This window comes from Globicephala melas, chromosome 10, assembly GCF_963455315.2.
Source record: "Globicephala melas chromosome 10, mGloMel1.2, whole genome shotgun sequence".
Lineage (NCBI taxonomy): Eukaryota > Metazoa > Chordata > Mammalia > Artiodactyla > Delphinidae > Globicephala > Globicephala melas.
Window position 1 is genome coordinate 94,621,478 of NC_083323.1, and position 72,089 is coordinate 94,693,566.

A 72,089-nucleotide genomic window follows, 5' to 3' on the forward strand; every position below is an offset into this window, starting at 1 on the left:
GAAGGAACCAAAAGTGAGGTTTACAAGTGTGGATGTGGTGATCATAATCACTTTAACTGCATGGTTATCATTCAGACAAACATGATCACAGGAAATGGCACTAAATTCAGAATCATAACAGCATCTACCCACTGTGAGAGGAGGAGGGAAGAGGAAAGAGGCAAACACAAAGAAAAATAACACAAGGGTCATAAAGCATCGATGAGACTGTAAATACTAGAGTTGTATTTTACATAGTGTCTTTTTTTTAACCTGAATTTTCTTCTGATAGAGTGCTTAGAGGTGGATATTTTGTAGATGGAAATAATGAGTAAGTGAGGACACAAAAGACAACCCCTAAGCTGCGATGGAGAAAGGTGTTAAAAAATACCATACAAACATTATTGGGGGTCCTGCTTATATACAATCTTGCAAAAGGAACTGTTTCTCCCTAAGTTCCTCCCTGAACCAGTGCCATGACAGAACAGTGATTGGAACAGAAAGTCTTCAAGACAGCCAATTCACATGAGAGGAAAAGAAAGCAGGAATGTGGCAAAAATAGTTCCAGAAAAAAAGGGGAATCAGACAGTCATGATTTTAGTGAGTGTTTTAAAAGAAGCAAGCTATTCTTAGCAATCAGTAGCAAGACTGTACTGTACTTAAATGTCAATTTTAGCAGGAACACGATCTAAAGTAAAAACAACTTATTTTACAAATAATAGAAGGTGTTTTTAAAAATAAGGCAATGCTCTTCTAATGCAGGTGAACATGAGAGATTGCTAGTACGGTTAAGCAGGTGACACCAATAGAGCCGAGAGAGAGGGAGAGGGAGAGTAAGAGAGAGAGGAGAGAGGAATCGAGAAATCAAGAAATCAAGCAGAATACATCAGAGATTGTTCTTTCATAAAGTGTTTTCTCGGCATTTCTTTAAAGAGTTAGAACAGAAAATTAAATGGTGTGTAAGACACAAATATAGTCCCTAATTTTGTATCCAAAATCCTTGGGAAAAATGTATTTTACGAGTCACAATTTTGTACTTTAAAATATAATATGTGCATATACATATGTAAATTAACAGTACCAATGGAATTTGGTGGTTCACCCTATAACCAAGCACATCAATATTTCCTCAGCAAAATGCATAAAACAAAAACCATAATTAGCTTCATTCAAGTTTTGGAACCAAACTTCCAAAAATATTTTGCTTTATAGATACTTTGGTTTTCAGCATTGTGGATAAGTGGATAACTGATTAGCGACGTGTATCTCCCATGTCAGTATAGGGATTAAATTATATTCAGTTCTTTCTTCAAAAACCTTTTTTCTAAACTCCCTTCCCTTCTTACTGAACCTTTCTACACATGGTTCCATATTGATAATTTATTGGACTGATCCTACCCATATGTTACAGTAAAGAAGCTGACATATAGATTAGACAAGATAGGTTCAATGAATCTCTTCATAAAATACTGTGTTAGCAAGTCATACTTGCAATCGGGTATGAGAGGTATCTCTCCCAAAATACTGTGCTTCTGTGTCCTTGGGGGACCTCGTTTCTTCCACCCTGTGTCCGTCACTATCCTTTTCGTCCTCCTCGACCTTCCCCTGCTCTGCTCCTGTCTCAGGTGCTGATTCCTGCAAAATACATTTCACAGTTTCCAGGACCAACCAGTTTCCAGTCAGGTTCAGTCAATGGGAGCAACTGGCTTGACATTTGGAAAGTGAGAAGTGGGGAGAAGGCTGGTGTTTTTGCTTTTCTCTACTTGCTTCAGGCTGCATCTCCTGCCGTGGCTACACAAGCCATGTGGGTTTAACTTCTGCCAATCAGCAACAGCTGCCCCTTCCCAGCTCCCAGCACACACCATCCACTGTGGTCCCCGTTCTTGCCAAGTGGTTTCGGGGAACCCACCTGCTCCCTCAGTTCCCCCAGCCCTTTTCTCCTGTTTGTCTTTTCAGCTCTACAACTGCTTTGTAAATATTTCTCTGTATTAAATTCCCTCCATTTAATGACCTGGCATGGGCTTTGTTTATCTGCCTGGACCCTCACCAGTGTTGCAAGGCATGCAACGTGTTCCCAGTGACACTTTCAGTACTCTGTCACCAGAGGCTATGATTCTAACATCTTTCTTCATAACACCCCTTTCACATCCATTTCCATGCTTCTTTGCTGCATTCTGTGCCCCTGGAATTAGGTGGTGGACATTGGGGGCACTCTGGACTTGGGGTTTGCTTTCTGCATTTATTTGTTTTCAGTTTTATGTTTATCTTAGTTTAGTTTTCAGTGATTGTTTTCATTTGTGGGTTTGTTTATTGGTTTGGTTGCTCTCTTCCTTTTTTTTTCTCTTTTTGTGAGTGTGTGTTTCTTTGTGTGATTTTGTCTGTTTAATTTTGCTTTTACCATCTGTTTTGGGGTTCTGTCTGATCCTTCTTTTTTTTTTCTTCCTTTTCTTCCAAGCCATGATGTAGGCAGGGTCTTGGTGCTCCAGACGGGTGGCAGGCCTGAGCCTCCGAGGTAGGAAAGCTGAGTCCAGGACGATGGACCACCAGAGAGCTCCTGGCCCCATGTAATATTAAATGGTGAGAGCTCTCCAGAGATCTCCAACTCAACACTAATACCCAGCTCCACCTAATGGCCAGCAACCTCCAGTGCTAGACACCCCATGCCAGACAACTAGCAAGACAGGAACACAACCTCACCCATTATCAGAGAGGCTGCGTAAAGTCATACTAAGTTCACAGACACCCTAAAACACACCACCAGACGTGGCCTGCCCACAAGAGGGACAAGATCGAGCCCCACACACCAGAACACAGGCACTAGTCCCCTCCACCAAGAAGCCTACACAAGCCACTGAACCAACCTCACCCACTGGGGGCAAACACCAAAAACAACAGGAACTACAAACCTGCAGACTGCAAAAAGGAGACCCAAGACACAGTAAGTTATACAAAATGAGAAGACAGAGAAATACGCAGCAGATAAAGCAGCAAGGTAAAAACCCACCAGACCAAACAAATGAAGAGGAAATAGGCAGTCTACTGGAAAAAGAATTCAGAGTAATGATAGTAAACATGATCCAAAATCTTGGAAACAGAATGGAGAAAATACAAGAAATGTTTAACAAGGATCTAGAAGAACTATAGAGCGAACAAACAATGATGAACAGCACAGTAAATGAAATTAAAAATTCTTTAGAAGGAATCAATAGCAGAATAACTGAGGCAGAAGAATGGATAAGTGACCTGGAAGATAAAATAGTGGAAAAAACTACTGCAAAAAAGAATAAAGAAAAAAGAATGAAAAGAACTGAGGACAGTCTCAGAGACCTCTGAGAAAACATTAAATGCACCAACATTTGAATTATAGGGGTCCCAGAAGAAGAAGAGAGAAAGAAACGGTCTGAGAAAATATTTGAAGAGATTATAGTCGAAAACTTCCCTAACATGGGAAAGGAAACAGTCAGTTAAGTCCAGGTAGCGCAGAGAGTCCCATACAAGGAGAAACATGCCAAGACACATATTAATCAAACTATAAAAAATTAAACACAAAAGAAAAAATATTAAAAGCAGCAAGGGAAAAGCAACAAATGACATACGAGGGAATCCCCATAAGGTTAACAGCTGATCTTTCAGCAGAAACTCTGCAAGCCAGAAGGGAGTGGCAGGACATATTTAGCGTGATGAAAGAGAAAAACCAAGAACCAAGATTACTCTACCCAGCAAGGATCTCATTCAGATTTGACAGAGAAATTAAAACCTTTACAGACAAGCAAAAGTTAAGAGAATTCAGCATCACCGAACCAGCTTTACAACAAATGCTGAAGGAACTTCTCTAGGCAGGAAACACCCGAGAAGAAAAGGACCTAAAAATACAAACACAAAACAATCAAGAAAATGGTAACAGGAACATACATATCGATAATTACCTTAAATGAAAATGGATTAAATGCTCAAAGCAAAATACACAGACTGGCTGAATGGATATGAAAACTAGACCCTTATATATGCTGTCTACAACAGATGCACTTCAGACCCAGGGACACATACAGACTGAAAGTGAGGGGATGGAAAAAATATTCCATGCAAATGGAAATCAAAAGAAAGCTGGAGTAGCAATACTCATATCAGACAAAATAGACTTTAAAATAAAGACTATTACAAGAGACAAAGAAGGACACTAGGTAATGATCAAAGGATCAATGCAAGAAGAAGATATAACAATTGTAAATATTTATGCACCCAACATAGCAGCACCTCAATACATAAGGCAAACGCTAACAGCCATAAAAGGGGAAATCGACAGTAACACAATCATAGTAGGGGACTTTAGCACCCCACTTTCACCAATGGACAGATCATCCAAAATGAAAATAAATAAGGAAACACAGGCTTTAAATGACACATTAGACCAGAAGGACTTAGTTGATATTTTTAGGACATTCTATCCAAATACGACAGAATACAGTTTCTTCTCAAGTGCACATGGAACATTCTCCAGGATAGATCATATCCTGGGTCACAAATGAAGCCTTGGTAAATTTAAGAAAACTGAAATCATATCAAGTATCTTTTCCGACCACAAGGCTATGAGACTAGATATCAGTTACAGGAAAAAATCTGTAAAAAATACAAACACATGGAGGCTAAACAATATGCTACTACATAACCAAGAGATCACTGAAGAAATCAAAGCAGAAATCAAAAAATTCTTAGAAACAAATGACAATGAAAACACGACGACCCAAAACCTATGGGATGCAGCAAAAGCAGTTCTAAGAGGGAAGTTTATACCAATACAATCCTACCTCAAGAAACAAGAAACATCTCAAATAAACAACCTAACCTTACACCTAAAGCAATTAGAGAAAGAAGAACAAAAGAAATCCCAAAGTTAGCGGAAGGAAAGAAATCATAAAGACCAGATCAGAAATAAATGAAAAAGAAATGAAGGAAACAATAGGAAAGATCAATAAACCTAAAAGCTGGTTCTTTGAGAAGATAAACAAAATTGATAAACCATTAGCCAGACTCATCAAGAAAAGAAGGCAGAAGACTTAAATCATCAGAATTAGAAAGGAAAAAGGAGAAGTAACAACTGACACTACAGAAATACAAAGGATCATGAGAGATTACTACAAGCAACTATATGACAATAAAATGGGTCACCTGGAAGAAATGGACTAATTTTTAGAAAAGTAAAATGGGTCACCTGGAAGAAATGGACTAATTCTTAGAAAAGCACAACCTTCCGAGACTGAACCAGGAGGAAACAGAAAATATAAAGAGACTAATCACAAGCACTGAAATTGAAACTGTGATTAAAAATCTTCCAACAAACAAAAGACCAAGACCAGATGGCTTCACAGGCGAATTCTATCAAACATTTAGAGAAGAGCTAACACCCATCCTTCTCAAACTTCTAAAATATAGCAGAGGGAGAAACACTCCCAAACTCATTCTACGAGGCCACCATCACCCTGATACAAACACCAGACAAACATGTCACATAAAAAGAAAACTACAGGCCAATACCAATGATGAAAATAGATGCAGAAAACCTCAACAAAATACTAGCAGACAGAATCCAACAGCACGTTAAAAGGATCATACAACATGATCAAGTGGGGTTTATCCCAGGAATGCAAGGATTCTTCAATATCTTTCTTCAAAGCTTTCAACAAAATTCATTACCCATTTATGATAAAAACTCTCCAGAAAGTGGGCATAGAGGGAACCTACTTCAACATAATAAAGGCCATAAATGACAAACCCACAGCCAACATTGTTCTCAATGGTGAAAAACTGATACCTCTAAGATCAGGGACAGGACAATGGTGCCCACTCTAACCACTATTATTCAACATAATTTTGGAAGTTTTAGCCAGAGTAATCAGAGAAGAAAAAGAAAGAAAAAGAATCCAAATCAGAAAAGAAGAAGTAAAACTGTCACTGTTTGCAGGTTACATGATACTATACACAGAGAATCCCAAAGATGCTACCAGAAAACTACTAGAGCTAATCAGTGAATTTGGTAAAGTAGCAGGATACAAAGTTAATGCACAGAAATCTCTTGCATTCTTATTCACTAACAATGAAAAATCTGAAAGAGAAGTTAAGGAAGCACTCCCATTTATTATTGCAACAAAAAGAATAAAATACCTAGGAATAAACCTACCTAAGGAGAAAAAAAGACCTCTATGCAGAAAACTATAAGACACTGATGAAAGAAATCAAAGAGTATACAAACAGATGGGGAGATATACCACGTTCTTGGAGTCGAAGAATCAACATTATGAAAATGACTATACCACCCAAAGCAATCACAGATTGAATGCAATTCCTATCAAACTACCAATGGCATTTTTCACAGAACTAGAAAAAAAATTTTACAATTTGTATGGAAACACAATAGACCCTGAATAGCCAAAGCAATCTTGAGAAAGAAAAACGGAGCTGGAGGAATCAGGCTCCCTGACTTCTAACTATACTACAAAACTACAGTAATCAAGACAGTATGGTACTGGCACAAAAACAGAAATATAGATCAATGGTACAGGATAGAAAGCCCAGAGGTAAACCCATGCACATATGGTCACCTAATTTACAACAAAGGAGGCAAGAACATAGAATGGAGAAAAGACAGCCTCTTCAATAAGTGGAGCTGGGAAATCTGGACAGCTACATGTAAAAGAATGAAATTAGAATACTCCCTAACCCCATACACAAAAATAAACTCAAAATGGATTAAAGACCTAAATGTAAGGCCAGACACTATAAAACTCTTAGAGGAAAACATAGGCAGAATACTCTGTGATATAAATCACAGCAATGTCCTTTTTGACCCACCTCCTAGAGTAATGGAAATAAAAACAAAGATAAACAAATGGGACCTAATGAAACTTAAAGGCTTTGCACAGCAAAGGAAACAATAAATAAGACAAAAAGATAACCCTAAGAATGAGAGAAAATATTTGCATACAAAGCAACCTACAAAGGATTAATCTCTAAAATATACAACCAACACATGCAACTCAGTATCAAAAAAACAAACAGCCCAATCCAAAAATGGACAGAAGACCTAAATAGACATTTCTCCAAAGAAGATATACAGAGTGCCAGCAAACACATGAATGAATGCTCAACATCACTAATTATTAGAGAAATGCAAATCAAAACTACAATGAGGTATCAACACACACCGTTCAGAATGGCCATCATCAAAAAATCTACAAACCAAAAATGCTGGAGAGTGTGTGGAAAAATGGACGCTCTTGCACTGTTAGTGTGAATGTAAATTGATACAGCCACTATGGATAACAGTATGGAGGTTCCTTAAAAAACCAAAAATAGAACTACCATACAACCAGCAATCCCACTACTGTGCATATCCCCTGAGAAAACCATAATTCAAAAGGGACCTGCACCACAATGTTCATTGCAGCTCTATTTACAATAGCCAGGACATGGAAGCAACCTAAGTGTCCTTAAGCAGATGAATGGATAAAGGAGATGTGGCACATATACACAGTGGAATATTACTCAGCCATAAAAAGAAATGAAATTGAGTTATTTGTACTGAGGTGGATGGACCTAGCGTCTGTCATACAGAGTAAAGTAAGTCAGAAAGAGAAAAACAAATACCATATGCTAACACATATGTATGGAATTTTCAAAAAGCTTCTGATGAACCTAGGGACAGGACAGGAATAATGACACAGATGTAGAGAATGCACTTGAGGACACGGAGGGGTGTTAGGGTAAGCTGGGATGAAGTGAGAGAGTAGCATTGACATGTATACACTACCAAATATAAAAGAGATAGCTAGTGGGAAGCAGCTGCGTAGCACAAGGAGATCAGCTCGGTGCTTTGTGACCACCTAGAGGGGTGGGATAGGGAGGGTGGGAGAGAGACACAAGAGGGAGGGGTATGGGGATGTATGTATACATATAGCTTATTCACTTTATTATACAGCAGAAACTAACACAACGTTGTTAAGCAATTATTCTCCAATAAAGATGTAAAAAATAAAAAAATAAAAGTGACTATTAATTAGGAAGTCAAATAATGACATCTGTTTATTTTTTTCTTTTCCCCTTCCGCCCTCCATTCCTTAACTCAATGAACATATTTTAGAGTTCTCAGTGTGCCATACAAGTTTGAGAATCAGTAGTGGAAATCCAGAAAAATGTATCTCAGTCTCAAGGGGTCCTTTAATTTGAGACAGAAGATCAGAAGCAAATTCATCTTTGGAACATTAAATATCTTAAAATTATTTATGAGGATAACGTTTATACTTTCTATTAACTTTCTTCATTCCACTGAATTTCTTTTTGAATGTCATTAAGGCACAAATCTCTTAACTTTTATTTTCTCCTTATTCATCACCACTGACATGACTTAGTCACATAAACTTAGACCTTATAGTGAGTCTCATGTATGATTGCATTGTCACTAGCTGCTCATTTTCCAGTGTGTATACCTAATTAACTTGCACTCAGCTGAATTAAATTCCATCTTCTCTCTTTCTGCGTTCAGGTTGCATATATCTGATGTAGGGATTCAAAGTGCCTGGTGCTAATTTGCATCAGGATCTCAAATCTCACTACGATTCTTAGTGGCCTTTAACAAATTTATTTTACTTATTCTTTGTATTTTTTAAAGTATAATTGATTTACAACGTTATATTAGTTTTAGGTGTATAGCATAGTGATTCAGTGTTTTTACCGATTATACTCCTTTGAAAGTTATTATAAGATAATGACTATACAATATATCCTTGTGCTATACAATGTATCCTTATTGTTTATCTATTTTATACAGAGTAGTTTGTGTCTCTTAATCCCATACATCTAATTTGCCCTTCTTCCTTGCCTCTTCCCTTTGGTAGCCATTAGTTTGTTTTTTATATCTGTGAGTCTGTTTCTGTATTGCATATATGTTCATTTGTATTATTTTTTAGATTACACATATAAGTAATATAATAAAGTATATTACTCTGACTTACTTCTCTAAGCATATTCTCTATGTCCATCCACATTGCTGTAAATGACAGAATTTCATTCTTTTATACAACTCAATATCAAAAAAAAAAAACCCAGTCAAAAAATAAGCAGAAGACCTAAATAGACACTTCTCCAAAAAAGACATACAGATGTCTAACAGGCCAATGAAAAGGTGCTCAACATCACTAATTATTAGAGAAATGAAAATTAAAACAACAATGAGATACCACCTCACATCTGTCAGAATGGCCATCATCAACACGTCTACAAATAACAAATGTTGGAGAGGATGTGGAGAAAAGAGAACCCTTGTACACTGTTGGTGGGAAAGTAAATTGGTGCAACCACTGTGGAAAACAATATGGAGGTTCCTCAGAAAACTAAAAATAGAACTACTATATGATGCAGCAATTCCACTCCTGGGTATATATGTGGAAAAAAACAAAAACACTAATTTGGAAAGATACATGCACCCCAATGTTCATAGCAGCACTGTTTACAAGAGCCAAGACATGGAAGCAACCTACGTGTCCATCAACAGATGAGTGGATAAAGAAGTGTATATATATATCAAACTCTAGATCAAGAATTATAATTATGTCTAGTATGTGGGAAAATATTCATGCTCCTAACTGGTTTCTCAGTAGCTACAATTTTTTTGGTTGTTTTTAATTTTTTTTGGCTGCATGGTGTGGCATGTGGAATTCCCTGATGAGGGATCGAACCCGTGCCCTCTGCATTGGGAGCGCAGAGTCATAACCAGTGGACCACCAGGGAAGTCATTCAGTCTGCTACATTTAATGCAAACATGTTTTAAAAACTAATTGTTACATCAATGATAGCTTTGACATTTTTGGTAAAGCCATGATTGACATTACATTGAAGTTTTTAAAATATTATTATATCAAAATATATTATTTTCATTTAAAAAACCACTCTTCTCTGCTTTGTGTCACATGTATCTGATCTATTTATTGTCTGCTATTGATATGTGGGTTAACTAACTCACTAAAACTCTTGCTGGTTGTAAGGAAAATTGATATTTTAATATATAATGGCTTTTAGAAGTGAGTTGAGATAGTCAATTTGTAGAGAATCTTTATTTTTTCAAAGTATGTTTATTTTCTAAATCTGGCAACCCTCACTACATTCTTAGGATAAGGGTAAACTTAAACAAAATCAGCTTCCCCTAAATTACTAAAAGGAAAATTTCCTTCTTGAAATAGCACTCCTGAAGCCAGGCTTCTTGTGGATTTCCAGGCAGTATTAACACCACCTCTTTGGTTAAAAAGATCACCAAGCCAAGATTTTATTTTTTGTGTTTTTTCCAGCTTATTGGATATAACTGATATATAATATTGTGTAAGCTTAAGGTGTACAACATAATCACTTGATATATGTATATATTGCAAATTGATTAACATAATAAACTTTAACATCAATTACCTTACATAGTTACCATTTTCCCCTTGTGATTAGAACTTTTAAGATCTACTCTCTTAGTAACTTTCAAATATACAATACAGTACTGTTAACTATAGTTATTATACTGTACATTACCTCCCCATAATTTATCTTATAACTGGAAGTTTGTACCCTTTGACCTCCTTTATGTACTTCCCCCATTCACCTCACCCAGCCTCTGGCAACCACAAATCTTGTCTCTATTTCTATGAGGTTTTTTTGTTTTGTTTTGTTTTAGATTCACATATAAGGGAGATCATACAGCATTTGTCTTACTCTGTCTGATTTATTTAACTTAGCATAACACCCTCAAATTTCATCCTTTTTACCACATTGACAGGATTTCCTTCTTTTTATGGCTGAATAGTATTTCATTGTGTGTGTGTGTGTATATATACGTATGTGATATCTATAACACATTTTCTTTATCCATTTATTTGTCAGTGGACATTTAGGTTGTTTCATGTCTTGGCTGTTATAAATAGTGCTGCAAAGAACATGGAGGTGCAGATATCTCTTTAGGATAGTAATTTTGGTAGTTTAATTTTTGATTTTTAGGAACTCTATACTGTTTTCCATAGTGTTTATGCCAACTTACATTTCCAACAACAGTGCACAAGTGTTCCTTTTCTCCACATTCTTGCCATTTGTTATCTTTTGTCTTTTTGATTATAGCCATTTTAACAGGTGTGAGGTGATATCTCATGGCGATTTTGATTTACATTTCCCGAATAATTAGTGGTATTGAGCAAATTTTCATGTACCTGTTGACCATTTGAATATATTCTTTGAGAAAATATCTATTCAGGTCCTTTGGCATTATTTAATTGAATTATTTGTGGGGTTTGGAGTGGTTTTTTGTTTGTTTTGTTTTGCTATTGAGTTGTATGAATTCCTTATCTATTTTAATAGCAACCCCTTGTTAGATGTGTTCTGTAAATATTTTCTCTCCATTCAGTAGATTGGCTTTTCATTTTGTTGATCATTTCTTTTGGTGTGCAGAAGCTTTTGGCTTGATGCAATCCCACTTTGCTTTTGTTGCTTGTGCTTTTGTTGTTATGTCCAAAAAACTTTGCCGAGACACATGTAAAGAAGACTTTTCCCTATGTTTACTTCCAGGAGTTTTGATTTCAGGTCTTATATTTAAGTTTTTAACTCATTTTGAGTTAATATTTGTGAGTAGTTAAGATAAAGGTCTACCTTCATCCTTTTGCATGTGAATATCCAATTTTCCAAGCACTGTTTATTGAAGAGACTGTCATTTCTCCATTGAGTGTTTTTGTCTCCCTCGTCAAATATTAATTGGCCACATATGCAAAGGTGTATCTCTGGACTGTCCATTCTGTTCCATTGGTCTATGTGTCTGCTTTTATGCCAGTACCATGCTGTTTTGATTACTATAGCTTTCTGATATAGTTTCAAATCAGGAAGTATGGCTTTGGGTAGCATGGACATTTTAACAATATTAATTCTTCCAATCCATGAACATGAGATATATTTCCATTTATTTGCATATTTTTCAGTTTCTTTCATCTTATAGTTTTCAGAATAGAGAGTTTTCACCTTGATTAAATTTATTTCTAAGTATTTTATTGTTTTTGATGCTATTGTAAATAGGATTGTTGTCTTTATTTTTCAGATCATTTGTTTTTAGTGTATAGAAATGCTACTAATTTTATGTTAATTTTGTATACTGCAACTTTACTAAATTCATTAATTAGATCTAACACATTTTTGATTGAGTCTTTAGCATTTTCTTTATGTAAAATCATGTCATCTGCAAACAGAGAAAATTTTACTTCTGCTTTCCAATTCTGATGCCTTTTATATCTTTTTCTTGCCTGGTTGCTTTAGCTAGGACTTTCAGTACTATGTCGAATAGGAGTAGTAAGAGTGAGCACCCTTGTTTTGTTCCTCAGGTTAGAAGAAAAGTTTTCAACGTTTCACCACTGAGTATGATGTGGGCTTGTCATATAAAGCCTTGATTATATTGAGGTATGTTCCTTCTATACATAAATTGTTAAGAGTTTTTATCATGAATGGATGCTGAATTTTGTCAAATGCCTTTTCTGCATCTATTGAGATTATCATAAGATTGTTTTTTCATTCTCTTAATGGGATTTATCACATCTTTTGTGGTCAGAATGTAGCCATTCCTTTTACCCTTCAAATGTGGTCCTTCTTGGTCTCTGTAGGGGAGCTTCATCCTCACTCTCATGTTCTAGGATTTTCACAACAGTGTCTTGTCTATGGATAGTTGCTAGATGTCTTCTTTGAGGGTGACTGGAATCAGAAATGACCTATGTTTCCATCTTGGTGACATCACTCCTCCAAGGTTTTATTTTAAATGTGTTCAAAATTACTAATGTTTCTTGGTCACCTAGCAAAAGAAAATGTAAATATTCTCTAGGGCAACTCTTTTGTTCCAGGTTTAATAAGCTCTCATAAATAAATTAATGAGAAAGATGAAAATCTGAGTCAGAAACAAACAAACTAAAAAACTAAGCACACAAGTAAACAAGAAACCTTAGAAAGAACCAGCAGGAATAAAAATGACAGCAGAAGATATTCACAAAATTATTACTGCAATAATCAGATATGCATAAATTAGCTACATTTACTGTGTTGAAAGTAATATAAGACAAATTGTGCAATGTGTTTAGAGAACAAGAAACTTTAAAAATGACCAAGCAGATTTGAAAAAGCACTAAATAGAATTACTAATAAAATAAAATAAAATAAATATTGGATAGGTTTACCATCTACTTTGACACAGATGAAGAGAAAGTTAATGAATTGGAAGATATTTCTGAAGCACTGTTTAAAATATAGCACACAGAGACAAAAAGATAGAAATTATGAAAAATAAATTAAACATAAAGCAACTTAAATAAACGTGTTTAGAAAGCAGCATTTCAGAAAGAGTGAAGAGGAAAAGTGTCTTCTGTAAAATTAACAGCAAAGGCTTTTTCAAAGCAGTGATAATGAGACAACAACCTACAGATTTATGAAGTCTAATTAACATTAACAGGATAAAAGAGAGAAAAATAGTTCACAAAAATCACATTATAATAAAAAACTGAAGAAGACCAAGAACAATGATACATTTCCAAAAGCAGCACTAGGAAAAAGGCTTTGAATGTGTTTCGCTTTTTGCCCCTTCTGTATATACATATTATTTATCCTTGCTACATTTTGAAGTTATATTAAAAAGTTATATTAAAATTATGATTACTGTTGAATTGAAACTTTCATTATTATCAAGAAACCCACCTTAAATACTACATTTTGCATTAAAGTGTATTTTGTCAGATATCAAGAGCTATAACTGCTTTAATTTGATTAGTGTTTGCATTGTATATATTTTTATCTTTTATTTTCAACCATTGTGCACCCTTATCTACTAGATATGACTTTTGTAAATAACACAAAACATTAAAAATTTTTTAAAATCCTGTGATAATTTTTATCTTTTTACCAGAGCATTTACAGCACCCACATCTACTGTTGATACATTTTATTTTTTATCAATATCATAATTTTGTGCTTTCTGTTTGTCCTGTCTACTCTAGGCTTTTTCCCCCTCTCCTTTCTACCTTCTCTGGGTTTATTAATTTTTCTCAGTTTATGTTTTCCTCTATAATTTTTGAAGATATACTTTCTTTCCATCTTTTTAGCATTTACTTGAATTTAAAGCACATGTGCTTAAATTATTAATGTCTGTAAATGATCATTGTCTTTACCCTCTTCCAAAACAATGCGAGACCCAAGAATACTTATGGTCTCCCAGTCAAATTATATTCTTTTGCTATGAAGTTTATTTCTATTGATCAAAGGTGAGGGCAGAGGCCCCTGTGGTCATTGTGGTATGTATATCTGAGAGCACACATTAGGCTGAGGATGAAATTTATGTGCACACTTTAATGCACATAAATTTCATCCTTTCAATGATAAAAAACATATGTTCATTAAAAACAGCAACACAAAAATGGAAAACTACATACGTAAAATAAAAATTTACCAAGTTAGTCACTTAAATATTATTATATTGCAATCTTAAATTACCAGGTTAAACACATATTATTATACTGTAAGCACACGGATAACAACAGATATTTTTCTACCAAATATAGTATAAAATCATATTTTGCAATAATTTGAATATTATCCCACTTAATATATCACGGAACATTATTCACATCAATACTTGCAGAACTGTCTCATCTATACTTAATGACTGTGAAAGTTTTTTTGTAGACATACATTATAAATTATCTCATTATTTAATTTATTGATAGTTAAATTGTTCCTTTTACTTTTTTAAACAAAACAGCCATTGGTCACTTGAGAAACTAAGAAAAGTTATGAATAATTATTTCAACAGACGTATTGCAGGAACAGAGTTGTATGTCATTTTCATTTTCTCTAGTATACCTTCTAATAATGGGCATGAATATTTATAACCACAAAAAAAGATATTTCTAAAAATCAGTATTTGTTACATTTTATTTAAATACAATACATCATTTATTTACATAACAGTGTTTTACTCTTCATTGTTCATTCACTGTTTCTGAAAAATAACAAGGCAGAGAAGAAATCATTATGGAGAATGTAATTTTAAACTTTATCTTTGGAAATAAAAAAACGCTTCATTATATATGGAAGAATAACAAATTTAATCTATAGGGGCTGAATTACATTGCCTTTTATTTTCTTAAGTGTAAAAAATACTTTACATATTAAATTTAGAGTAAACATCCTGTCTGATGTTGCAGTATGAAGAGATCTGTTTCCTTGATCCTGTTTCATTCTAACCCTCTGCTCATCATCTGATCCATGCAGCCTAAGTTCAGCTATGGGACCAGAGACACCGGCACCATCCAGACCCTGTACTGATCAACCTTCGCCAGAGGAATTGCATGAAATAAATAGAGGTACTGCTGCTATTGCTAAGAAATCCCTTTATTTAATGAGAAAATAATATAAATAACAAAGTCCATAGCTAGGTACTTTTAGAGGAAGAGTTAAAAATCTTTTGCCTTTATTTGAATTTAAAATTTTCCGGTTTAAGGGGATTTAAATTTGAATCATTGTTTGTTAAGTGAACATTTACAATGGAGTTAGAGTTAATATTACTTGGAAAAATGTTATTGACTTTGTGGCTGTGAATTCTGCTTCATTTGCACTGAAGAAGTACATGCAATATGTTGCTAAGAAAATTTATCTACCTAGCAAGAATTAGATGATTTTTTTTCTCATGCTTCTTTCATTAAGATTAAATTCAACTATAAGAAGGAACAATTGTAGACATTTACATTACAGGTATTTAAATTAATTTTTAAATTTCTACTCTTGCTTCTGCAACCAGTTTTACTCCTGACGATATTTTCCATTCTATTCTTACAATTACTATTCTACACTACTACTATGACCACTTTTACAATAATAACACTTATTGCATGTTTATTGCTCCAAGTGCTATGCTGTTGACTTTATATACATTAACTTAATCTCCACAATAGATCTATAAATAAATACTATTGTTATTCCTATTTATAGATAAGAAACTAAGGATTAAAGAAGAAAAAAGCGTCACATTTCACAAAGCAACTACCTAATTGAGCCAATTTTAAAACTTTCTTATAAGCCTGAAATGGGGGCAATTTTTGTTTATGATTTCTAACATGCTTTTAATTGTATGTCTATATATCATAAAAGAATGTATATATATATACATGTGTATATATAAATTATAATTATTTATCACATGCATTTTTCTAATATATTTTCTAGACTCTTGTGATGAAAGTATAACATACTCAGAACTCAAAATTCATGGTTCTTCAAATATTCGGAAGAGAAAAATAACTAGGATTTTAAGAACAAAAGGTAAAAACACTCAGAACTCTAGATTCCCTTTTTGCCTTAATATTTTAATGAACTAGTCATGAGAACAAATATTTGCGGACTAATCTCTGAATTGGATTTATCTCTCATACAAAGTCTTTTAAACTGGTCATAATGACCTAAAGTGCTGTGTTAAGAGCAAATGAGAATGAACAATGAACTACTGACGATTTTGTTTGAACAATCAACAATGGCTTAAAATGATGTACCATAGCCATAGAATCAAGAATGTTTCATAGATACTTTTTGGTTTTGATATTTTAGCTTTGCAAAAGGTAAGTGCTCCTTTAATCCTGCAGTTTTTCTAAAAACAAAATGGAGCTGGTGAGGTATGTCATAATAACTAGACTTTTATCAAAACTGTCACAGAGTGTCTGTCAGGGCCAACAGCTAACATAGGAGTTTTATCCTTTTTTTGTTGTTGTTATTTTTTATTTATTTTTGGCTGCGTTGGGTCTTCGTTGCTGCGCCCGCGCTTTCTCTAGTTGCTGCGAGCGGGGGGCTACTCTTCGTTGCAGTGCTCTGGCTTCTCATTGCAGTGGCTTCTCTTGTTGCGGAGCACAGGCTCTAGGTGCACGGGTTTCAGTAGTTGCAGCATGCGGGCTCAGTAGTTGTGGCTCGCGGGCTCTAGAGTGCAGGCTCAGTAATTGTGGTGCACGAGCTTAGTTGCTCCGTGGCATGTGGGATCTTCCCAGACCAGGGCTCAAACCCGTGTCCCCTGTGTTGGCAGGCGGATTCTTAACCACTGCGCCACCAGGGAAGCCCAGAAGTTTTATTCTTAACCTAGTTCTGCTACAAAGATGGAAGAAATATTTTTTAATTAAAGGAGGGTGATGAATTAAATCCCTAGTAGGATTTCTGAAGTGCTCTTTTTAATTATAAAATTTCTTTAATAGAGCAACTTGTTAGTTCAACAACATTCCTACATAAAATATTCATATTTTCCCTGGCTATATCCAAATTTTCAAGTAATTTTTAGAGTTTTCCTAACAGACTGGGGAATACCAACAATGCAGTACTCCCATGGGTTTAGATTTCATTCCAATTTAACGGGTTGAATATTCCTAACCAAAATTCCTTCTAATCCCAACTCCTCAGTCTTGTTTCCATTGATCATCATAGTGAATCACCTTTCTCTCTTTGGGCAGAGTCTCCATGGTGCCTTGCTGCAGTGATACTTGCCTTGCTTTATTTAATTGTTCTGGTACTAGCTGCATTTATGATAGCTAAGGGTAAGTATTTTTCAGTTTTTCATTAACTTGTTTAAAATTACTAGAATAGGATTTTTAAAGCATTTAAAATTAATTCTAAGGATTTCCTAAAGTTATTTTTCTCATTTGTTATTTTAATTATATAAAAGTTATTTTAGCAATTCAATTTTTGAATTATCAGCAATAGCATAGGCCCAGGTGATCTTATCAAAGATGTCAGTGGGTAGCTAAGAGTTTTGATAAAAATGAAAAATAATAGCAGCATTCTATATGTTACCATATTGTTACTGACCTTAGATTTACCAGCTGTGAGATGTAATAATACTTGAAAATATTTATAGAATTTATTGGTTGGGCAGTTCAAAATTAAGGACATCAAGCAAAGGTCATTTGAAAGAAAGAATCTAATAGAAGAGATAAATGATGGTGGACAGAGATTCATCAAAAAATGAAAAAAATTATCAGGATATTGGACTAAGCCTATACACTGCTTGAATTCAGTTATGTCTTTTTTTTTTTTTTTTTTGGTACGCGGGCCTCTCCCTGCTGCGGCCTCTCCCATTGCGGAGCACAGGCTCCGGACGCGCAGGCTCAGCGGCCATGGCTCACGGGCCCAGCCGCTCCGCGGTATGTGGGATCTTCCCAGACCGGGGCACGAACCTGTGTCCCCTGCATCGGCAGGCGGACTCCCAACCACTGCGCCACCAGGGAAGCCCCAGTTATGTCTTAATGTTATAAAATATATGTAGCTTTTTATAAAAGAAAAAAAAAGACTCATAACCAGTACTATCAGCAAACCAGAAACGTGAAAATTCCTTCAAATATCAAAAGTAAGGTAATTTATGTTTACAAAGCAGAAAAAACAACAGTTCCAAACATATGAAGGATAAATTTATTCAAAAGGCATAAGTAGATCTAAATCAATGAGAATGTAGCATAATGTATAATTTTTAGTGATAAGCATAAAAACCTTGTTTAAATGTATGATTTCTTACAAAGACATATATGATGATAAAGAGACTCAAGACAATGTAGGGAAATTGAATAAATATGACTGTATTCTATAGATAAATAAATGAATATCTATTTGGATGCACAACGATGGTAATTTTTAAGAATGAATTTGAAAATATCTTAATAACAAAAATTGACTCCTAGACAAACTAGTTAGTAGCTGGCAAAAGATGGAAGATTCCCATCCAGATTCATAAGGTAAGCATAGCATTATTCAAATTATTTTCACACACAGGAAAATATTTTGGAACAGCATCCGTTACAAACGTAGAAGCAAAAATCCTACATAAAAAAGTGAACATAATACACTACTGTACTGAAATAATACTACATGATGACCAAATTTTGGTTAAAGTCAGGGATGGATTTGTACATTTACCAAGAGATTTGTCAATATAGAAGAGAAAGGAAATAACTACAAGTAGAAGGAAACATTGAACTTGATTAAGGGTATTTATAAGAACTTTCACCAAATATTATGTTTCATAGTAAAAAAATTAGAATCATTTTCAACAGAATCATGAAGACAAAGACGACTGATATAATTGCTATCATTCCTTTGGCTGTCCAGGGCAAAGAAATCAGTAATGCAGGAAAACCTTTTTAGACACAAATATTTTAAATTAATTACTGAAATTGTATGTCGATGATGTGCTTTGTTACCCAGATATACCAAGAAAATCTACTGAAAAAAAGCAATCATAATAAGAACACTTCAATAATGAAGCTCAATACAAAGTTAACAGACTTTCATTTTATACAATCTAGAGCTAACGTCCAATATCCAGGTCCACATTTTGAGCCTCTCACTTGACATTTCTTCTTTGATATCTTGAAAAACACCTCGCCCACAATATTTTTAAATAGACTGTCTTCCCAGCCCTGATCCTTACCAGCATCAAGAAAAAAAAGCAGATACTTTAATACTGTTGTCTCTCTTGGCCCCTGATGTCCAGTGAGATGAACCTAGGAATCCTCTGTGCTATCTAACTGCCACTGATTATTCCACTGATTATTTCACTGATTATTTAGTGAATTAGTACACTTCTCTACAGTTGCATTACTACCCATCTAATCTAGGACAATTCTTTCTCTCTGTCCCTCTCTCTCTCTCTCTCTCTCTCAGTCTATGCTATAAGCCTCCTAGTGATCTAACTACAATCCACTCTTGACCTCTTCCATTCAATTTCCAGAGTAACCTCTTCAAAATATAAATTTTGTAAACTCACCATACTTAGCTTATTAATACTTTAAATTCAATATAAATTTTAAAATCCTTAACATGGTTTATAAGGTCATTCCTTACTTGGTCCATGGCTCTCTACACCAGCTAGCATCACATACTTTTTCGCTCACTAGGCTCCAGTCACAGTTGTCTTTTAGTCCACTGAATGACTCATGGTTAGACTTACCATGTAGCATCATAAAAGCAAGGATAATTTTAAGGATGAGAGTAGATGATGTCAATAATTACTCTGGGACAACAAGCATAAATCAGGACTTCTCTGGGTAGATTGATTATGATTTATAACTTTATCCGTAATCCTTCTTGCTACAAAGCATATACATAGACTATTTTTTTACCTAAAGCATCCTTTCTTCTACTTTTCTTCTAGGTAATTAAATCCTAGAGTAATCATTTAACACTATTCTCTTATAATTAGGCCAAATTTCTCTATTACAGTATCTTATGTACAACTCATTTGTAGCATCTTTCACAGTCTCACCTGTGTAATTATTTGTGTGGTTATGTATTTAATGTCTGCCTCTCCCACTAGCATGTTAGCTTAGAAAGAACCTATGTATGTATTTGCCCTACATTTTAACCTTTGCTTTTGAAAACTATGCTGTCACATTAGAGGTACTTAGTGAACTTTTTTATTAAATAAATTAATACACCTAGTAATGTACATGGCTTATATGAAAGAGATTGTAATACTTTATTGAAAGATATAAAGAAGGACATTTAATGAATTGAGTATATATTAAATGTACCTTGATGGGAAGACTAATCCTGTGTAGATGATTATACTATTCTAGATTCATCTAAGATTTATGTGATTCCAATACATGTGTATTTTCATAAGTACGTTAATTATAATTTAGACACAGAAGTAAAAAATTATAAGATTAACAAAATACGTATTGAAATATATTAAAAAAGAGAGGTAGCAATCTAGCCTTTCCAGGTACCAAAATAGTCTACAAAGCTACAGGTAATTTAACATTATAGTACTGGTATAAAATAAATATATCAAAATAAGAGAAAACGGCCTGATCATAAAACCATATGAATGTCTGTATCCATGGTGTATATATATTTAGTTGTTTTGTTTTGTTTTTTAATCTATGTCCTGGCTTGAGTGATCTTCAATCCTTACTATATATTTGCCTTTCCTGTTGGGATTTTCCCTTTAATATGGACTTTTACTTTTTTTTTTCATTTAGAGAAGACCCTTTAACATTTCTTTTAGGGTAGGTTTAGTATTGCTGAATTCTCTTAGTTTCTGCTTGTCTAAGACATTCTTTATCTCTCTTTCTCTTCTAAATGATAATCTGGCTGGATATAGTAGCCTAGGTTGCAGGGTTTTCCCTTTCAGAACTTTGAATATGTCATGCCATTCCCTTCTGGCCTGCAAAGTTTCTGCAGAGAAATCAGCTGATAGTCTCATGGAGGTTCTCTTGTGACTGACTCTTTTTTGTCTCTTGCTGCCTTTAGAATCCTGTCTTTATCTTTAAATTTCACCATTTTAATCGTGACATGTCTTGGTGTAGGTCTGTTTGGTTTCATCTGGTTTGGGACTGTCTGTTCTTCCTGTACCTGGATCTCTGTTTCCTTCCTTACGTTTGGGAAATTTTCAGCCATACTTTCTTCAAATACATTTTTGATTTCCTGTTCTCTCTCTTCTCTTTCTGGAACCCTTATTACGTGTAGTTGGCACACTTTCTATTATCCCACAGATCTTGCATGTTGCTTTATTCTTTTTAATTTGTCTTTCTGTCTGCTCTTCTAATTGGGTGATTTCCATTATTCTAAATTCCAAATCACTTATGTATTCTTCTATGTCATTTAGTCTGCTATTCATTGCTTCTAGAGTGCTTTTTATCTCAGAAATTGAATTATCTAGTTTTGACTGGGACTTCTTTATAGTTTCGAGTTTCTTGTTAAAATGGTCTATGATCAGTTCTCTTCCCTAATTCAGTTAGAATTTTTATTACTAACGTTTTGAGTTCATTGTCTGGTAGACTGATTATCTCTATTTCATTATTTAATTTTCAGGGGTTTGCTCTTCCTCTTTCAATTGAGAGTATTTCCTTTGCCTTTCCACTTTACGTAACTTTCTCTGTCTTTATGAGTTCAGGTGAAACAGTTACCCAGTGTGTTCTCGAAGGGTTGTTCTTATGTGGGAGCACCCCTATGTAGACGGTATGTGTATGACGCCTTTGGTGGGAAGACTGGATTGATGTGGTTGCCAGTCACATCTTCCTCGGGGTGTGCTGGCCACTATCACCTTGGCGGGGGGTGTGGTGGTGGTGATGGAGGAGCTAAAGCCTGCTCAGGGTGTGAGGTGGGACTTCCTCTCTGCTCAGTGGCCATAGTTGCCCTGTTGGGGCAGGGTCTCTTTCCAAGTTGCTAGAGCAGACGTTGTGAGGGTCAGGCTTGAGCTGGCTCTGTTTCCTTTGTGTGTTTTTCCTTCTCCCTACCCTGGAGACTTTGCACCAAATGAGGGGAATGCTGAAGTAAGTGCGGCTTGTGCAATGACGGAAGTCTGATGTGCTGCCTGTGTAGGCATCTGTGACCCCTCTCACACACAGCCCAAAGTTATACCTTTTCCCCTGTTGTGGTCATCCCAGATCTAGTGCTAGGCTGTGACATGGAGTAGGTGGGGACAGAGTGTTTTCTTGGCTGGGACTGGGGAGTGTGGCATGGTGGGTTGTGGGAATTCAAGCAGCCATGCTGCTGTCAGATGTCTGGGCTGCTTCTGGGGTGCTGTTTGCCCACTGTTGCCCCACCTGGACCACACCCTGGGCCTTGAGTTGCCCCTGTGTCCCTCCATCAAGCCTTTCCCAGGTTCTGGATGCCCTAGATCCAGTGTCAAGCTGTGGCATGGAGTGAATGGGGCCAGGGCATTCATTTGGCTTGGGTTTGGGCGCACAGTGAGGTAGCAGCTGCTGGGGAAGACCTCTGTCCACCTGTCTGGTGGCAAGCAGCATCCAGGCACTCCACACGAGTGTAGTCTAGTCTCCTCCAGCCCCTCTGTCTGCCCCAGAGCTTCTCCACACAGCCAAGGGGGCTTGTCTCTTCCATGTAGGAGCCCAGGACTGGGACGCTCAGGCTGTGGGTCAACCCTCTCACATCCCAGAGTGAGTGTCCACCCGTGAAATCCCCCTTTTCTTCTTAGTCCCCTCCCAGGGATACAGGTTCTGATCCAGGTTTTTTTTTTTTTCGGTCTTACCCAATTGTGTATCATTCTTACAGTCTTGGTTGTATAGGAGTACTTCTGCCAGTTTCCAGTTAGTTTTCCATGAGAATTATTCCACATGTAGTTGTATTATTGATGTATTTGTTGGGAGAGGTGAGGTCCATGATCTCTTACTCTGCCATCTTTTTTTTTTTTTTTTTTTTGCGGTACACGGGCCTCTCACTGTTGTGGCCTCTCCCGTTGCAGAGCACAGGCTCCGGACATGCAGGCTCAGCGGCCATGGCTCACGGGCCCAGCCGCTCCGTGGCATGTGGGATCCTCCCGGACCGGGGCACAAACCCATGTCCCCTGCATCGGCAGGCAGACTCTCAACCACTGCGCCACCAGGGAAGCCATCTGCCATCTTGATCCTCCCTTCTAGTACATTTATTCTTATGAGTCCAGCAATGCATTTGGGACCCAAGCTGGAATAATATGGTCCAGAGAACTTACAGTCTTGGTCATATGAATCTGCACTTGACCGATTGAAACTTTATGTCCAGCAACAAGTTATATGATTTTGTAGTTGGACTGGGATCAGATCTTTAAAAAATAGGGATGCAGAAAGATTTTCTTTACAATTTATGTGAAGTCTCCAAAATATCTTAGAAGTAACCATAGACCATTCAGACTAAATAAAATAAATTTGAGCTAGGAACATTCCATTCACTCTATTTCAAATTCAAGTTGTGTCACCTGGAGTGCCAGAGTCTCCAAAACAAAACAAAATACATCATGATGTGGGTTAAAGGTTTCATATTTGAAAATAGTCAGAAATACAGCTGTTAAGAAAATGGCACACTTTTATAATTTTTTTATTTTAATGAGCTTGAATTTAATATATAAATAATTGATAGTCTCATGATATTGAAAGGGTAATATCAGTAAAGCTGTGCAATGGGGGTATTAATTCTAGAGACATTTTGAGAAAAGTAGTGGAAAGTGAGAACTAGTGAAGAGAGTTTGTAGAATATTATAAAAGTTCCACATAAAAATAATGAAAATCTGAATAGGGAAAAGGTTATGGAACTGTGAAGAAGGAAATAGATATATGAGGCATTGTAGCGATAGAATAAATAGTACTTTGTGACTGAGTGGATATGTGTTATGTGAAAGGCATTTGCTTCAAAGATAGGTTTGGTCATTATGTCCTGACTGTCTGGGTATATTAACTGCTTAGAATAGCATCAGTCAGATGTGCAAACTTTCAATGATTAAAGCACCAGTAATTACCTCATAAATATCTGTCATAAGTAAAAAGTTTTATACTTTAATGTCAGTTATTTACAAGTGGTAATTTCCAATTTATTCTGCAGTTAATAGTAAAAAATGAATGGATAAATTGTACTTACATTTAAAATTTTTTTCTATCTTATTTGCATTCTTGAGTGTTTAAAAGTGATGTCTTAAAATGTATTTTCTTTTGTAAATTTTATAAATTTCAGTTTATTGTCTAAAAGAACTTCTGAATACATGGGAAACCAACCATCAAAATGAGACTTCACCTTGCAAAATAATATAAAACAGAGGTATGAATAAGATTGCAATGAGAACCTTGATATCAGTGTAAGCGGTTTAAATTTAGATGTATATATACAATTAATAAATATAAGATCAGAGTTAGTAACTGTGGTGCTTATCAGAAAAATTCTTACATATCATGGACTTCTCAAAGTTAAGAAGGATAATTGAAAACAATAATACAAAAATTATAATACACACAGCTAACATGGGTGACAAAGTTATCCTCACGGATGTACCTTTTGTTGTCAAGGTCCTTCTCTGAAGAAAACTGTTACTTTATTTCTGCTGAAAATGAAGTCTTGGCAGCAAGGAAATTGTTCTGAAGCACTGAGCTCCAGTCTTATCAAGACAAATAACAAGGAAGAATTGGAAATGTATGGCATTCCTTCCTACATTTTCTTATACAGAAGATAATTACAGAGACATTTTAACATCCTGTGTTCATTCAAGTCTGCTAAACTCAACATATTATAATAATTGGAGATCTCTGAACCAAACCCAAAATATCAAAATATGGGCTTAAATGGTTAAGTGATTTGTAAATGCAAATGTATTTGCATATAGAAGTAAATGCTAATATATTAAAATCTCAGACCTTGGCAAAGAAATGGGAGGAAACCACATAGAACATGCAAACTGAAGAGCATTTAGTCACAATTAGCACTTAAAAAATACCTAACATTTATTGATTGCTTCTAATATTCCCGATACTACTTCAGTGTATCATATATTAGATCATGTACTGCCCCAATAATTCCTACAAAACAGTACTAGTATTGTGATTGTCTTATTAATAAAGAAACTGAGCCCAAGAAAGAATGAGAAATTGTTCCAAAATTGTGTGGCTAGTAAGAATTAGAAACGTGATTTAAGTCAAATAGTTTTACTCTAGAGATCATGCGTGTAACTATTATGCTATGCTGATCTCGGAATAACAAATCATATCAAATCAAGTTGTAAGAATATTGCTTCCTTAGAAATAGTCAGGGCTGGGCTTCCCTGGTGGCGCAGTGGTTGAGAGTCCGCCTGCCGATGCAGGGCACACGGGTTCGTGCCTTGGCCCGGGAAGATCCCACATGCCGCGGAGCGGCTGGGCTCGTGAGCCATGGCCACTGAGCCTGCGCGTCCGGAGGCTGTGCTCCGCAGCGGCAGAGGCCACAACAGTGAGAGGCCCAGGTACCGCAAAAAAAAAAAAAAGAAAAGAAAAGAAATAGGGCTACAGATTTACATCCCCCCACACCCCGGGTATATCTTTCAGAGAGGAACAAACGAGAAAAATAACTTTCAAGAATGAAATATTATAATAGCTCTTCACAGAGAGTATTTTATACTAATTATTCTCTGGAATACGGAAAAAAGAGATTAATAGAAGTGATGTTTTTCACCTGAGTAGACTCCAGCAAGCTTAAAGAACATAGGTCTCCTTTCATTTTAGTTCTCTTCTACTATGTGATTGTATATTTTTTCTTTTTTTTATCGCATTCAAGTTCTGTTATTCCATTTAATAAAGACTTCAATCCATATCAGTGATGATAAATTGATGGCATATATCCTGACAATTTCCATATGGTGCTCTTGGAAGACATACCTCATAATTACAACATTCTTCCTTGCTAAGGCTGGCCTCCACTCTGAATAATTTTCAGCAAGAATATCTGAAAGTCTTTCCCAGCTGCTCCCATCTCATCTACATACCATGCTTCAAATTAAACTTGTATATACAGATCATTGGTGAACTCTTTCAGGAAAAGCAAATAAAAATGTATATGCAAAGTAGTGTATTTGCTAAGACAATGTCTCCTAATGATCTATTACCTCAAAATTTGCTTTCGTAAATCACAGTTTACCCATAACTCATAGTGAAATAGATAATATCTGTGAATGTTCCAAAGCTGATAGAAGACATCAAACTACATATTGACAAAGTATTAGGAACACCAGTAGGGTGAACAAAATAAAAACAAAGTTATATATATCATGTTTAATTGCTGAAAACCAAAGATAAATGAAAGCTGAAAGACAGGCAGTAAAATACAGAATTTACTTTTAAAGAAGAAATTGCTGGGACTTCCCTGGCGGTCCAGTGGTTAAGACTCTGAGTTCCCAGTGCAGGGGGCGTGGTTTCAATCCCTGGTCAGGGAACTAAGTTCCTACATGCCGCATGGCGTGGCCAAAAAGAAGAAAAAAAATAAAATAATAAAGAAGTAATTGACAGCTAATCTATAAAAAGAAAAAGAAAACATAGAAGCCATATAATTACTGAAAGACAATTGTCATACTAAAACTCTATCCCCAGAGGAAAGAGAATTATATGAGAATCATATGAGGATATAATTATATTCCATAGGTGAAATAAAGATAATTTAAGATAGGTAGAGAAAAAAATCGTTAACTTAGGTCTGCACAAAGGATATACTATAATGTTCTTTGGATGTAAGAAAATAATCCCAAATGGAACCGCTAAGATTCAGGATAAAGTGCACTGAAATAGGTAAATGTGGTGTAAATCTAAATGAATAGTGATTATATAAAACCATAATATTAGTGTCTGTGGTTTAAAATTGCATAAGCTTCAAGTACACTGTAAGTGTTGCAATTAAATTAAAAGGGGCATAAGTGGAGTTAAAAGGATCTAAGGCTATTAAAATATACAAGAAGAGGTAAAGCAACTATTTATCTTGGACATTACAAAGTCAAGAATGCATGTTGAAATTTTCAGAATAATCATTAAAATAATAAAATATTAAGTAAGTATGAAGATAATGAAGGAGTTATCTCAGTTAATAGAATGATAATAATTTAATGGGATAATTCTTTTTTAAAAAGATGTTTTTGATGTGGACCATTTTTAAAGTCTTCTTTTTTAAAATTAATTAATTAATCAATTTTATTTTTAGCTGTGTTCAGTCTTCATTGCTGCACGTGGGCTTTCTCTAGTTGTGGTGAGCGGGGCTACTCTTCCTTGCGGTATGCGGGCTTCTCATTGCGGTGGCTTCTCTTTGTTTCAGAGCATGGGCTCTAGGCGCACGGGCTTCAGTAGTTGTAGCACCTAGGCTCAGTAATTGTGATGCATGGGCTCAGCTGCTCCACGGCATGTGGGATCTTCCTGGACCAGGGCATGAACCTGTGTCCCCTACATTGACAAGTGGATTCCTAACCACTGCACCACCATGGAAGTCCCCATTTTTAAAGTCTTCATTGAATTTGTTACAATATTGCTTCTGTTTTATGTTTTGGGGTTTTGGCCGTGAGGCATGTGGGATCTTATCTCCGCGACCAGGGATCGGCCCGCACCCCCTGCATTGGAAGGTGAAGTCTTAACCACTGAACTGCCAGGGAAGTCCCTTAATAAGAAAATTCTTAATTAATAGATAATACTCCATGAAATCACTGAAGTAGAAGGATTCATATCAGAATCATTCTTAGACAAAGACAATCATTCTGAGGGCTGCAGGAGTTCAAGCAAGAACTTCAGCCTTATCTCCTGGATCCTTTCTGGGTATTGAGGGGCCCAAAAAGTATTGAGGGTGGACATTGGAGTATGAGAATGAATAACTCTAATCTCAAAAATGGAGGGGCTTCCTTGGTGGCGCAGTGGTTGAGAGTCCGCCTGCCAATGCAGGGGACACGGGTTCGTGCCCCGGTCCGGGAAGATCCTACATGCCGCGGAGCGGCTGGGCCCGTGAGCCATGGCCACTGAGCCTGCGCATCCGGAGCCTGTGCTCCGCAACGGGAGAGGCCACAACAGTGAGAGGCCCGCGTACCACAAAAAAAAAAAAAAAAAAATGGAAGCAGGCTCAAAAGCCTTCAAGTCACCGTATTCTCCTTTTCCTATCAACTACTTTAACTTGCAGGGCAATTTTATTTACCTCTGTCAATTGGTCCTTTTCTTAAAAACTACTTAGGTTCCCTTGACTTCTTCACAGTTCTTACAGATTCATTTATCTCAGATGTATATATATATAGTTTCATAACCCATAATGTATTTTTCTCAACCATTTTCTCTAGAAAAATAGCCATGTGGTTTTGTATGAGAAAGCCACGCTAAGGAGCCTCATCTTCATGTAATCTTGCTTCGCATCTCTTTCAGTCTCAAGTGAAGCCCTAAAATAAATTTACAACATCTTTTTTGCTCTATTTCCTCTCTTTAATATATGTTTCTATAAGAACTAGTTTATTATCCTCCTGTGGAACTGATGGTAGCTGATTCTTCAAACCATTTGAAAGCTGAAGCTTCAAACATATTCATTATCTTAATTTCTATTTTCAATAAATTTTCTGTACCAGGATTTTATAGTCCCCAGATATAATTCCCATGATCACCTTATTACTGACTCTTCTATTTAGGCTAATGCCCGATCATTGGTCCTTCAAAAGAAGGTGTATCTCACCCCAAATTTACTGGACAGAATATGCTCTGCTTCCAAAAGGGAAAGAGTAGCTATGTTCCATGTTGGTGATAGTAACAAATACGGCAGACACTGCAGGTGAAAGCTGAAGGACACTACAGATCCATGTGCACCCGGAGCAGGAGATAGGAGGGGGAGGCACACAACAGATCATCTAAGGCTCTGAGGAGAAGCGAGGCGTGATTCTCCGGGAAGTAAAGACATTCAACAACAACCATATATATGAGGGAATGAAAAATCTACACAGAGACCCAGGCAAGATGCAAGTTCAAAAAGGCCTGAGAAGACCTTAAGGCTTCATCTCAGGCTAATCCCAAGACTCAAAGTTCAAAACTAATAAATATAGAATTGCCCTGACACAGAGCCAATTTGCAAAGACTGGGAAAGGCAGCTGTTTTACCAAATGCCCAATTTTCAACAACAACTAATCACAAGTCATACAAAGAAACAGGAACATAGAGCTCACTCGAAAGACAAAATGAATCTGCAGAAACTGTCCATGAAGAAGCACAGATATCAGTCTATGTAAACAAACCTTTAAAGCGACTGTTCTCAATATGCTCACGGAGCTAAAGAAAAACACAGACAAAAAAAATTAAAGGAAAACAGCAAAATTATATATGAACAAAATGAGAATTTCAAAAATATAAATAGAAAATATCATAAAAGAACCAAACAGGGCTTCCCTGGTGGCGCAGTCGTTGAGAGTCTGCCTGCCGATGCAGGGGACATGGGATTGTGCCCCGGTCCGGGAGGATCCCACATGCCGTGGAGCGGCTGGGCCCGTGAGCCATGGCCGCTGAGCCTGCGCGTCCGGAGCCTGTGCTCCGCAATGGGAGAGGCCACAACAGTGAGAGGCCCGCGTACCGCAAACAAACAAACAAACAAACAAAAAGACAGACATGCTCATTGCAGCACTATTTACAATAGCCAGGACATGGAAGCAACCTAAATGTCCATCGATAGATGAATGGATAAAGAAGATGTGGCACATATATACAATGGAATATTACTCAGCCATAAAAAGAAACAAGATTGAACTATTTGTAGTGAGGTGGATGGACCTAGAGTCTGTCCTACAGAGTGAAGTAAGTCAGAAAGAGAAAAACAAATACTGTATGCTAAAACATATGTATGAAATCTAAAAAAAAAAAAAGAAAAGAAAAAAAGGGTTCTGAAGAACCTAGGGGCAGGACAGGAATAAAGATGCAAACATAGAGAATGGACCTGAGGACGTGGGGAGGGGGAAGGGTAAGCTGGGATGAAGTGAGAGAGTGGCATGGACTTATATACACTACCAAATGTAAAATAGATAGCTAGTGGGAAGCAGATGCATAGCACAAGGAGATCAGCTCGGTGCTTTGTGACCATGTAGAGGGGTGGGATAGGGAGGGTGGGAGGGAGACGCAAGAGGGAGAGGATATGGGGATATATGTGTACATATAGCTGATTCACTTTGTAATACAGCAGAAACTAACACAACATTGTAAAGCAATTATACTCCAATAAAGATGTTTTAAAAAATCAGTATTTTGCCACGTGTAATGACTTAATGGTTGTAGTTAATGATCATCAACTGCTGCTAATATTACAAAAATGAAACCCTAAATAATAACTTTCTCTGAATGCAAGTACACAACCCTTATAAAATAGTAGGGTGCTTTTTTTCTCCAAAATAAATCCAATCCAAATCTTATCAAGTATCTATTTCACTATCAATATACAAGAAATAGGAAAAACAAAAGAGCATGTCGAACAACAATATAGCATGACATCAGCAAAGCCAGGGCTATAGAAAACCCTAAAGGACAAACAATCCAGTTTTCTCAGCAATATAAACAACAATAACAACAACAAAGGTAAAGATGAATCAACGAGTTTCAGAAGCGAATCGCTATTTAATCTTCTTTAAAAATATAAACTAACTGATGATATTAAGAAATTATTGCTAGAAAATGTTTGAAAAAATTCATTTGCCTTACATACGAGCATGCACACAGCCCTGAAACAGGAAACTGCTTGGTGTAGCTCCTGAAACAGATATAGGACCAGTGTGGTTCAAGATTAATTAGTGAGAGGGCAATTGACATGCGATGGATGAAGTGATGGATGAGGTTGGAGAGATAAGCAGAGGACTACTGTATATATATAATCTCTTTAGATTTGAACACTATAAACAAATTTAGGTGTGTATTTTGTGGCTGCAGAGGTTTTTAAAAATATTTTATTTTGTCTTCTTTTTTCTTTTTTAAGGCAATACCAAAATGTAGTTCCATTCTTTTTATCCTTATTTGAAAGCTTAGTCTCCTAAACAAACTAGGAGTAGAGCACGTTTGGAAAAAGATGCTCAAAAGTGATCGTTTCCCTTTCCTTTTCATGCCTCATCCGCCTTTACCACCTCCGCTTGAGGAAGCTCTTCATTAATTGGTAACATTGAGGCAATGAGACCAAAGTCAGTTCTGAGAGACATTTAAAGGAATTGATAACTAAGGGACTTCCCTGGCGGTCCAGTGGTTAAGACTCTGTGCTTCTAATGCACGGGGTGCAGGTTTAATCCCTGATGGGGGAACTAAGATCCCACATGCTGCACGGTGTGGCCAAAAAGTTAAAAAGAAAATAAAAAAAGGAATTGATAATGAATACCTGCTTTTCGGATTGTGATGATGGTCTATCAACAAAACTTCACTTTTTATAGAGGCAAATACTCTCAGAGATATAAAAACTGAGATAAAGCATAAGCGTTTTGCTTTTTCCCCCCTTATAAATCTTTACTTGGTCTTCCCTCTACAAAATGAATGAGAGAACAAATCTATGTTATAGATGTTGCATTTCTTACAAATTGAAGATTTGTAGCAACCCTGCATTGAGCAGGCCTATCGCACCATTTTTCCAACAATATTTGCTCACTTCGTGTCTCTGTGTCACATTTTGGTAATTCTCACAGTATTTCAAACTTTCTCATTATTATTATATTTGTGATGGTGATCCATGAATAGTGATCTTTGATGTTACTATTGCAAGGATTACAGGTCGCTGAAGGCTCAGGTGAGGCGTAGCATTTTTTTACCAATAAATTAAAGTATTTACATTGTTTTAGACAAAATACGATTCCACACTTAATAGATTACAGTAAAGTGCAAACATAACTTTTATATGTACTGGGAAACCAAAAAAATTGGTGACACTTTATTGCAATATTCACTTTATTGCTGTGGTTTGGAACGAACCTGGGATATCTCTGGGGTATGCCTGTAATTGCATTCCTGGATATGCATCACTGTTAATTTTTTGAACAGAGGCATATCCATGTGTCTGAGATAAGAGTGTTAGTATTTATTTAGATTTTGAAGGAGACACTAGAAAGTCAGAATAACAATTTAAAATGTGTAATGCATCTCCCTACTTCGGGAGGTATTAAAAAGTTGACAGTCAATGAACAAGATGATCTCATATCTCCATATAGTCCTAAGAGTCTGTGGTCTTTGTTTACAGAACGGTGATACACTCTTTTATTAGTGATAAATGGGAAAATGATCATTGCAGCCAGTGGCAATTCAAGCTAATTAAATGGATCTGGCCCGCCACCTTGTGGCCAGAAGTGCAATAACATAATTTTTTCCGGGCTTGGGGGCTGTCTTGCAAGTTGGCTCATCAGCCTTTCACCCAGATCAAAACAGCATCAGAGTCATTGCGGATGGAAGACCGTTGGCTTGTTTTCTTAAAAATGTGCGAGAAGCTTCTTTCTAGAGCTTCCACTCATCTGTAGCAGAAATCTAGTTCATTTAATGGAATTGTCTTAGATTCTGCTGCACTGTAAGGATTAATGGAGAAGGAAATACAGATCTGGCAAGAATTATTCTAGGGCTGTCACTTACTAGGAAAATGAAGCAAATTCAGAAGAAAAGCTACTATTTCCAGAACTGGTACCAATGAGTTTGTTAGACAAAGAGCATCCAATTGAATTGTTCAGAACCCTGGCTGCAGAGATCCCTTGAGGGGTTTGTAAAAAGTAAAGATGCCCAGACCCTCCCCTATGTCCCGATACTGAAGAGGGGCCCCTGGTTGGTATCAGCTGTTTTTAAAAACGCACTACTGATGCCAATGCAACCGGTATGGGAAACACCATGTACCTTAAACCCACTCGGTGGGATGGTTGGTAATTTTAATTCAATGTGGTTATAAAAACCCAGGTTGGGCTTCCCTGGTGGCGCAGTGGTTGAGAGTCCGCCTGCCGATGCAGGGGACACGGGTTCGTGCCCCGGTCTGGGAAGATCCCACATGCCGCGGAGCGGCTGGGCCCGTGAGCCACGGCCGCTGAGCCTGCGCGTCCGGAGCCTGTGCTCCGCAACGGGAGAGGCCACAACAGTGAGAGGCCCGCGTACCGCAAAACAAACAAACAAACAAACAAAAAACCCAGGTTATTTTGTTCAAGAATAAACAAACAAACCCCCCTACATAACAGCAGTCATATGCAAATGATAACACACCAACGTTATCCAAATTTTTAAAATAATTAAAAGAAACCCAAAATTTTTCTTGACTAGGCCCCAATAAATCTGTTCTATATCTATATCTATATATCCATCCCTAATGGTAGTCTTCTAGTTTTCATTCCTTTTTAAGCCTAGATACATTTTATTGTGGACCTTATTGTGAATTTCTCTCGTCGTTTGGCAAGAATAAACTCTACCTAGTGGTTCTAAAGATTCCATCTGTATACGGAAAACCTTGCTTAAAATGTAGTTTCCCGTGTTTACCTCTCAGAAATTCACATGACTAAGTTTGAAGGAGTGATTAGAAACCTCCCATATTTAGCCACCAATCCAGACGAATCAGATGCTTGTAATTTCATGCATCTCACAGAAATATTGCTTCGTCATACCATGCAACTTGCTGATTCACTGAGGGTGTGGGGTGTGTTTTAGATAAGGAATGTTCAAATATTCTCTACTACAGTGATTTTCAAAGTGTGATCCTTGAACCAGTAGCATCAGTTATCACCCGGAAACATCTTAGAAATTCACATTCCAGCCCCACTCTACACCTCTGGAATCAGAAACTCTAGGAGTGAGGCTCCCAAAACTATTTTAACCAGCCCTCTAGGTGATTCTGATGCAGTCTTAAATTTGAGAATCACTGATCTCCTCCTACCACCCCATCCTCCTTGATGGCTTTTTGATGTAACTTCTCCTTGTTCTGAGAATTTTTTCCTCCCCCTCCTAACACGTTTTCAGGAAGGAACCATGCCCCATGCCTATGTATCAATATAAGGGAAAGTGCATGGGATTTGAAATTACAAGACTTGGATCCCAGCTCTCTCAATTACTGGGAGTAAAACCATGCATAACTGCTTCCACCCTCTGACCATATTTCCTCACTAAAAACTGGAAAGGGAACATTTATGCAGGATAAAGAGTCACAGCTGTGCTTGAAACATTAGCTCATTTAATCAACACCCACTGCTACAGTTGGCATTACCACTAATTCATAGATGAGGAAACAGAGAAGGGTGGCCATGATTGTCTAACCCTGATCCATTGGACACAAACCTTGTTTTTTTTGTTTTGTTTTTTTTTTGCAGTACACGGGCCTGTCACTGCTGTGGCCTCTCCCATTGCGGAGCACAGGCTCCGAACGCGCAGGCTCAGCGGCCATGGCTCACCGGCCCAGCGGCTCCGCGGCACGTGGGATCCTCCCGAACCGGGGCACGAACCCGTGTCCCCTGCATCGGCAGGCGGACTCTTAACCACTGCGCCACCAGGGAAGCCCTGGACACAAACCTTTTGACAGTGTTTTCTCATCTGCAAAACGTGGATAATGACTCCAAGAGTTTGTTGTGAGGATTAAATAAGACAATGGAGTTGGGAAGGATTTGGAAAAGGTAAACATATGTTTTATGTATTATCTTGGCAGTTTGGTGGGTTGCGTGGAATCAGCATGCCCAAATCTTCAGCTAAGGGAAACCAACAGCTAAAAAATGTAAAGGAGAAACCAGAGGTTCCTTCCAGGTGGCTCCGTGATTTGATAACTTAAGAGTTCTCCTCGTCTCAGGCTTCCTAGGTGATCTGGGGTGGAGCCAGGTGCAGCTCTGCTGGTCAAAGGGTGAGAGCAGAGGCCTTGCCCATCAAGGAACACAGAGAGACATCTTTTCCTTTTCTTTCTTTCTTTCTTTTTTTTTTTAGTTTTTATTGGAGTATAGTTGATTTACGATGTTGTGTTACTTTCATGTGTACAGCAAAGTGAATCAGTTATACGTAGACATATATCCACTCTTTAGAGAGATAACCTTTTCTGTTTTTTGCCCTGAAGGATGGGCTTAAGCCATCAATACTTACAAAGACCAGTTTTCAATTTTCAGAAGAGCCTTGCTAATGAGAACCCTGTAACTATTTTCAGGAGCTTAAAAAAAAAAAGCCATCTCTGCCTGCTGCCCTCTCAGCTGAATATCCTGCCACAGTCTGAAGCAGACGGCTTGGGCCACCAGCCCTGCCTGCAGGAACCACGTCAGCTCTGCCCATCAGGACTGCAGCAGGAGGGACCACTTCCCAGCAAGAAATGCCTGCAGGTGTGTCTCACTAGAAAAAGCCAAGCGTCTTCTTCAGTGTTCTCGGAGGAACCACAGCTCAACACAGACCCCTGCCTACAGGGAATGCTACATTTTTTTTTCTTTTTTCTCCTATTGACTGTTCCCTGATATACTTCTCTTGCCAAATAAGTGGATTTCTAATTGTATGTTTCAAGTAGAAGACAAATGAGTAAAACCTGAAGATAGAACCATGGTTAGTTGTTTGACTGTTCGTGTTTGTTTGAGGAACAACTTATGAAGAATAAGCGAGAATGAGGTAGGTACTTATATCTTGTAAAAACATATCTCTCTATAATTCTATTTGTTCTGTTTCTCTGGAGAACCTTAACTAATATAGTGAGACAAGTATTCCAGATAAATCTTTGGAAAGTCTTGAGGTTATAAAAATCTTGGTGAGTTTGCGGATCTGAGAGCGCCACTAAAGCTACCGCATAAACAGCAAAGGGCAGAGTGACCCTAGTTGAAGCTGGTTACAGAAGCAAGTAGCAAACAGTGAGGAAGTAACTTACCAATGTATGTTCTCTTCTAGTTGACTTTGAAGGTTTACTTTTGCTCCCAAGGATGCCTCTTCTAGCTACATAAATTTGAGATTTGTATTTAATATGCATGATATGGAAAATGCCCCATCTGCTTTAGTCTTTCTTGCTGTATTGTACTGTATGGTAGGTTTTGTTTTGTTTTGTTTTGTTTTGCGGTACGCGGGGCTCTCACTGCCGTGGCCTCTCCCGTTGCGGAGCACAGGCTCCGGACGCGCAGGCTCAGCGGCCATGGCTCACGGGCCCAGCCGCTCCACGGCATGTGGGATCTTCCCGGACCGGGGCACGAACCCACGTCCCCTGCATCGGCAGGCGGACTCTCAACCACTGCGCCACCAGGGAAGCCCCAAAGTAATAAAGTTTTGAGCCAGGAGGATGGCCACCTAAGACACAGACTAGATTTCCCCAGCTCCATTTGCAGTAGAAGTGGCCAGGTTACTCAGTTCTGGCCAGTAGAAATCAGTGGCGCTGTCCTTAGCACCTTCAGGGAGCGTTCCTTCAGAGAGCGCGGGGCTGTGTGCTGTCCTCTTCCGGCTCTCTTCCTCCATCGGATTACAGGGAACAGATGGTGCCTCTGACTTTCAGGCTGAAGATTACACCCAATTGATACGGAACAGAGAGGGCAAGAGTAGCCTCAGGAGGCAGAGCCATCATGCCAGACCTGGAGATTTTTACACAAGAGCAGAGTAAATGTCCTGTGTAAGCCACTGTTATTTTAGTTTCATGATACTTGTCCTTGTATAATCCGCGCACTGGGGCTACTTCTGGAGAGAGTTCAGTAAACAGGCAGGACAAGAAAGGGGATTCCAGATAGAGAGTGACATAAGGAGAGGACCTGGAGTGTAAAAGTATTTGGTATATTTGTAATCAGCGAGCACAAGCAAATCAGGACAGGGCAGCATCACAGAGAGAAACTGAAACACTATAGCTTCAGCCTTTAATCTGATCCAAGCTGCACGTGGAATCCCTGAAAGGCCCCAACCTGCTGTGACCGTGGGGAAGACCCGCACGTGAGGTTTGTGATCAGTCAGTCCTGGGTTTGAATCTCGCTCAGAGTTAGCTATTTGATCTTGGAAAAGTTCCCTTCCTTTCTCCTATTTAGCAAATTGAATTAAAACATTCACCTCAGAGTTTATTTTCCAAGATTAAGTGAGAAAACATTGAGCATCTTGCACAGTGATTTATACTTAATAACTGGGCCGATAAAGGTTTGTTCTCTCCCACCCTTTCTCCTTGAATTTGCCTCCTGGCTCACTTGTGGGTACTTAAGAAGTGTGGGTCCTCAAGGGATCTGTCATTTAGGGGTCATAAAATTGACAAAGAAGGCAAACAAAAAAAGACACCTAATTTGCCATTCCAGGACCAGCCTGCTGGGACCACAGGCAGGAGAAAGTGCTTCTGGGCGCTGCAGTCACATGGAGTACAGGACACCTCAGCCGAGGGCATCCTCTCCAGAACGCAGTGTTTCATACAGTTCCTTGGGCTTGGGTGGTATAAAAACTAATGGGCCGGGGGCTTCCCTGGTGGCGGCCCAGTGGTTGAGAGTCCGCCTGCCGATGCAGGGGGAAATGGGTTCGTGCCCCGGTCGGGGAAGATCTCACATGCCGCGGAGCGGCTGGGCCCGTGATCCATGGCCGCTGAGCCTGCGTGTCCGGAGCCTGTGCTCCGCAACGGGAGAGGCCACAGCAGTGAGAGGCCCGCATACTGCAAAAAAACAAAACAAAACAACAACAACAAAAAACTAATGGGCAGGAGTTATATTTGTTAATGTGTGTACAGCATGATGAATATTTGGACATTTTATAGTTGTTTAGCAAAAAATAAGCTTAAAAAAAAGATTCATGTTGCTTCTAACCTGATAAGGCTGAAAAATGTTCCAGCTACTCTGTCCCACATCTAGGTGTTTTTTTTTTACCTGCTGCTGTGGAAAAGGGGAACGGCAAGACCATCTTTGATAATAAACAGCAGCTACTGCCAGAAATCAATCCTCCAGGAGAGTTTATTAACCAAGAGGAAAAGCGCCCTCTTGGCTGTATTTCCCGTCAGTCTGAAAACGGCTTTTGGAGACACCCTGCTCAACACATGCCGCTTCATTTTCCCTGACTCACGGGCCACGTGATGCGTTTGCCGATGAACGTCCTGTGGTATTGCCAGAGGCTAAAAACACGAAAACCTAGATTATTCCTGCCAGCTAGCCTAAGTCACTGGCATTTTAGTTTTAAATAAGACTTACTAATAGGCAATAATGCTATTTAATGATTTGCAAAGGATTTAGTATTCACAACCTATGATGTAATTATTATATCTGACAGGAAGGAAATTCAGAATTTCCTTTAATACAAAAAATAAACTGGCCCATGTCACCGAGCTGGATAAGTGACAGAGCTGGAGTTCAAGCCCTATGCCCTGCCTCCAAATCTTCTTTCTAGAAAGCTCCAAGGTGTTCCCAAAGTTCCTTGAATGGCCCTTTTGTAACTTGTGCTTTTATGGATAATTGAGTTCTTAATTACCTCAGTCCCTGAGCTGAAACCTTCAATCCTACCAGAAGCTACTATGCTTTCACTATTTTTTGAGCATCAACTCTAGGCCAGGCACTGTTCTGACCAGTTTGTGTAAACCACTGAACAAAATAGAGCTTCTGCCTTTGTGGAGCTTACAGTCTAGTGAGAGCAGGCCATGAACTCGAGAAAACATCAGAAGGTGATAAGTGCTCAGCTAAAAGCAGATCAAGGAGGGAATGAGTGGGAGGGGCGAGTGGGTGGAGTTTGCTGCGAGTGGGTGGAGTCTGTTGAAATATTAGAAGAGGTGCTCTGGGTAGCCTGAGACGGCAGCTAAGCCAAGACCTGAAGGCGGTAGGGAGCCAGTTAGCCAATGTTAGCACCTAAAACGTGGCTTATTTTTCCTTTTCTTTGAGTATCAAGCAAAGCAATCACCAAGCTTTGATTGAGTGATGTTGAGGCAACGTTGAGCCCTCTGAGATGTGTAAAAACAGATGTTCTACTCCCCAAACCCAAGCGCTCAGGATCACTTCATGCAAGTTTTAGGTGCTAAATACCTCTGAACAGAAGTCACGAGGCTCTTAAATCAATCCACTGCTATGTTGAAAGCAGAACTGTCAAAACTGATTGGTCCGCACTGTGGAATATGCACCAGGAGTGACTAGGGTCGTCCGTTACTCACTGCTGAAATACGTATGCACCTGCACAGTGGCATGTGGGGACGTCATCTGACTCCTTCTAGGGGTGATCCCTTCCTGTTCCTTCAAACTTTGAAAATAACCTGGTCATCTGTATTTACAAAGTACTAAAGTGCCCTTAACAGTAAGAATGAAAGTAAAATATATATATATATATATATATATATATATATATATATATATATATATATGGTCCTGTAACACAACAGGGGAAACAGGCTGACATCTTCACAACATCTTACAGCTTTTGGGATGAGGACTCCAATGTTTTTTGTTTAGGCCGTTTGAAGCATGAGAAAACCAAGCTCTGTAGCCCTGAAACATCCACGGGAGGGTACGCCACAGGCTGGAGCTGACCAAACTGCAGGCCCCACGCTGTAACATCCAGGTAAGCAAAGGGGCAGGTGAAGAGTAGGGGGGATAGGAAGGAACTAGTTACTCGGGCGGCAGTAAAGTGACCAACTGGACTCAGAGCCATTCAAGGACAAGTGGACCAGTTTCTGAAAATAACTGGTGGTTTCATGCAGCAAAAACAAAACGAGGATGAATGCTTGGAACTTGGTCAAATTTGTCAGAGTAAAAAATATATCCCGAAGAAAACACAGCTAGAAACAGCTGATTCCAAGTTTTGTATCGAGTAAAAGAGAAGTGGATGGAATCAGTTTATCAACTAGTTTATTTTTCAGAAATGACTTGTTATCGCAGTTGACTTGGGGCTGTATCCACGGGCAAGTGTACACGTGCCGTCCCAGCCCACATACAGAATCTCAAAATCACACCACACCCATCATACTGGGTGGTTACCGACAGATGCGATGTATTGATAGAACTGCGTGCTTAATACACGCAACAGGGTCACGGCAACTTGCAATAACTGACAATAGTGTGTCCAAAGGGTGAATGCACCAGGGCAGAGCCTGGGCACCAGCCACTCCGGAGAGTGCTTTTACACCACCACGGCAGGGCACCCCCTGGAGGTGTGCAAGGCAGTGCCCCCGTCTGCCTAATCACCTCTATTCACGATTTAACCATTTGTTTTGTTCTTCTGCAATCCTAACTTCTGATTTCACAATATGGTCCGTGAACTTTTTTTTTTTAAAGTACACAGTGCTTTAAAGGAAGAAAACAACTCTGCATTGGGGAAGAAAATAGAATGAAGCAGAACAATCTACCATTCAGGAATGGCCTTCTTCTTCTGGTCTCTACGCACCCTGCGCTGGGACAGGCTGCACTGGGATGGATGGTGGGACTAAGCTTCCCTTTTTACGCTAAGTATAAAGAGCGTGACCATACAACATTGTGTCCACTGGGGTACTTGTGACAGTGCAATAGGGAACCATTAATAAACCAATCAGGACAGGAAGCACCAATCTAGACTGTCCTTGGCAAACCCAGATGTATACTTATCCTACAGCTATATCTGAGATCTTGCTACCAAAATATATAGTAAAAGTTAAGGACTCACTCAACTCTGCCGTTGATGTCATACTGGCCTCCAAGGGAAGAATGGACTTATGTGACACACCATTCAAGATTGGTCCCCAGGAATATGCATCAGGGTGTCAGTCCATCTTACGTGAGACCCAGTTAACGAAAGGACATTTCCTAACCTGCTTTTAGTTCAAGATGACTCACAATGGACTGAGGGTGCTAAGAAGCTTTAAAGCTTGGCCAGCAGGGAACAGGGAAATGATGCTGAGATACTGATGTGCAGGAAAGAGCATCATATCCAACTGAGAACAATGAAATATCCAGCCTGCCTTTGTCTCCGAACTTAGCTGTTTAAACTTTATGCAGGTACCTAGGTCAGAGGGCTGGTCTAATACGGTAGGTAATGTCCCATCCAAGGATAAACTTTTTCTACCAGGAAAATCTAGAGATAAGTAGGACCAAAATAAGCAAAGGCCTGCTGGGGGAGGCACGGCCTCTAAATTCAAGGCCCTTCTCTGGTTTAGCAATGGCCTACAGTCTCCCGCGCCACTGCTTCCAATGCGTATGGAGGACGGGGGAGCTGCCATGTGTTTTTCTTTTAAACATTTATCCAATCTCATTCCTAGGTAGTGTGGGCAAGTCTTTAGTGTCAAGTTCATTATCTTAATTCCAGCAATAGCTTCCATTTGGCTTTATCAGAAACACCCCAATACCTGCCAGTAGTGACAGGTGTCCATTTCCAATGCCTTGACGTCAACGTGAAAATTCCTTAGAACTTTCTGTACTTCCTGCATGTGGTCTTTGCTGGGCTTGGTCTTCTCCTACCCTTCCTCTCAGTCCTAACTTAACTCTCAGCCAGCACACTGGGCATGATTTGGGCTTGGTGGTGGGTGGAATCCTGCCATGGATCCCTTATGACCATCTGCTTCTTTTCTGCTGACTCTTATATTTCCATAAAACTCTACAGAGGTAGACAGTACGTGGGGATATAGCCCTGCAAGAGATTAAAGATTAGAAATGGATAGAAGTTCTTTCAGAAAGGGATTTGTACTAATCTGTTTTTCATTGTCTCTGAACTGGCACCCCACCGCCTACCTACGCATCGCTTCCTGAATGAAGACTCTCCTAAGCTCGGACGGCATCAAGCTTGTTCTGACCCCAGGAGCCTTAAGGAGGCGCCATTTGTCGCCGTGGGAGATGGGGGCCTCTTATTGACCAAGACGTGAAAAGAACAGGTTGGGTTAGGACTTACAGCAAAACCAGGTACCAGAGCAACGCCTCTGCAACCTCAGCGTGCAGCAGTCACGAGGAGCCGGTTAATTTAAAATGCAGCTGCCTACGCTGAGGGGCTGAGTCAGCCAAATCTGCACAAGGCCTAGACATCTGCATCTTAACAAGCACCCCCCCCATCCGCCCCCAATCTTCTAACGCAGGCAGTCTTCCACCTTCAGCTCTGAGGAACACGTAAAGCGGTGACAAGGCATTCATCTGCGGAGGAGAAAATCACCCACGTTGCACCGACACCCTGGGCACGCTGCCCCGCCTCCATTCACCTTTGGACGGTGACTCCTGGGCAGTGACGGGCAGGGTACACGTCTGGCCGCGCGTGGGCACCCAGCCGACAGCCACCCCAACTCTAAGTTTTCTGCTTGGAGTCCACACGCCGTCTATTCTAAAACGTACTAAATAGAAGCGACATTTCTGAACTCACGGCAGGTTTTTACGCAATTCTTTTATTTCCTCGGCCTGACAGCAGAAACTTCATGATACAAGAGCCTGCAGCTGACAGAACTGACACACGGATTTCCACCACGGGAAGGACCCTTTTCATTAGCGGAGATGAACTGAAGTGTCCCATCTGAGTGCAATTCCCGCTTCCCACTCCCACCCACATCATAACCCCTAAAGTGAAAACGATCAGAATCAGATAGAATCCCCAGGAACTACTAAAAGTCACCCTCTCAAATGTTTCTATCTAGCAGCTGTGGTAAGTGAAAACCCAAGGAGGGAAGCAGCTGGCCCTCACTGGGCATTTCCGTGCGTGTGAGAGTGAAGGGCAGCAGCCCGGGAGCAAGAATTCTGCATGAGCGGGGGCTGTGGACAATCCATCTTACCTCACACCCGCCCCTTCCATACGTAACTCATCTTTGTCCCCATCCATGGAGTGAAGTTTGGGAAATGCCAGATGAGGGGTTTTAGCCTATCACTGGAAATGGCGGAGGCTCATTCAAGGCCAAGGTAGGTGTGGGGAAAAGGGGCACCAAAGAGCAAAGCAGGTTAGACAGAGATGCTCAATACTTTGTCAGTTCCAGTTTAATGCTATCAAGACTCTCTTGGCAATCCTGACATCCCTCACGCCTGGCCTCTATTTTCCAGCAGAAGGAGAGCTCCATCTAAGTGTCTGGGTCTGACGTCTACTGCCACCACTGGGGTGGGTACTGTGATGCTTGTGAGATGACAATGGGATGCGGGAGGAGATGTGGAGGTAGGAGAGGTCAGGGGTCACAATGCTTCAATTACAATGGGTCTCTTTTGGTCCCCAGGAATGGTCCACTACCAGTGATCCTAGAACATTCCCATCCCCTTTCCCTACATGTCTTGTGCAAATGTCAAATATAGAATCTCTGCCCAAAGAGAAGGAGAGCGGAAAGTTACGGGTGGTCCACGATCTCTGGCCCCAACTTGCCCACCCCCGATTCTTCTATGGAAATCCCACGAAAGTTAATTCGCAGCAGTGTTGTGAGACTAGAGCATCCTCATTTTTCTATGAAGCCAAAAAACAGCTCTGTCCTGACATGCTTTCTCCCTGGGCCGAGAAAGCAGCAAAAAATATCAATTGAGCATGTGAAAATATGGTGATGGTGTGTGCAGTGTAGTGTTTCCAGATGTCTTCACCTTCTGTCTCCTCCACAGGGGGAGACCTCCCCGCCTCTCTCCCCAAGCCCCACACACGCCCCTCCCCCTGCCCCGAGTCCGGGTGCTCCCATCGGCCGGCTTCCGCCACTCACTTCCCGTAGACACTCTCGTCACTGTAGGCCACGTACAGAAAATAGTCTTCCTCGTGGTTGTCCTAGGGGAAGAGGTAAGACGACGGTTTAGAAAACATAGTCACATTCATCATCCCTAGGATTCAGAGCCTCACACAACTCTGTAAGGTAGGCAGAGGAGGTACCATCAGTCCCCATTGAAAAGAGCATCGAAGAAGCAGCAGAAGCGGCTGGGATTCAACTCTGAACTCTGAGTTCACAAAAACCTTCGTGGAGAACACCATACACACCAGGGATACAAACATGACCCCTAAAAGGCTCACTCTGGCAAGGGGAACACAGATCCAATGTAACTATAGGTACTGGAATAAAAACTAATAGAGAATGTATGCTGTGGAATAAAAATGAGAGGTTATTAGAAAAGTTTGTGCAAGTCACTAATGGGACACAAAAAGAAGGCAGTATTGTGTGAAACCCTTTAAGGAATAATAATGCAGTAACAATCTTAGGTGATATAGCACGATAAAGTCCTTTATTATAGTTTTCTCATCAGATTCTGACAGTTTACCAATTAAACCAAATAAAAACACTCAAGCTATTCCCTCCAACTGAGTTTATCTGTGAAGACAAATGAATCCATTTACAGACTGCCGTAATTTTAAATTTCATTTTATCTGGAATTTTTGCAGTCAGAAACCACTTCCTGCTGTTTCAATAAAGACGATCCAATGTTAAAACACTACAGCAAGGCAAAACTAAAAAGAGAATTCAAAGGGACTGAATCTAGTGGGCTGCTCACTCCGTAAGGGACAAGTGGCATCTGATCTCCCAGAGCCTGACACGGCCTCATGAAAGGAACCTGATAAACAACACCTCCTGCCCCACTTCCCAGGTATGTTGGTAACACACCTGGGATGTTGATAACACACCTGGGACAAAAGCTAGAGAAGGCCAGACTGCACAGTATTGTCACCAGGACCATTACCTCATACAGCTGGCCCATGGTCGCGCTAGTGGGAGGGATGGTGTTGTTGACAAAGAAGAATAAGGCGTCTTCGGGTCTCAGGTGGATCCTCTTCCGGATTAAGAAGTAGAACTGGCCAACTAGATGAAGGAAGGTTTTAGAAAAGGAAGGAAAGGAGGAAGAAAATGAGAGGTTAGCAGAACGGTAAGATCCAGAAAAAAAATCCTACTGCACCTGTTTCCAAAAGTACCAGACTTACGTATCACCTGAGCAGAGCCCAATACCGTCCTACAGCGTTAGGAATAAAAAGTGACACTCAGAGGAGCCTGCATATTTCTTGACATGCCATCGAGGAGTTTAATTCCTCAATCCTTCCCCACTTTACTCAATTTCAGACCTAATGTTAGCATATCCACTCAAGGCCTGAGGACACCTCTGAGGGAATACAACGTGTCTCCAGACTGAAACACTCCCATCATTGTCTAAATCGGACTTGAAACACACTTCCAGGGAATTCCACGGCAGTCCAGTGGTTAGGACTCTGGCCCTTTCACTGCCAGGGCCCGGGTTTGATCCCTGGTCGGGGAAATAAGATCCTGCAAGCCACGTGGTGCAGCCAAAAAGAAGAAGAAAAAAACAAAAAGAAAGAAAGAAACACACTTCCCACTCCCACCTAAGACAAACTTGTGACGGGAAGCGGTCTAATAGACTGCAGTAATCTCAGCACAATTAGTCACCCCAATGTTGGGGCAATGAGTGGGGTTCGATGCGTTACCCTTCACTGAGCACACTGGAAGATTTCTAGAAGGCTGATATGCAAATCGAATAACTCTGGAGCAAACACATCTACAAAATCTTTCCAAGTGCCTCCTGGATGCACTGGTTACTCCATTAAGAATCAACGTGAAGAATGAATGTATCCTATCCAAACAGTATCTACAAGATGTATTAACAAAAAACTGTAGCTTGAGACAAGGTGTTCAGCTGAGAATCTCTAAAATGTGATTCTCCCAATAAACTAGTCTGGTTTTCCTTCTGGAGTAAATTGGTATCACAATAACAAAGCTGAATTTTAAGCGGTTTAAATAATGGACGTCGGATCTTTTCTTTCAAGCTTTCGTACTTTGCTGCATCTAAATCAAACAAAGCACTACCATGGGAAACGCTTAAGGAAATGGGTGATGGGAAAGAACTATGACATCACCGTTGTTGAATCACCTAACTCTCAGGAGAATCCCACTCACTCTCTTCAATTCTACTTCCTCTCAATCCCACAGTCACACGCACACAGGAAGGACTGGGAATGCTTTCCCATGGGAGGAAGTTGTCCGGGGAGGGAAGGAGCATTACCAGTGAGGTCAGAGGGCACTAGGTACTTCCTCTTGTCCAGATCAGGCACCCTGGCCTTGGGAGCCTTCTCCACGATCACCTGGGAGGAGAAGTAGAAAGTGGGGATAAAAACTGCAGAATCCAACCTAGTATTTTCCCCTCTACATCCTACAGTTGCCCTATCTGAAGTGAGTTTGTCTGGGGCCGATACAGCTTTTCCATTTCTTATTCCCCCTTCCCCCTTCCAAAATGTATGAGAAAATGGACTTTCGTAATAAGGTTATGGTTTTATTACTGCAATAACAAGAGGATGAGGAGGGCATGTTATGAAAAGTAAAGATTTTAAAACCTTGATTTTAATTACGAATTACCTGTAAGGTATACTATAGGATATATACTTTCTGGTATTTAGTTAAAGCACCAAGAAGATTGTCTGAATTTTCTCAGATGGTCCTGAGTACCTATTAGTTTTATTCTTTCATATAAATGCTATTTATTAAAGGTACAGATAATGTGGTTCAAATTTTATACTTTATCAAAATTTTTGAGAACAGAAAAAAATATATTCAAGACACTATTAACTGAAAAAAAAGTATTAAAACAGTTCTTATATTCTTTAATATGATGTCAGTACAATAACTAACCCATTAGTCAATACTGATTATCTGTTAGGATTTTAAGAGATTTTTCAATGTCTGCATTAAATATTTCTATAATATTTCAAGTTTTAGAAAGATCATATATGGCTGTAACGAAAAGAAAAAAAGATATGTAAAATTTAAAGACTCTTTATACATGAAGATTTATAAAATAGAAAATATCTTATAAATTTTTAATATTAATTTAAATATACTTAAATGTAAATATTATATAAATATATTTACTATTTATATATTATATGATATAATATTTAATTTCATTTAAAAATATTTAAAATCTATTGTAAAACCATCAGCTTTAGATTTTTAGTTTAGAAAATATAATCACTCTAGGCAGAAGATATGGGAAGTACAGAAAATTTAAAGAAATAGAAATATACACTGGACAAGTATCCCTAGTAGCTTGTGACCTTCAACAGGTCACTTAACCTCTCTGAGCTTCAGCATTCCAACAAGTAAATGGAAGACGATAACTTTCAACCACATCTTTTACAGAGGCATGGAACTGATACAATGAACTTGAATAATCCATAACATTTTAAGTGAAAAGGCTTTGTAAATTACAAAGATCTAAACATAAGGATTGATTTGGAGAAATCTGAAGCTTTTACATTTAAGGGGAGAGAATAACAAGTGAAAAACCTACTTATTTTTGCACAGAAAAAGAATCCTGCACCTGGAAGACCAGAAGGACGTGATCACACTTAACAATAAAAATAAATCCAGTTGCAAAATAAATGAGTCACAGGTACAAAATGTCTAGTGTGAGGAATATAATAATAACTAAGTAATATGGTGACATACCATAACTAACTAGACTTATCACGGTGATCATTTTGAAATGTATAGAAAAAAATCACTACGTTGTGTAACAGGAATTAACACAGTGTTGTAGGTAAATTACACTTTGAGAGTAAATCCTAAGAGTTCTCATCACAAAAAACAAAATTTTTTTTCTACTTCTTTAATTTTTTATCTGTGTATGAGATTATGGATATTCACTCAACTTACTGTGATCATCATTCCATGACGTATGTAAGTCAAATCATTATGCTGTACACTTTAAACAGTGCCATATGTCAATTATATCTCCATAAAACCGGAAGAAAAAATAAATAAATAAAAATCAAAACTGCAGCAGTGATATGTGAGTCAGAAATTAAAAGAAAAAGTAGGAAGAGCACAGGAAGAGACCAGTGATGGCGCAACAATGAGGATGGACAGGAGGCCGCAGGCACATAAAATCAAAGGGAAGGAGGCTGCCTTGTGTCACGCAGGAGCTCTGAGATGACGTGGCAGCTCCAGCCTGGATTAATAAGACATGGAAACCATGTGAAGGGAGCAGAAAAAGAGAGCGACAAAGCCAAGTGCAACTGTGACATCGGGAAGAGAGGGTTGGATGTGGAGGAAAAGGAGGGGAGAAGGAATCATTAAGGCCTTCGCTTACCAGAAAATATTCAAGTTCCCAGGAACCCTTCAGTTACAGTGGGCCCTGGGCCTAGATGCTTTGCCTGTTTGGGTCTCAGTTTTCCTCCTCTGTGAAATGTGACTAATACTCCATAGGGCTGCTCATGAATTTCAAAAAACAGGCAATCTCTTCCTAACAGTTTCCTGCTATGTTGCAGGTTTTCAATACACTGTAGCTAGAAAGGTAACTTCAAAATCTCATGAAACTCTGTCTCAAGGCCCAAGCACGCCTATTCTTTTGGGTGGCAGCTACAGATGTGCTCAGGCTACACTCAAGTCACGTAAGCAGTCAGGGTACGTGACTGCTTTAATGACACCAATGGTCTAGGGGGAACGGGCTTTAGAAATCATTTAGTCTAACCCTCTTCTCCGTAAACACAACACTTGAGCACAGCAAGATTCAGGGTTCTGCCCAGAACTTGCACCAAATCTCAGGATTCAGAGGGTAGAGATCCTTTTGCATCACAACTAGAAAGAAGGCCACAGGCTGAGCACCTAAGGAGCAGCTAGAGGCTGACCACTGGTTAAAACCTAACTGGAGGAATCATGAGATCTAAGTGAGAGTCATAATGGCTTACAAACTATCACAGAAGTAAAACATTTAACACCAAACAATGAGCAGAACAAAAATAGGGGGGGATTAGCTGAAATATTCTGGGTGAATGCATGTAAATGACTGAAATGGAAAAGACTGTTTTGAGGAAATGTATGAGAATTTTAACTAGATTTAGGAACAGGTACAATTCTGAGTTTGTGACTTATACGGAGCTTCCTGGAACAGAGCCTCATACTTAGCGTTCTGAATAAACGGTAGTCATTTTGCCGACTGGGATGCCGTTCTGGCATCCTACTACCATCTGTGAACTCTCGAAGGCAGCAACAGTTGACTTCTCTATTTCCAATACCTAACAGTGCGAGGCACACACTGCACACTTAAATAATTCTGTTGAACAGAACTGCATTAGAGATTGAGAAACAATATGACATGGAGGGCCCAACAGCCAGGGTCAGAATCCCAGCTCTGCCACACAGCAGCCAGGTGAAACTTTTCAGGAAGTTACTTCAGTTCTCTGTGCCTCAGATCCTGCCTCTGTAGAATGGGATTATAACGGTGTGAGGACTAAGTGAATGAATATAGACAGGGAACTGAGAATACTCCCAGGTACATGGTAAGTTATCAATCAAAGTTAGTTGTCACTTTCAAATATTACTATAAGAGAGTAGGAATGGGTATCACCAAGATTTGGGGGAAACTTTTAAAGCAGTCATGCAAGGTCCACAGACCAAGCAAGCAATCTGTCACGAATCCGTCAGTGGGTAATAGGGCTAGCTCTCCTTTTTAGCTGAAAACCCTTTTGTATGTAATTCCTGGGGAATGGAACAGCCCTAATATCTCCTCTACCCTTATAGGAAAAGGACTGCAAGGGGTTTATACGGCCCAGGTCGCTTTTGGCAGCTGTAAGAACACCAAAGTTAGATGAGGTTTGGAAAGGAATTCAAGAGTACCTCTCACCATCAGATAATGGCAATTCCTTTACCTGCAAATTATCTGTAATATGTATCCGAATGCCCCTGCCCGAAGATAAAAGGTCTTCGGGTCCTTAGGGTCTCTAGTCCCCCATCGCCAAAGCTCACTGACTGTTCCCTCCACCACACTTTAAAGCCTTCTGCCTTCCCATCCGGCTGCGTAGCCCACAGTAGAGAAAAATCAGGCAGGAGGCGGGGGAGGGGGAGAGGGGGAAAGCGCCCGGATGCAGCAAGATACCTTACTATTTCTTCCCTCCTCACTGCCTGCACTAGTTTTACATTACGTACGCCAGAGTCCAAAAACCCGAGAGAAAAAAGGTCTCAGTCCTTCCTTATTGTGTCCAGGTACAATGTGTTCAGAATAAATACCGGAGGAAGGCTGGCTACAGCCCCACACGCCCCGGAGCCAAGAATGATGAGGCAACTGCGCGGAGAACGTGACCTTGTTTTCTGGGCCAGGCCTGTCTTGGGGCGCCCCCCATCCCCCCACGCCCGCTCCCTAACCCTCAGAGACAAAAATAAAGGATCCACTGGCTTCCGAACATTTCCCTCCCAAACCCAAGGCTATAAGGGCCAAAGTCAACTTGATTAACGGAGACCCACCTAAGGAGAAAACTGATGGGAGCAAATCCACCGCATCTGTTATTCCCAGAACAATTTCCATGCAGTCTTAAGGGCAGCAAATGAGTAGTCCCAACCTAATCATTCTCGCGCAAAAAGGCCCACATTTGGAGTACATCCCAGCTCACACATCCTCTGAATACTGCTGAGTCACTCAAACGTAGGCTCCGCTCTAAAACTGCGGTCAGCTCTATAGATGGGGACGGGCCCTGGGGATACGGGTTTTAAAGGGTCCGCAGTGCAAACGTTCCTTCCACTGGCTCTCTCCGTAGTGAAGGGCGTCCAGGTTAAGTACTTTTAGGGACCACCTTTCTGTGCCTCTGGCAGCCATCACGACTCCGCCGCCCCCCCCATTCCCTCCTCCCCCTCCCCCTCCACACTCACAGGGACCCGGTCCGGATATTTCTTCCGGATCTTTTCTCCTTCCTTTTTCCGATACTCAAAGGGATGGTCCTCCTTATACTGGAACTTCATGATGGACCGCAGGGTTTCTAAGATCCCCGGACGGGGCCTGCCTCCCTCGCGCACGAAGGCGTCTCTCCCGTCTTGATTCCCTCGGAACAAATTGCAATGTGTCTCAGACCCGCTTCAGAAAGGCCAGTCCCCGTCGCACTGCGGCTCCGCAGAGCTTTCAGATGGGGTCTCGGGGGCCCCCGGTCCAGAGGCACGGGAGGCCCAGGTAAAGAATTCCCGGAGGCTTTTCCCGAGACTCGGGAGCACAAAAACAACACGGCGGCGCGTTGGTCCTGTGACGTCACGAAGCCCCGCCCCAGGCCCGCCCCCCGCGACCCGTGGTCCGCGGGATGGGGGTGGGCAGGAGCTCTGTCCATTTCGGTGTTTTCTCATTCCATCTAAACTTTCCCTGCATAGAGTTCACTGGGACCACGAGCAATTTTCACCTCTTATTTTATGGTGACTGTGACATTAAAGGTGTTTTTCAAACAAAAAAAATGTTCTAATAATGTCTTCCTCCCTCTCCTTCGCAGTTTCTTGGTTGGGCCCCAAAACAAATACAGATGGCGAAAATCCAGCTTTTTTCAGCCTGTTGGGATCTGGAGTCTGGGAACAGATGGGATGGGGGTCCTGGCATTCCTTTGGCCCGTGCAGAGGTGCCGCGTGCTTGCCTTTCGCCCTTCGCTCGTTGGATTGCACTCGCCCGGCGCCTTCGGTGCTAGGCTGGCTGCCTCCGACCGTGACCCCTCCTTCACCACGTTGGCGTCATGTTGTTTAGGTCCTGGCCGCAGGCTGCTCCTAGAGCAGCAGCACAAACAGAGCATGACTAAGGGGTTTGAAGAGACGTATAAGGTGAAGGGCAAGAGGTGTAATCAAGGTCCAGAGAAGTGATGTCAGTCCCGACTACTAAGGGCTTCACACACATTCAGATATAGAAATGATTTACTTTCTCTTCTCTTAACCCAGAAGTAGGATCTGTCTTCGGAAAAGAAAATACCAAGAGATTCAGGTGATTAACTCAGTAGTCCTCAAACTTTTTTTTTTCCCCCTAAGGCAAAAATTCCCCGGAGAAGAGTACTCCTCTCCTCACCTGGATACAAAGTGCCACCGGAAGGGCTGGTGACGGACTGGAGGGTGGACCTGGTGCCAGTGTCGCCTCCCTCCGGCCCTCCCCTTTCCCTGCTAAGAATCCGAGGACAAAAGGCCTTTCCAACCACTACTAACGACAGTGATTCCTGGGACCTGTAGGGGAGGAGCAGCAGAAATTGTAAGATAAAAAAGAGTGAAGAAAAGATGAAGAACGAGGGGCTGCTTAAACAAGGCCCGGAAGTTCTGAAAAATGTATCAGACAACAGCGGCCCCAGTCACCTGTCTACTTCCAGCAAGGTCTCCTTATCTCTGATTTGAAAAACAAACCCACAAAAGAAAAGAAACTAAGTTTCATTATTGAAACAACGAAAATGAATTGCATAGCCTTTGATGCTCATTATTTTTCTCTATGGCATTTTTCAATCCTTCTCATGTATGAAAATCCAGGAATTCTTTTATCACATTGTATGTTTATAATGTTTAGTCTTTATTCTCAAACTGAACATTTTAGCGCATTTGAGCTTTGACCCAAATGTAGCTAAATCTCTCAAAGGAGTACTTTAAAACCAATTGAGAAAAGTAATTACGATGGAGATTAATATTTTTTAAGAGTGTTGTTTTCCCATCAAATCTACTGGAAACGCTCATAGCTAGTTTAAAGCTGATTTTAACTTTTATTTTAAAAATACCTAACCACAGTGGCAATTTACATAGGAAAACTAATTTGGAGATGAAATATCAGTTACTCTTTCTGCCTTACGGCTTCTCTAAATGCTAATACTTTATCTTAGACTACCCAATCCTTCAACTCCCACAGCTTGCTCTCTACCTTTATTTGTAGCAGAACACTTATTATATAGGAGGTAATTTTATAAATTAAAAATTCATTCAGATAAAAATATTTCCAAATCCCCCTTTTAACCAAAGGCGATATTGAAAATTTCACATTTCAGGGACTTTCATTCATTGCTGATGAGAGTGAAAAATGTTACAGTCACTTTGGAAGATGGTTGGTCGTTTCATAGAAAACTAAACATACGCTTACAATAAAATATAGCAATCAACCTCTTGGTGTAGGGAGAGCAGAATTTGCCACTCTAAAAATATTTCTGGTATATTAATTATTTTAAGCTGGTTGTTTTCTAAGAAACAGCACACATGGGGAAAACTGAAAACCAAGGAGTTACCCTTTTGTAAGTGACATTTGTGTTTGTAAGGAAAATCTCCTTTATAAGGGTGTCTCCCTTGTTGCACCTGGAAGAGGACTGTGGCCAAATCTCTAGAAACTCTTATCAACAGAGAAGCCAAGGACTTAAATCTGCAAAATAATACCCTTGTTTACTGTGTTTTTCCTGGTAACTTCCCATAACTGACTCTCCCCACCTTCAAACATCCATCCTCTTTTGTCCTTAGCTGAGGAAGGTATTTAAGGTAAGGGCTTCGGACATTTTGGTGAGTTAGTTACTCTGGTCTCCTGGGTCTCTCCTGTGTATATGTGTTATTAAACTTTCATTTGGTTTTCTCCTGTTAATGTGTCTCATGTCGATTTAATTCTTAGACCAGCCAGAAGAACCAAGAAGGGCAGAGGGAAATTTCTTCCTCCCCGACATTAGCATTTACCCAAAGAAGTAGAAAACTTCTGTCTACATAAAAACCTGCACACAGGTGTTTATAGCAGCTTTATTCATAATTGCCAAAACTTGGAAGCAATCAAGATGTCCAGAACCTCCTTGAAAAACTAAATCTAGAACTACCATATGATCCAGCAATCCCACTCTTGGGCATATATCTGGAAAAAAACATAATTTGAAAAGATACATGTACCCCAATGTTCACTGCAACACTTTTTACAAGAGCTAAGACATGGAAGCAACCTAAATGTCCTAAATGTGGTACATATACACAATGGAATATTACACAGCCATAAAAAAGAATGAAATAATGTCATTTGCAGCAATGGATGGACCTAGAGATTGTCATACTGAGTGAAGTAAGTCAGACAGAGAAAGACAAATATCATATGATATTGCTTATTGGAATCTTAAAAAAATGGTATGAATGAACTTATTTACAAAATAGAAATAGAGTCACAGATGTAGAAAACAGACTTATGGTTACCAGGGAGTATGGGGGTGGGGGGATAAATTGGGAGATTGGGATTGACATATACCCACTACTTTATATAAAATAGATAACTAATAAGGACTTACTGTATAGCACAGGGAACTTTACTCAGTACTCTGTAATGACCTATATGGGAAAAGAATTTTAAAAAGAGTGGATATATGTACATGTATAACTGATTCACTTTGCTGTATACCTGAAACTAACACGTTATAAATCAACTATTCTGCAATATAAATTATTTTTTTAAAAAAAAAAAAGAAAAGAAAAAGATGTCCTGAACCAAGTAGGAATTACCCTTGGTTGGAAGGGTAATTCCAACCCAGATGGAAGGAATGTTAAAGAATTTGTGGACATGTTTTAAAATCACCATTATTACTCAAATCCATTCTTAGTCTTTAATTTTTATCTTTATCGTTTCTAGGAGATAGAGAAAGAAAAAGCTCACTGATACCAGGATAACTATAATAAAACCATATTTCACTGTATCATTTCTCTTCTTAATATCTTTCAGCGGTCAGAGATTCTCCGTAGTCTTTGGAAAAAGTTCAAATTCCTTAGTAGAGAAGTGGAGTACTTAGGATCCGGCTGACGTTTTTCTCACGACCCTCATCTATGGCCATCTCCTATTTTGCTCTCTCTGTTCCAGGCATACTAAGTCACTTAAATTACCTTTTTCTCTAATATTGCCCTCGTTTCTGGCCATTGGATATTCTCAAAGCCTCTTCCTGTGAAAACATTTTCTCCTATTTTTTATTTCTGTCTGATTCCTATCAATCATTCAGGATTTAGTACAGCATCGCTTTCTCCAGGAAACCTTTTTGATTTCACTTGCCTGGATCCTTTCGTATCCCTTCCACCGGCTTCCAAAGCACTGTGTGTTGTCATTGTCACAACGCATTTTGTAATGATGTACATTAGATAATATTATGCCTATTACTTCTCATTGGGTTTTTTTTGGGGGGGTGGGGCGGGGGATATGCATGGTTTTAGAGGGAATTTCTCGTCCCACTGATACCACATAATTCTTCTAGTAGAATCCACCAATCATAGACCCTCACTGCCTTGACCATTTATAAGACCAAGTAACTTTACACAAGACTCATCAGAATCTATCCTTAGAACTTCTCATTTGTGACGTTAAGAGAAGTGAGCCTCTACTTTGGAGATGAACTTTGATGATGTAAGATCACAGGTTTACAGGAGCCATGGTTTTAGACTCCTGCAGTCCAAATGTATCAGTTCAACATAAAAGAATATCTGGGAGGGGTAAATTTCCCCCTCTACCCTTCATGAGTTCTTGCGGCTGGACTAATAAAAAATTGACACAAGGTTGAAGAACAGGAGAAAAAGAAACAAATTTTAGTTAGTGCACACAAAAATCTCAGAAATGAGATCTGAGAAATGGGCAAAGCCGTCATCTTTTATACTTTTTAGACAAGGAAAGAGCACATTTGTGAGAAACTGACAGAGCAAAGAAACAGGTTTGGGGTACTCAATTAACGAAGAATCTAAACAGAGTTTGGGCTTGCAGTGGTAAATTAAAGAAGTAACAAGCTTTGCTTACACAAGTTTCTTGTCCCTGAATTTCCCATATCTGGCAATAAAAGCGTCCTTCTACCTTAGATGCAGGGAGGGCACCTTTCACATGGGAGATTTATTTCCTGCTTTCAGGTTGACAGAGAGGAGGGTCAGTGTCCCTCTTCAGGTAGACAGAGAGGAGGGTCAGTGTCCCTCTTGCATCAGCTGCTTCTGAAGTAACTTTAATTCAAAATAATCAATATGCCATCGAGGCATATTTTGGGACGGCCTGTTCTGGGTTCCAACAAGAGATAGAGAAGATGATATTCGGAGAGGCAAGATATATAGGTAGGGATAGAGACAGATAAAGAGTTAGAGGCAATTCTAATGGCATTTAAGTCCTTAGTTTCAGGTAGTCTCTCGCAGTTGCTTCTGTGCCACTTAATGGCATGTTATGTGTATTTATATTCTCAGTACTTTGACATTCTTTTTTTTTTTTTTTGCGGTACGCGGGCCTCTCACTGTTGTGGCCTCTCCCGTTGCGGAGCACACGCTCCGGACGCGCAGGCTCAGCGGCCATGGCTCACGGGCCCAGCCGCTCCACGGCATGTGGGATCTTCCCGGACCGGGGCACGAACCCGTGTCCCCTGCATCGGCAGGCGGACTCTCAACCACTGCGCCACCAGGGAAGCCCTCTCAGTACTTTGGATACAAAGTAAAGACTCAAAAAATGTGCAGTATGTGATAGTGAAAAGAGTAAAGGGTAGACTTATGATTTAAGATGGTAGATTGAAAAGGATATATTTATCTTTGCTGTCTCTTGAAATTCCACTAAAACAGGGGTCCCCATACCTCGGGCCACGGACCAGTACCGGTCCACGGCCTGTTAGGAACCAGGACCACACAGCAAGAGGTGAGCGGCGGAGGACGGGTGAAGCTCCATGTGCCGCTCCCCACTGCTCGAATTACCGCCTGAACCATCCCCCCTCACCCCCCATCCATGGAAAAATTGTCTTCCACAAAACCAGTCTCTGGAGCCAGAAAGGTTGCGGACCGCTGCTGTAAGCAACTGTGTCATGGGTTGAAATACATCCCCCCCAAAAATGTTAAAGTCCTAACCCCGGTATCTGTGAATGTGACTTTGGAAATAGGGTCTTTGCAGATGATCAAGTTAAGATGAGGCCATTAGGGTAGATGTTAATCCAATAGGACTGGTGTCCTCCTAAAAAGGAGGAAATTGGGACACAGAGACAGACACGCATAAAGGAAAGAGGATGCGAAGACATTGGAAGAATGCAATCTGCCAGTCAAAGAATGCTGGAGGTTACCAGAAGCTAGGAGAGAGCCAGGAAACAGTCTCCTTCACCACGTTCAAAAGGAACCAACCCTGCTCATACCTTGATTTCAGACTTCAAGGCTCCAGAACTGAGGGAATAAATTTCTGTTGTTTAAACCATCCAATTTGTAGTCCTTATGGCAGCCTGTGATACTGTGATTTATAAAAAGAAATATATATTTGGTCTTCACCCCGTCCCTGGCACAGAGCTCTGAAAACTCTTGGAATTTCCTAAGTGTCGAGAGCAATAAACGTGTCTTTTGTTACATTAATGAGTGACTTCTGGAATGCCCCTAGGTAACCTAAGGATAGGGGCTGGTCACCAGAGGAACCAACCATGTGATTGGAGAGTTGGAACATTCAGTCCCACCCCACCCCCACCTCCAGGGGGGAGAAAAGGGCTGGAAATTGAGTTCAATCACCAATAGTCAATGACATAATCCAGCTTGCCAGAGTGATGGGGCCTCCATAAATATCCAAAAAGACAGGGTTCTGAGACCTTCAGGTGGATGAATTCATGGAGGTGGCAGATGAGTGGCTCACTGGAGAGGAGCACAGAAGCTCATGCCCCTTCCCACATACCCTGCCCTGTGCACCGCATCCATAAGTAAACTGTTTTGTCTACTTATGGAAGAGTCCTGTGAGTCGCTGGAGAAAATCAATCAAACGAGAAGAGGAGGTCGTTGGAACCTCTGAACTATAGTCTATCAGTCAGAATCCCACGTGACAACCTGGACTTGTGATTGGCGTCTGAAATGATGTGTGTGTGTTGGTGGGGGAAGGTAGTCCTGTAAAACTGAGTCCTTAACTGTGGGATCTGGGGAGATAGTGTCAGAATTCAGTTGAATTGTAGGACATCCAGCTGGTGTACGAGAATTGCTTGGTGTGGGGAAAAAACCCACACCTGGGAACTGGCATCAGAATCCTTCAGCTCTGCACATGCAGATGGCCAAAAAGCACATGAAAAGATGCTCAACATCACTAATTATTAGAGAAATGCAAATCAAAACTACAGTGAAGTATCACCTTATACCAGTCAGAATGGCCATCATCAAAAAGTGTACAAACAATAAATGCTGGAGAGGGTGTGGAGAAAGGGGAACCCTCCTACACTGTTGGTGGGAATGTAAGTTAGTATAGCTTCTATGGAGAACAGTATGGAGGTTCCTTAAAAAACTAAAAGTAGAACTACCGTATGACACAGCAATCCCACTCCTGGGTATATACCCGGAGAAAAACATAATTCAAAAAGACACATGCACCCCAATGTTCATTGCAGCACTACTTACAATAGCCAGGACATGGAAGCAACCTAAATGTCTGTCAACAGAGGAACAGATAAAGAAAATGTGGTACATATATATGCAATGGAATATTACTCAGCAATAAAAAAAGAACAAAATAATGCCATTTGCAGCAACATGGATGGACCTAGAGATTGTCACACTGCGTGAAGTAAGTCAGACACAGAAAGACAAATATCATGATATCACTTATATGTGGAATCTAAAAAAAAAAGGGTACAAATGAACTTATTTACAAAACAGAAGTAGAGTCATGAATGTAGAAAACAAACTTATGGTTACAGGGGGTGGGGGGGAGGGATAAATTGGGAGATTGGGATTGACACATACACACTACTGTATACAAAATAGATAAATGATAATAACCTGCTGTATAGCACAGGGAACTCTACTCAACACTCTGTAATGGCCTACATGAGAAAAGAATCTTAAAAACAAAAAATTAAGAGTGGATCTATGTATATGTATAACTGATTCACTTTGCTGTACACCTGAAACAAACACATCACTGTAAATCAACTATACTCCAACAAAAATTAAAAAAAAAAATCCTTCAGCTCTAGAGAACAAGTACAGACTGTAAAGGAGAAAAAGGGAATCAAAAACTCACAAAGTCAAAAAGAAGAAAATAGAAAACAATATTGGTGTCTAAAAAGAAGACTGACAAATAATAAACGACAGAGGAGATCTGAAAAAGGCCGTCCAAACCTGGTGCCAGGGAAAAGCTAAAGTAGTCCATTATTCTTGACAGAACTTAAAAAGGCTCAGCCATCTTTACCCCCAGATTATCTCCCCAGCCCTGCAGAGACTGGAGATTTATTTTTACATGATTAACAAGGTCTGTGGACTGGGAAAGCTAGGGGGGAAAGTGGGCTTAGTAGAAGATGGCTACTGAAAACAGGAAGGTTAGGTGAGAACTTACATACTGACCCTTGAATCCTCAACCTTCTTCCTCCTTCTGTTCCCAGAATTTTAGCAGCCCAGCTGGGTTTTTGCACACATACAGAAATTTCAAATGAGCTTTATAGTGCCTTGTTCTTCAATATGATCAGACAGCAAGGACTCAAGGGTTTCCAAAAAAGATCTAATATGAAGTAAACAATTAGTGAAAAGTAACTTGGAGAAAATAAGAAAGACTATTTGGGGAGATAAAAATACCAAAAGAATTATCATTAATATCTTCAGAGAAACAAAAGAAGATATGGCATCCATGAAACAAAAATAGCTACAACCAAAGAGTATTCATATAAAAAAAATCTTAAAAATTAAAAGTAAGAGAAGGAAAACATTCAACAGAAGTATTAGAAGAAAGTTAATGAAATTTCCTAGAAAGTAAAGCCATAAAACAGAAAGACGGAAAAGGAGGCCAGGGGAATTAGAAGTCCAACGTTCAAATACTAGGAATCTCGAGAGGGAGATTTCAGAAAATGAGGGAGGGAGGTCAGATTTTATTTAAAGCTAGTTATGCCTACACAATCCTGAGGGGATTTATTTTCTTCCTAGAATTTTATGCAAAGCTAAGCTATTACTTAAGTATGAGGAGAGCACGAGACATTTCATAGACATTGAAGTTCTTCAAAAATTCACTTCTTATGTACCTTTTTCCAGGAGCAGCCCCCAAATGAGGAAGTAAACCAAGAAAGGAAAAGACATGGGACATAGAAGACAGGATTTAACACGAGAGAGATGAAGATAATCTTCAAGATAGTAAAAGTAATTGATAGTTATTAATGTATACACGCTTTATATGGAGTATGAATATATGTATTAACCTCCATCATCCTCACACAATAATGTAATGTATGTGTACTCATTTGAAGATCATTTTACAGCTGAAGAAATGGAAGTGGAAAACAGTTAAGTCACTACACAAAGATTGGACCAAAAGGAAGGGAAAGCACCAGATTTTTAACCCAGAAAGACTGGTTTCAGGAACTTAATCCTTAATAGTCCTTTTTCCTGCTTCCCATTATACTCATCTAATCAAAATGATGACATAACTATATTTAGAAAATAGGGGGGCACAAGAAATGTTCAGATGTGTCGTGGTCGCGACGGTAGGGATGGTGGTGAAAAAGGGCCATATTTTCATCTTCTATAATGGCAAGTCAATAGATAACGGTCCAAACTGAAAATAAAAATCGAGAATAGACACATATGACAAGGACCTACTATATAGCACAGAGAACTGTATTCAAGATCTTGTGATAACGTATAATGGAAAAGAACGTGAAAAAAAGATATATATATATATATATATACACATATATATACACACACATATGTATATAACTGAATCACTTTGCCTTATACCTGAAACTAACACAACATTGTACATCAATTATACTTCAAAAAAAAAAGGAAAGGAATAGAAACGTATGCATAGTATTTGAAGAAATGTAGATTTTAAAAAGTCAGCTAAAAAGTAGGGATTACATGTGCATGTATGCGTGTGGTGGGAAGGCACTCCTTTTCTTCCCAAGCCTTGTAGAGCTATTTGACTTTGTAATCTGTATGAAGGTATGCATTTGATTAAAAGGAATAAAAATTAAATGAAAAAAATCAGAGCAAAAGACTTTTCAGTTTGGTGTTTGAAGTCTGAGGAAGTTGAGTGTGAAGCCAGCTCAGGCACTCAGCTCTCCACCAGTTACATCACTTGTCTGCAACTCAGCCTCCAAAGCTGACTAAGGGAGCACACAGTTTGGAGAATGAGATAGGGCACTGAAGGCATTCAAATGGTTATGATTACTTACCAATTGTTTGACTCCTGGTGAACTTTTGTCCCCTTTGAATTGGATGTACATTTATCTACTTTGATATTTCCTGAGTTTGGATTTACACTCTTTTTGGGGAGAGGGAGAAGAGGGTACTCAATCCTACCACCCATAGTAATTAGAATTAACATGGGAAGAAAGAGCAGGTGTTAAGTCTAGTGCAAGAGGATTGTACAAGACAGATCCTATGTAGGCAAGTTTGATATACAAAATGGGACCCAAGAAAGTCCAGACACTAAGAACACTGATATCATTTGTGAAACAAGGACAGTAATTACCAAAGGGCCACATCAACACTTGGATGAGTCCTACCAGGAAGCTGAAACACAGTGAAGAGGCTTTACATTTAGTCTGCCTTATTCTATAACTTTGCCTATAACTAAGCTCTTACGGAAGAAATTGGAGTGTTGTCTTTGGGGTAGCTGAAGAGCCATAATGGTGTCCCTGTCCTCTACATCTCACTTCTCTTATTCATCCTCTAGTGACAACTGAAGCGTCTTACAAGTTACATGATCTCTTTTCCCTCTTCAGAAACGTTCAATAGCTTTCATACAAGGCAGGATAAAGCCGAACTGCTTAAGCTCGTATGGTAAGCAGCTCCTCTGCCTCCTTTCTTTTGTCCATCCCTGTTTACTTTAGACCTTATTCATAAAGATGAGGTCATTAGGCAACATTTAACTTAGCTCCTGAGTTCTGCTTTACTAAACATACACAACACCTTCCCTAACCTGTTGATTCCTTTCCCGGATTAGAAGGAATAAAATGAAGAATTAAGTAGTTAAAGAATGACTGACCTTCTACCCCTAGCTTTCCCCTAGTAAATTGGCAGGTGGACCTCGCAGGTAGAGGCAGAGCACGTGGGCAAGAGAACATCCAATTGCAGGTGGACCATATGAGCAAGACGGCGTCCCAAGATAGATCAGAAGAAGTCAGCAGGTTTGCACACAGTGGAAAGATGATGAAGAATGTGACCTTCTGCCTTAATGATTAACTGAGATTGTTTTCCCTTTGAAAATCGTCATGGCTGAGCAGAATCTTCAGAGTTGGTCTCTGGACATAAGTCCACCATCTCCTCAGATTGCCGGTTTTTCTGAATAAGGTAACCTTTCTTCTCTACTGAAGCTTGCCCCTCAATTCGTTATTGGCTGTGGAGCAGCGAGTGGCCAAACCTGCACTTGGTTACAATATTTAATGCCTTCCATAAACAGATGTCAACCTATCTTTTCAGATCCATTCCTTTTCTATCACTCTTGGAATTTTTAACCTTCTCTATGATTCACGTTCTCATCTTTCTCGTCTTTCCTCATAGACAGAAAATGCACTTATAATGTCTATTTGACATTTAAAGTTCTATGATCCTTCAGGTTTCAACTCAAACACGACCACTTTCATGACACCCTTTCCAAACTCTACAGTTACGAGGAATTCTGAGGTGGGAAATAGTGCAATTCTGGCTTAGCTGAGGTGGAGGTGTCAACAGAAGGACACTGGCCAACATTATTCAGACACAGCTTGTAAAATATTTTCCACAGTTGAATGCTCAATATATCTTGGACAATCCATAAATCACAGAATTTTTTTCCCCAGTCAGCTTGTTCAAGGGCAGACTTCCTATCCTGGCTTTTTTATTGCCTTCCAGCCAATCTGCTTAACAAATGGAAAGAAAACAAAACTCACTGTTCCCAGACTTTGCAGTTTTTCTCCCCTGCTTCTTATATTTGTTACATAAATTCCATTTCTGCTTTATGTCCATGCTCTCATATACAAGTACACTCCTAATGCATTAACTAATCAGACCGTCTAATAAAGGTCTCATCGGCCAGGCCCATAAGGCCAACTCAACCAGATTCTATGCTCTAGCTCTTGACCTAGACCTGGATCAGAAACAAGCCACTGAGAGGTATCTTGTACTGTTCTATTTGCCTCCAAACCTCAGACAAAACCAGTCATCACAGCCCAATCAATCTTCTCTCAGACCCATCTTCCTGCAGAAAGGAGTGCCTTTATTATCCTTGTGTAAACTAATCCAGGCCCATCTTCCAGGTCTCTCACAGATTAGGGACTTCGTGCTTTCAGTCTTTTCCTCTTGCTATGTAGATATTAACACTTCCTTTCAGATACTGGACATAGCCCTGACTGTAAGAATTTCAGTTTTGGCAAGTAAAAAATGATTTTTTAAAATGTGGGTTTTTTTTTTCACTAGTGTAATCACCCCCAGAAAACCCAAATTAAGCTGTAGAGAATGAATAGTGCAGCTTCACAGCCAGGCTGCAGGAGGTTCATATCAATCCACATTTGTGGCATTCAGACTGAGAAAGAGGTAGCAGAGATTCTCCACTGCTTAAAATTAGAGGAAAGACCTAGAGAACAATGGTGTAAAGGTTATAGTTCCTAACCATTTTGTTATTCGTTTTTGCAATTTGAGCACAGCTCAGAGCTCTGCTGAAAAGAAGAAATGATTATCATTCATTTCAGCACCACCACTTCCCGCCCAGCTTCCCATTCATTTTCAGGCTCTCGTCAGTTTTGACTAGGATTTTTAATACATGCTCCTGGCTGGAAGCAAGACCTGCCTTCTTCACACTTCAGCTAAGACCTCAGACATTTTCATCAGTGTCTTTCTAAAACATTGACTGCATGGATCTCTCCTGCTAAAAAACTTTCACGGCTGTCTTCAAGCACAGTGTCTGAATAATTTAGTACCAGGCTTAACAACGTGATACTTTTCTCCTTCAGATTATGCTCTCCTTTCTTTTTAGAATATATAATGCATACGAAAATAATGTATACTAAAGGGAAGAAACTAATAGAAAGTGAACAATCAAAAAATAAGCAGGGCTTCCCTGGTGGCGCAGTGGTTGAGAGTCCGCCTGCCGATGCAGGGGACACGGGTTCGTGCCCCGGTCCGGGAAGATCCCACATGCTGCGGAGCGGCTGGGCTCGTGAGCCGTGGCCGCTGAGCCCGCGCGTCCGGAGCCTGTGCTCCGCAACGGGAGAAGCCACGACAGTGAGAGGCCCGCGTACCGCTAAAAAAAAAAAAAAAAAAAAAAAAAAAAAATGAGGAGGGAGAGTTATCTCATTTATACCCATATCTATAAATATACATTTTAACTTGATGGCTTGCAAACTCATATCCTCCTGTCCAGACCCCAGAGTCCCAAACTGGCAAATCCCAATCATCTCTGGGCCATTCCCAGTGGCTTATTTTACAGACACTGCAAAGTATCAAGATCCGATATGGAATTTCTTTTCCTTTTTTACAGATTGAGGCTTTCCTCATTCCATCTCGAGGAAAATGATTTTTCTCATTGGCGCACCTGAACCTTCCTTGCTGCTTTCGTGTATTAGGCATCATTTCAGATTAACTTGGTTTATATTTTGCCACAAAATGCCTTTCCCCCCATTTTAGAAATCCCTGAATGTAATTTCCCCCTAAATCAGGTCTCTGCTAGTCTTCGCCATCCTCGTAAACAGCTACACCTTCTGGCCTCGGGTCATTGATCTAGGAATCATTTTCCTTCGCTACATTTCCCTACCCAATCCGTTAGCAAGTCCTGATGACACTGTTCCCAATGTCTCTTTCAGACTGCGGCACTACTCAGGGATGTAGGCTTTGGGGAGAAATCAGTTAGCATCACTGAACCAACGGTTAAAGTTTGAAGGATGGGTATGAGAAAAGTTAAAAGGAGTTAAAACTGAGAACAATGGTGAAAGGGACTGAGCTGATGAACAGACGTCTTCCTCTGAGTAGAGAAAGATCAGCTCGGTGCTCTGTGACCACCTAGAGGGGAGGGATAGGGAGGGTGGGAGGGAGGGAGACGCAAGAGGGAAGAGATATGGGAACATATGTATATGTATAACTGATTCACTTTGTTATAAAGCAGAAACTAACACACTATTGTAAAGCAACTATACTCCAATAAAGATGTTAAAAAAAAAAAAGAAGTGAAACCAAGTGGCTGCTGATTGCTTGTGATGTAATGCTAAGCTGACTGTGTGAGGAGAGGGCAAGGGGGAGGGGCAAGTGGGGCGGAGAGATCTCTTTAGAATAAGATCCTTACAGGCAGGATTTCTTTCAAGATCTTGTTATACCCAAGGACATTTTAACTCCTTTAAGACTGTAGTATTTTGAAAAATGAAAGGGCCTAGAATATTTCATGGAATATGTAATAATGAAGAGATTCATTTGGCAGTGGCAAAACAAGGTCCCCTCGTGTGCTATTAACAAATTCATGCATTAACGATTTCCAGAGGCAATGTCTTAAGTGACTCAGAATAAATTCAGATCACCAGCAGGTTATACTCGCTTAGAACATTTTCCCTCCTGGCTGAGTGAGCATCCCAAGAAAGTATTTAATGAGGTGGTGCGTTAATCAGCCATCCCTGGGTCTGTATTGCTCCCTGAGAAATGGACCTAATTGCCTAATAAATTTTTCTCAAATATTTCTTACCTCTACAAAGGATATATCAAGAGGAATCACATGTCTTCAGCTGTTTACCTCAATCAACAAATATTTATTGATGAAATAAAGCTACATCAGGTGTGACTTGGCAATAACATAGCAGGCTGGCCGGCAAAAGGACAAATCAGAACATAGTTTTCAGTAGAGTCATAGCAGGCCAATGAAAATTAGTTGTCAAGAGTAAGAGTAGGTTTTCCTGGTGGCGCAGTGGTTGAGAGTCCGCCTGCCGATGCAGGGGCCATGGGTTCCTGCCCCGGTCTGGGAAGATCCCACAGGCCACGGAGTGGCTGGGCCCGTGAGCCATGGCCGCTGAGCCTGCGCATCCGGAGCCTGTGCTCCGCAACGGGAGAGGCCACAGCAGTGAGAGGCCCGCGTACCGCAAAAAAAAAAAAAAGAGTAAGAGTAACTAATGCACGTGTATAATAATTTACAAATCTTGTCATCTACATATAGCTTATTTGATCTTCACAACAATCCTTGGAAGTGTTATATCTCCTAATTTATGGATGAGAAAACTGTGCCTGAGAGTTCAATGACTTTTCTAAGGTCACTGGCAAGCAGTATTTCCCCAAATACACTTCACTTCCTAAATTTTCCAATAACAGTACATTTTGGAGGTAGTATGTTATGTGGACAGCTTAGCACTACACAGTATGATCGTGCCCTGGGAAGTTTCCCACCCAGTTAGTGCTCCAAAAACCAGAGAGGTGCGCAGACGGGCTCCCACAGGAGAATGCATTTCTACCATGGCTCCACTAGGTGGCAGTGAAGACCACCACTAGAAGCAAGTGTTTGTCACTACTGTAGAGACATTTGGTCAAAGCAGGAAAGAGGAAAGCAGCAGAGCGGCACTATTCTTTCAGAGTTAGAAAAGCGTGCGTGTGTATATGCTTGCGTGCCTCCGTGTGTGCGCGTATGTTTGCAGGGCAGAGGAACTAAAAAATGAATAGAACTGTTACTGCATTCTATGCGGTTTCCCCTACGGCTGGTGGGTAGAACCAGAGTGAAAGAAAGACCTTGATATTTGGCCCTTCAGTACTCGGCTGTGTCCTCTAAACCCAGACCTGCAATCCCACCCCTGGATTCTGGATGTCCAGTGAGGCATTACGTGACGTACAAAATTATCATTGTCATTTAGCGTAAAAGTGAGTGCTTTCTTGAGAGGAAGCATGTGTGAATTCAGTGCATGAATGTCTCTGGCTGTGCCTGCAGGCTGGTCTTTCTCCACAAGTGTACATAATCTGTTCGCTGGTAGAGAAACCAGCAACTTGCAGCATCCTATGGGGAAAGGAACTCAATAGCTGAAGGAATGCAAGATACCTTTGATGCTTTCCTGTTCAGTAGTAATCAGCATTGCTACAGTTTAATTGCAAATTGTGGCCACTGGATAAAGAAGAGTTCTCGACTAGAGCATGCCATAGCAGAAAATATACGTGTCTGGGTTGGAATCCATCTTTGCCACTGAATGTTGTTTAGATGGCCATCCTAAGCCTTCTGAAAATTAGGGGGTAAAAATGTTCCATTTGTCTGTGAATCGCTACCAGCTCTGGGGAAACCCCCAACCCGTTGATCAAACCAGAGTTCCCATCAATTAGAACAGTGTTCGATTGGAGGCGACTCCTTTGCCGTTGGGGACAGCTGCTTTTCTTCTGGCACTGGGGGTAGATCAGGTGCTTTCTGGCCACACCTGGAAACAGTGAAGCGAGTCATGTGAAGAGCTTCTTCATACCCTGGGAGGGTGTCCAGGGAGGACGGCAGCTGGCTCAGGGAGCTGGGGGAGTGAGCCACGGCCAGGATTCTTCGAGCCGCAGGGCCAAACACTGACTGCAGGGCTGGAGAGGAAAGAAGGACTAGAGCTCAAGTAAACGCGGCGTCCACAGAAATCAGAGACTTACGGCACACTCAATCCCCTTTCATTTTAAACAAGTGTCCAAATTCATCATCACTCTTGGCCACAGATATTAGGAAAATCCTGTGAAGCTTGTTCAGAAACCAGCTTCACTCTTTGCTAGGAGATCCCATCTTCTCTGGATTCCTCCAATTCCAAAGTGAGCTCCCATATCTCACAACCCTGTCCTTTTCCCTTTACGGATTTGGACCCCTTTATACCAACACACTTAAGTTGCAGACTCCTTAGAAATAGTTGTTTCTGCCTACTTATCTTTTCCCCAAAATGACAGTGAGAAAAGAAAAGCAGGATAGGTGAACAACGTGCTATAGTGTTCTCTCTTTTCAAAATAAATATCACAGGGTATAATCACAGGGCATAATTTATCACAGGGTATAAATATCACAAGGCCTGCTGTTCTGCCTTGTATTCACTCTCCAATTTTAGCAAAGAATGTAATGCAAAGAAGAGAACAGAGGGAAATAAAGGAAGATTTTTATGATCATCCAGTGTTGGGTTTAATATCTAATGGTTTAAGACCTGGTGAATAAAGAAAGTACACACAACTCATTTCTCAAAAGATAAAAAAAAATTAGTATAGATAATAGAAAGCGTATGTTTTCACAAAAATCTAAGACATTTTCGAAAAAGGGATATGTTCAGAGCTTCAAATGGTTTTATCAAAATAATTATTTATAAACTTGGGAATTCTTCCTGTAAGACATTTCCAATATTGTCTCCAACATTCCATTTCTTTCTTCACTCCATTATCTGACCAAAAACTGAAAATACAGCATCCATGGGAGACCAGGTCACTGCACCATCAGGCTTTGGGAAATTAAAGCTGCCCTAAGTTTTAGAATCTTTAACGCTATTTGATGAATGTTTTTACACCGTTGCACTGTCCTAAGCGATCGTTTAAACCTGGGTTCACCTCCCACGTCCTACGTCCGTGTACTCACAAGTGATCGTGCTCTGGAGCGTGTTGTCCTGGTCAAAAGCGATGACCGTCACTTCATAGGGTGGCCGGCCCTCGTCTTCCCCATTTTGCTGGTGACCCAGACAACAGCGGAAGCACATAGAAGTGAGGCCACACAGGAGAAGCAGCGCCCCAATGACCACCAGCAACCTGTAAGGACCCCACCGAGCAGTGAGAGCTCTGTGGTCTGGCGTTTTTCCCAACTTTGGCGTAATCAGTCTTCAGTGTCTCCATTTTGATTTTTGTTTGAGTATTTTATAGAACGACTATCAGATTTTAATTCCCAGGTTTTCTCTTCACGTATATGCTTCCTTATTTTGCCAGCAAGACTAAGTCAGTTCACTAGAGCAATTCATGACAGATTTAAATGTGGTTTGGAGGGGCTAATTTTTACTGAAGTAATCTCCTCTCTGTGGCTTTCTCTAGAGCTGACCCTGAGAAAGTACACAATAATCCGTCGATATTGGCCCAGGAGATGGTATTGAAATAGGAAATCCTGGTATATTGTCACACAGGTTAGTGACGGGGTAAAGAAGCTTTACTCCACGAGATGCTAGGAAATAGGCTGGATGTCTCAGTTTCTTTTCTGCTGTCAATATATTTAAAAACTAAAATAAATAAATAAAAGTAATACCCCTGAGAAAAACTCCCTTTTAAACATCTTTCTGGGTAATATAGCTGAAACTTACCATATATACCAGAGATGTACCCAATCTGTGGTCAGGCAACTATGGAGGAAGAATAAAGGTTTGTTTGCAATAAAAATATAGTCAATGCCTGTTATCATTCCAGAATCAGAAATACAAGTTACAACGTATGATACCTTGTTATAATAAAAGCATCACAGGTTATATTAACTTCGATGTAACCAGCTGAATCTATTATGAAATGGGATGCCTTCAGTAGTGATTTATACTATAGATGGCATTGTGTAAGTCATTATGAGACAGACGAAACTAGTGATCATGAAAATAATGTTAATAGAACCTGTAACCATGACCATTGTAAACAGTTTTGATGACAATTACCAAGAAAGAACTTTCAATGCAAGTTTACAAAGAGTGGAAATAAATGTGAAAGTTAAGGTTTGTATATATTTGAGGTCAATAAAATTTAAACATAAAGAAAATTTCAGTTATAAGCGTGATAGTTTGTAATTTATGTTTTGCAAGTTGTTGCAAAAAGGGCCACCATATAAACAACAAGGTCCTACTATATAGCTCAGGGAACTATACACAATATCCTGTAATTATCCATAATGGAAAAGAATATGAAAAAGAATATATATATATATATATATTTGAATCACTTTGCTATACATCAGAAACTAGCACAACATCACAACCCTGTAAATCAACTATACTTCAAGAAAAAAATAAAAAGCAGAAAAAACAAAAAAGGGCCACCATAAAACCATAAAAACTCCCACCGTAAAAAGGGCTTTAAATTTTCACATCCAGGATCAAAACAGATAAGCATAGCCATTGAGGCCAAAGAAGGAGGGGGGAGAAAATGTAGAAACCAACTTCCTCATGACAAAAGCTAATTAAATATTCTGAATGAACTAGGGCAATTATCAAGTTTCTCTATAGAATGAAGAAAATATGGATTGCAAGGGAGAAGGAGTGTGGGATAAGCTGGGGAGTGTGAAGGGGAGGGGAAGGAAAATATCTGTTTGTCACTGAAGATGAATACATTTACTACTTTATGATCTAGTGATCTGTTGAAATCCACTTCTATATCCTCTCTGTTTGCACAGTTGTAGATCATACAGTTTTCTTTTTCACTGAACAGTGTCTCTAGGTGTTCTCACATTCCCCGTTTGTTCAAAGCCCCTTCCAGTTCTACAATGTTACAATTCTGATTCTATTAAAAATAACCCTCCTATGGTGGTAGGTGTCTAAAACCGCAGAGAGCTCGTGGCAAGTAACCAAGGCCATCACCATTTCCTTTGGGTTTAACAGACTTGGCTGTGGGGAAACTCTTCCTGTGGCTGAATGTGTGTTTCCTTCAGCCTAAGTAAGTCTTTTCACTCAAATTGTCCCTGCTTTCTTAAATAGTTTACCTCCAAGAGGAAGGAATCTCTTCCCTTTTTATCTTTGTGTCCTCTGTGTCTACATAGGACCTAATTGTGACAGGTTTAGATTGAGGGATAACTACCTCAAAGTGATAGCTAAATGAAGTCTGCAATAAATATTAACATGCCCTGAAAAATAGGAAACGCTTTGCAGATTTGAAATGGTGGTGCTGCGTTGGCAATCACCCAAGTATATCTGCGTGTCAGTAGTGAATCCTGTCTGTCTCGGTGACTCTCTGAGAGGCTTGGGAAAGAAAATCTTTTGCAAGTCACCGTGACTGTATAAACTGAGATTAAGTCTGCTGTTTTGACAGGAAGATTGGCTTTGGAAAAACATCATCAGCAGTGTTATCTTGAGTACTTAGGATGACACAACACCTGTTTTTGGATAATCTGTCTTTGAGATCAGTGGGTTGATGCCATTTAAGTAGAAATAAGGGAAGTCAGAGATATCTAATGACATTTTGACCCTGTTTTGGGTGTTGATGTTTTTGTCTGTCTCGCTTTCCTCCCAGTGTGGACTCTCAGATACTTACTGTTCAGGATTGACACAGTTCTCCTCACATCTTGCCCAAGGAAGCTGTAGGAAGGGAAACAATCTCAGACAGGGAAATGGTCTCATCTGCTGTGCTCAGCAGTATATGAGTCATCCCTCATGACTGCGCTGTCAGGTCAGTCGGTGACAGCAGGGCAAATACAAGGACAAGGTCATGGGGTCAGTCATGTTTAGCACTGTTTTCATCTCTCCTCTACCTGATCTTTATTAAGTTCACAGTGGGAAAACCTGGAAGAGCAAATACCTGATCTGTTTCGGTTTTGGTTTTATGGTGGTGGGTGAGCATCACCGCCTCTGTGAACGAGAGGCAGCATTTATACCAATTTGTTTGTCCTAGAAACTTCCTGATCTGTCTCTCAGAATACAGTTCTTGTTCTCCTAATTCTCTATCAGTTAGAAATTGAATTCAACCCCACCGCTCTTCTTTATTCCCTCCGTACATCAATAACTCACCGTACAAGAGAAGAAGAGGGGAAAGGGAGGGGAAAATCTTATTGATTGAATAGCTACTCTATGCCAGCCAGATTGCTAAGAATTTTTAAGATTTCATAACATTTCATCACAATAACCATGCTGGTGGGTACATTATTTTGAAACGTTAAGAGACTAAGGCATAGAGGTTTGGGTAACATGACCAACTGCATACACCTATTGAATTGGCCAGAATTCAGATCAGACTCTCTCATGTACACGTGTGGAATGAATCACTAGAACCAGGGACAAGTCTGCTCTAACAGCTGTTGACATTGCTGTCAGGTCCCTTCTACTCCCAAAAAAGGAATGTCCCACTCCTTCTTTTACCTTATATTTCAGTTGACTTTCTCCTTCAAAAACCTCTCTAGGTAAACTTCTGTTCTAGAAACTGTCTCTCTCTTCCAATAACTTGGATGACTTGATATTTCAGGAAATCAACAACAAAGGCCACAAAGTTACTCTAAAAAGAGGCAAGAATTTGTACTTCTTGGGAGTTTGTGGGGAGGGTGGAGGCAGGCAGGGGACACACCTGCATATGACATTGGGTGAAAAGGATTTGTAAAAGAACAAACAGCTGGTCTCTACAGAAGACATTTGAGAAACTCCTGGTTTTGTTTTAGTTTAAAATAATTGGCCACTAAGGATGACAAAGTATGTGTTTCCTCAACCCACCCCTGGTACTTCGCTTTGTTTTCTTGACTAAAGTTTAAAAAAAGCCTAAAGTGCTCAGCCGATAAAATGCCTCTTTTCAGGCCTGTTGCAAAAAGAGAA

At 39.8% G+C, this 72,089-nt stretch overlaps 2 protein-coding genes across 2 annotated transcripts in view; both read right to left on the bottom strand.

Annotated features, from left to right (window-relative positions):
- Positions 1-42,440: 42,440 nt before the first annotated feature.
- On the bottom strand, positions 42,441-51,033 carry GABARAPL1 (GABA type A receptor associated protein like 1). Its single transcript, XM_030834470.2, has 4 exons — positions 50,665-51,033; positions 46,028-46,106; positions 44,699-44,817; positions 42,441-43,796 (listed from the first exon to the last, which is right to left on the bottom strand). Exons 1-4 carry the CDS (start codon positions 50,752-50,754, stop codon positions 43,731-43,733), a joined length of 354 nt encoding a protein of 117 aa, XP_030690330.1. The 5' UTR covers positions 50,755-51,033; the 3' UTR covers positions 42,441-43,730.
- Positions 51,034-66,931: 15,898 nt separating this feature from the next.
- TMEM52B (transmembrane protein 52B) overlaps positions 66,932-72,089 on the bottom strand; it is a 6,113-nt gene continuing 955 nt past the window's right edge. Inside the window, exons 2-5 of the mRNA XM_030834454.2 lie at positions 70,825-70,868; positions 68,901-68,939; positions 68,195-68,361; positions 66,932-67,176 (exon numbers count right to left, since the gene is read on the bottom strand). Of these exons, the coding sequence (XP_030690314.1) occupies positions 66,932-67,176; positions 68,195-68,361; positions 68,901-68,939; positions 70,825-70,868 (495 nt within the window). The remainder of the gene's footprint in view (positions 67,177-68,194; positions 68,362-68,900; positions 68,940-70,824; positions 70,869-72,089) is intronic.

Bases quoted from the DNA above. Each gene is read 5' to 3' on its own strand.
- GABARAPL1 (XM_030834470.2), bottom strand. From the start codon at position 50,754: ATGAAGTTCCAGTATAAGGAGGACCATCCCTTTGAGTATCGGAAAAAG. The intron at 46,107-50,664 runs GTGAGTGTGGAG...TTCTCCTCCCAG, and splicing joins AATATCCGGACCGGGTCCCT to GTGATCGTGGAGAAGGCTCC. The intron at 44,818-46,027 runs GTAATGCTCCTT...TCCTTCATCTAG, and splicing joins AGTGCCCTCTGACCTCACTG to TTGGCCAGTTCTACTTCTTA.